At 36.1% G+C, this 72,089-nt stretch overlaps 1 protein-coding gene across 1 annotated transcript; it reads right to left on the bottom strand.

The window, feature by feature from the left end:
• Window positions 1-26,107: 26,107 nt before the first annotated feature.
• LOC141680004 (uncharacterized) lies at window positions 26,108-29,040 on the bottom strand. The gene is made up of 2 exons (XM_074486343.1): window positions 28,326-29,040; window positions 26,108-26,226 (listed from the first exon to the last, which is right to left on the bottom strand). The coding sequence occupies exons 1-2, from the start codon at window positions 29,038-29,040 to the stop codon at window positions 26,108-26,110; spliced, it is 834 nt and encodes a 277-aa protein (XP_074342444.1).
• Window positions 29,041-72,089: the final 43,049 nt, after the last annotated feature.

Raw genomic sequence — 72,089 nt, 5'->3', positions numbered from 1 at the left:
TCTCTTGATTATTGTTCTTGATCACTAATATACAATCCCTATTCCTTTGTTTATATTTCATTTCAATTCTTGATTTCTCCGTTTCTTTGGATTCTTGATTTATATTCTGTTGGTAACACATGGAGATTGATATATTCTAGTGTTTGGAATATATCAAAGCATACCGATTGTCCCGGTTGCTAAGCGATGGACTGGATAATGATATTTTGGGATTGAGTGTGTCTTAATCCTGAGGACCGGGATAACTGGTGCCTCGATGTGGGCCGTAGTGCCTGGGTACCCGACTGGATCTATATATTGAGATATGGATCTGCATTATATTCTGACTGATCAGCAGAATATAGATGCGAACTTGTGTCCAGTTTAGTTTATTTGTACTCGCCAATAATGGCCTTCTTTCTATTCTCTAGAGGTTATATGTTGGCAGATATTCCTGGGATGGCGGATTAATTTAAAATGCTTTAACACTATTTATATGTTTGTGGACTTGTTGAGCAACTTTTGGCTCACCCCTTTTGTTGTTATTCACCTTATTGTTTTCAGTTAAGAAGGAATATAAAACCAATCAGGACTCGAGTGGTAAAGAAGCGTGTCAAGCCTCGGGATCCTCTCATACCCAAGGTGTTGATCCCAATCCAGGAAGAAAGTTTTGAGTTGCCCGAGCAAGTGGAGTGTCGATAGATAGTATGTGTGTGTGTTTGAATAAAAGTTAAACTTAGTTTAAAATGAATTAGACAATGGTTGTAATAAAGAGAGTTTGTGAGACTTTGAATGTTGGTTTGTAATAAAAGTAGTTATTGGTTCTTGTTTTCATACTTCAACCTAAAAAGATCCTGGTTAGTGTTAAAGGGGTTTAATTTCATTTCTTTATTAATTTTTAATCAGATTATACAGGTTTGGTGATTAGCTAGTAACCCCCGGACTTATACCCCGTGTCTGGAGGGCATTACAGTTTGTTGTCAAAACTGTGTTTCCACATGTAGCGGTTGAGATTTTTGAGAATGATCCGGGCCAATCATTTAAGGTAAATGGTCAGAGGTTGAAGCATTACTATAGTGACACTGTGACGGCCTCAACCCCGGGGTCAGGAGTTGACGTCACCAAACACAATTACCAGAAATATAAACAACAAGATTATTATTAATATTAAACTATTACGACCCCGAACCAAGATCCGATCCACGTTCAAGTATGATCCAAGCTACACATTATTACAAACCATTTATTAAAAAGTCTGACACAAACTAACTTATTCACCAACTCATCAGACCGTACGTGGGCTGATACTAACTACCTCTGAGGAGCCGGGTCCTGAAGGGGCTGAAATACGGTTCTGCCAAGGTCTGATTGTTCTTCTAGGCATATGCTATATATATATATATATAACATGTTGCAAGGGTGAGCATAATCGCTCAGCAGTACCAACATATGAATATTAAATAAAAACAGTACCGTAAATAGTGATAGGTACAGAACTATAATCATTCAAACAACATTATATACCGAAAAGCTGAGATAACTAGATATCACTGACTAGCATGCTTCTAATAAAACAAATGTAGTAGTGTGCTGTGTAAGTACCAGAGTCCAATTTTAGCATGCTATTCACATTTATAAAACCAATGTATCGAGTACTTATACCCTTACGGGAATCACAAAGCCAAATCAGATACGTATGATATGTGAAGACAGATGATCAGGATATCAACACCAGACGGCTCTAACTGCCATCCCATTTACCTGTTCCGGAACTCAGAGACTATCTAGGTCTCTGTCCAGCTGGACTAATTGGTTATATAATGCGTGCAACTGAATTAGCGTCTTACGCCACCTCAATAGGCCTACTCTGGCCCCAATGTATCCCATATCTGATCGTTTTATCCAGTTTTCAAAATCACTTGTACCTATCTCGTTTCCAAAATCATTCATTTTAACAGCACACATATAAAATCTAGTTCACAAATTATTTCATTCGAGATAGTATTAGTCCCTTAACAATATAGCAAGAATTACAGAAGGGGGGTTGAATGGAATTCTTGAACCTTTTTCCCGAAATAAAAATGTTCAACTCGAATATAGATATAAATGTTTTGATTAGCACAATGCGGAATAGAAACTTAATTGAATCAAAACATAAGTAATTAAAAACAAGAGTCTTTAAAAACTTTCTGGTGGATTTAAACAATTCCACCAGAGATATATATTATATATCGAGAGGACTCTGTGTGCAAGAATGCTCACAGCTGCTTACAAATTGAACTACTGAGAATACAGGGAAATGCTAAGGATTCTACTTACAAAGATTTCTCTATTTTTCTTTTGTATCTCAGCTCACTCGAATGAAACGATTTGTGAACTAGATTTTATATGTGTGCTGTTGAAATGAATGATTTTAGAAATGAGATAGGTACAAGTGATTTTAAAAACTGGATAAAACGATCAGATATGGGATAAATTGGGGCCATAGTAGGCCTATTGAGGTGGTGTAAGAGGCTAATTCTGTTGCGCGCATTATATAACTGATTAGTCCAGCAGGTCAAAGACCTAGATAGTCTCTGAGTTCCGGAACAGGTAAATGGGATGGCAATTAGAGCCGTCTGATATTGATAGCCTGATCATCTGTCTTCACATATCCTTTAGGTATCTGATTTGGCTTTGTGATTCCCGTAAGGGTATAAGTACTCGATACAGTGGTTTTATAAATGTGAATAGCATACTAAAATTGGACTCTGGTACTTACACCACAAACTACTACGTTTGTTTTATTAGAAGCATGCTAGTCAGTGATATCTAGTTATCTCAGCTTTTCGTTATATAATGTTGTTCAAATGATTATAGTTATGTTCCTATCATTGTTTACGGTATTGTTTTTATTTGATATTCATATGTTGGTACTACTGAGCGATTATGCTCACCCTTGCAACAGGTTATATATATATCGCAGATGCCTAGAACCGTGTTTCAGCCCCTTCAGGACCCGGTTCTTCAGAGGTAGTTAGTATCAGGCCACGTACCGTCTGATAAGTTGCTGAATAATTTAGTTTGTGTCAGACTTTTTAATAAATGGGTTGTAATAACGTGTAGCTTGGATCATACTTGAACCTGGATCGGATCTTAGTTCGGGGTCGTAATAGTTTAATATTAATAATAATCTTGTTGTTTATATTTCTGGTAATTGTGTTTGGTGACGTCAACTCCTAACTCCGGGGTTGAGGCCATCACAGACATGACAAACCGTGAGGTGGTTAGCGCCGTTCCGTTATCCGTTTGATCTCGAGTTTCCACGTCAAGCTAACGATGTAAAGCAAGCACTTCTTGGGAGGCAACCCAAGTTTTGTGTATGTTAGTAGGTAGGGGAAGCAAGAAGAAAAGAGAAAAACACAAAAAAAATCAGAAAAAGAGAAAAATCCAGGACCAACTACAGAAGCCAGGCGCGGCCGCGCTGAGGTTAAAGAGACACGGCGCGCCTGCGCTGATCAAGCGCACGGCCAAACCGGTTTGGCAGAAGTAGAGCGGACCCGCGCTGTCCTAGCGCGCGGCCGCGCCGAGGTCCCGACTCAGAAAAATAAAAACAACAGTTTTGAAGAGGAAAATGGGATTTTTGCTACAAAATCAATTCCTACCCGAATTTTACTCTCCCACATCCCAAATTTCCCTCTCCAAATCAAACTCATTATTCCCACTATTCCCATAATCAAATCCCACTTCTATTCCATATACAATTCTCTTTTTACCACCTATATATATATACACCTTATACACAAACTTCTTCACCATTTTATAAATTTCTAAAACACAAATCTGTTATTTTCTCTACTCAATTCCAATGGCACCCAAGAGGAAAAGAACACAAGTAAGCAGCATCACCACCGGTTCTTCCAGTGTGGGTGGTGTAAGACCGAGGTTCTTTATTCCCGAGGCTGAAGCAGAGTATACGAGGCTTCTCTCAAAGCCTATCATCAAAGAGTGAGGTTTTCTGCCATCGGGGAAGGATGGTAAGCTATTGGAGATGATTCTGGAGATGGGCTGGGTTCTTTTTTGCGAGGCACCCGTTGCTGTGTCCATGAGTGTTGTTTGCGAGTTTTATGCGAATGTGAAGGCTGAGAAGAATGGCTTCACAGTGGTGCGAGGGAGGACTGTGGAGTACAGTACGGAGGCTATTAGGATGGTGATTGAGCAGCCCGCGAGGAAGCCCGGGCTGAACACTTGGAATGATAAGACTCTAGAGGACTTTGATCTGGATCTTATTGTTGCTACACTAAGCATGCCCGATACTCACTGGAAGATCAAGAGGGGCACTACTGAGTATTCTACGTTCCCGGATTCCAGCATGAACAGGTTTTCCGTGCATGGAACACGTTTATTTGTGCTAACATCATGCCATCTTCTCATGTCCATGAGATTACTGCGCAGCGTGCACGGCTGTTGTGGGGCATTCTTCAAGGCGATTATGTGGACCTTGAGATGGTGATTTATTAGGGTATTCTGAAGTTCTTGAGGGGGAGTACCACGGGGTCTATATCGTACGCGTCTGTTGTGACGAAGCTATGCGTAACAGCTAGTATTCATTGGCCCGCACACGAGCAATTGCAGATCCCGAGTGCTCCTATTGACAGCACTACTTTGGCTACGATGCAAGAGTGGGATGGAAGAAAGCCTGATCTGAAGGGGCTTGGTTATACTTTTTACCATCTACCTGGTGGGAGGCCAGTTGATGGGGCCACTCAGGCGAGCAAGACTGCTTGTAGATCTCAGCTAGGAGATGAGGCGGGGCCATCGCATCAGGAACATGAGGAGGAGGAAGGAGCTGATGTTGGAGCTGGTATGAGCATGGCGTAATACAGGCATCTAGCTAGGAGGATGGATGCGATGCATGACATCCACAACAAGTTTGCACGTGATCTCACCCAGGCATTGGGGACAGCTTTCAGAGCCACTGGTGTTGACATCCAGTGGCAAGTATTTGATGAGGATTCCGTGTATCCACCTCCGGACATACCTGACACTCCACCTATTGAGGGTGAGGAGCCTGATTCTGATTAGGTATGCCTGATTCCTTACTATTACCTTCACTAAGGACAATGAATATTTTAAGTTTGGGGGTAGTAGTTGAAGGAATATGTTTTGTGTGAGTCGCATATAGGTTGCATGTTCATGATAGTTTAGTTCATATAGTTGCATATTTTGCCATGTAGTTTTTTTTATTATTTTTGGTAGTTTTATGTTAGTTTGTTCATAGACTTCATGCATTTGCATTATAATATGATCCCCCGTAGATGATTTTTCTGATTGACTTATGATATTGATGTTAGTGTAGTGATGTCGTATTTAGAGATGTTGAGTCGTATTAAGTTGATTTGCATGCTAGAGACACTTGTATTTCACTAAGTCTTATAGGTTGCTTAAGTGCTAGATCATGATCATTGTTTATTTGTTTGTCGAGGTTTAATCGCTTATTTATATTTAAAATTTAGGATATTCTCTTAATAATAAATAACATAGATTTTTAGAATTTGGAGAAAAATTGGATTTCATTGCTAGTTGTAGTTGCTAGGTGTCAAATGGCTAGTAGCCGACTCATATTTATATGGGTAGTCTAGGGTTGAACGAGATGGAGCGAAACGCACTCGTTCAGAAATTGTGAAAAGAAAAGAAAAAAAAGAAAAGAAAGAAAGGAAAAAAAGAAAGAAAAAAGAAAAAAAATAAGTGTTATGTATAATTGATCACGAGTGGGCTCTTTAGTACTCGAGTTATTAAGTTCTTTGGGGACTTTATGCCTAGTGACCTAAGGCTTTTATAGTCTGAGATCCGCTAACCAAACACTCGCTACATGGGTACTATTATATAAGTCTTTTGTGGACCTCACTCATTGTACGATCAAATACGCATATGTGTGTTGTTTTATTTAAATAAAAGCATAAATCCATATAAAACTCCAATATAAGAATTGAAGTGTTATATGTTATTTTGAGTCTAGCTTTTTATTTTATTTATAACCTTGTGATTGCCTTGATGAGTAGTAAGTCATGATTATTGATCTAGTTGCGACAGTATATCTGTAAGCATTTGCACACACGCACGTCTCTAGTTTGTAAGTTGATTTGTATGACTTGATTGATCTTTATACGAGTCATTTGTTGAGATGTTGCTTGTTGATTGGTTTAGTTATTCTACTGGGATCGTTGCATTCATCTAGTTGCATTCATGTATTTTTGTTTCTTGTTCTTTGAGTCTGTTTATGCTTGAGGACAAGCAGCGATTCAAGTTTGGGGGTATGTTGAGTGGCATTTATGACACTTTATAATGCTCTATTAAGCTTTGAATTGATGCATTTATACTAATGTTGTTGGTTTTTAATGTGTTTTCTAGTATTTTTGCATTTCAGGCATTATCTAGGTAATAAGGTGAATTAGCATTATTTTGGTGCTAATTTGGTGTTAAGGTGGTGTTGGAATAAAAGTTCGTGGAAAGATGGCTCAAAGCAGCAAGGAAAATGAAGAAGTCAGATTTTTTTACAGGAGGTCAGCGCGCCCGCGCTGTGATAGCGCGCGGCTGCGCCCAAATTCCAGAAATGCAGCGCGCCCGCACTGGTCAAGCGCGCGGCCGCGCCGGGTCAGGATCACAAAATCCTGATTCTAATAGAATTATAATTAAAGGACTTCTATCTTACATGGGCTGCTATATATATTCAAATAAAGGACGTTTTCAAGGGAGAGACGTACCAGAGTACAAGGAGAGCCGTAAGAAGACCGTGTTAGCACGATTCAACGAAGATGAAGATGATCTTGTTTTTACTTGTGAATCTTTATTATAAGTTATAACTTGGATGCTAGTTTTCTTATTTGTGAACCTTAATCTTGTTTCGTACTTGGTTTTATGATTTATTCAGTATAAATACTACGTTTATTATACCATGCTTTCATCAGATCCCACATTGATGATGAGTCCGATTATGGGCTAATTGTTATCGTGGGGTTCTAGCGGATTTACTTATGGATTTCTTTAGTTAAATTGTTTGGATGCCTTAGTGTGTGGTGATTGTATGATAATCTAGTATTGGTTGTGCTTATTCATCTTATAAGAGTCGCGGACTTATAAGATAATGTGTTAATCTTTAATGAAGCGACAATGAATTTAAGGATTTAGAAATTGCCATGCTAGCATAGGTTCATGTGTTATTGTTATGCATGATTTGTAGGTAATTTTAACCATCTTACTTGCCCTGTGTAATCATGATAGATAACTTATGCTTTAAACCTTTATGTTGTCAAATTCTATAGACATATAGGGTCTCAATATAATTGGTGTCTATTCAGCTTCTATCACTTTTGTGGATGTCTGATAGTATGTTATTCGTGCAACGAAAGTTGGCGTTTAGCAATCTCGTGTTATCTGATTAGTGTCATCACCATTACATGCTATGGTTAAGAACAACAAGGCTATTGAATGAAGTATTTAATGAAGTTAGAATCCCATGTTTGTCTCATATAATATACAACCCTATTTACTCTCTTAGTTATAATTGTTAGTTTAATTTGTAGTTATAATCAACCTCAATTTGTTATCGTCTTAACATTGGATAATAACCATATCATCGGTGCATAAGTGCATAAATTACTTAGTTAACCAAAGCCAATCTCTATGGGAATGAACCAGAAATAATTCTATATTACTTACGAACGCGTATACTTGCGTGAATTATTAGCGCGGGTTTAGGCATAACAGTTATCTAGGTTCCATCATGTTCATATTTCATTCCCATCTTAACACATTCCCTCTTCCTGTCATGTCGAGGCCAAGAAAATTCCTATACTAACAATAGCCCAAGATTTTATTGAATTAATTATTTTTAATCAATAAAATCTTCACAATTTAATTGACTGTAATCGTAATGATTATACATGTGTGACTGCGTTGATGCGGGCAACGTCTGTTGAACTTCCTCTTGAAAGTTGCATGTTCCATAAAGAGATATACATGCATTGGCATTTTACTTATCGAAAAATCTCTTCCCAAGATCTTATCAATACCCTCTTGTGCTCCCTATATACTCTCCCTTGTTATAGCTTTTTCTTTCTTCTAACTCTTTTTACCCTAATCAGCCGCTCTCTCTTATACCACATCGTCCTTTAAAGCAAAAACCCTTTGTACCTTCTTTGTCCATGGCTAAAAGAAGCTCTAAACACGCTGTAAACCCAAACTATCAGATCCCCAATGCATCCTCCAATACTTCCGGCTGGGTTGTCACTAACTTGTTGGATTCCTGTGACAGTCAGCCCACTTCAATGAAACGCGAAAAGCTTGATGAAGCCCAGTTATTATTCCCTTCTGGTGCCATAGCCTTTGCTTCAGATATCGATGTCTGCGCATTCCACATAGCATATTGGGTATCTTTTTACTACTATCCCTTTGACAATGGATTCACCTTCCCTTTCCCCAAATTGTTGTTAATATATTGAAGACCTTGAATATCTCCCCTGGACGAATTATGCCGTTTGCATGGAGGACCCTCGCTTGTTTAGATACGATTGAAAATAGGTATCACTTCCAGATTGATATTGAGGTGATCAAACAGACATACAACCTAAAGAAATTTAGCAATTGTCATTTTGGCTTCTCAAACAAGAACACGGATGACCCCTTGATCTTGAACCCCGATACCGTCAATGATAGGAATTGGAAAAAGGACTTCTTTTTTGTAGACAAGTTATCCCTTGGAGAAGGAGGCACTTACCTGTTAGAGCGTTGGAATAATACTGGTAACAGTCACTCTAACCTTATTGTTGTTTGTCTTTCTATTTGTTTTTGTGTACTGATGTCGTAATCTTTTGATTTACTCAGATTGTTTCCTTATTTATATATTATTATTGCATTTTCATATTCACACCATACTTTTTCATCTTCCCATATTCATCATATTTATCATGTCATTCATCATTCTTGTAGTTTTATGACTCTCCTCTCTTTTATTTCCCTCTTTAACTTGTCTTCAAGCAGATTGTGAATTTGAAGCTGATGAAGGCAATCTTATTGCCAAAGAGATTGTTGTGAAGATCCGTGTTCTTCCTGTTGGTGACAGGTTATGGCCCAATTGCCATGATCGTCCTATCCGCAATGCTAGCAGAGTGAACGTTGAAGAGTTTGCTGCAAAAATGAGGAAGAATGTGGACAAAGCTGAAGGATGTGCTTCTGAGATTGCTGGAAGTAAGGGTGCGGCTTCAAGGACTAGAAGTAAGTTATCTACCCCTATTCCAAAAATTGACAAGGACTCAAGTATGCTAGAGGTATACGTCATATATTTTTCTCTTTGACATGTCTTCTTTTTTCCTGTTGTTCCTTTTTAGTTTTGTTAACACACTTTGACCCCTGCTTCCTAATTGTAGAGTTCAAACCCCCGGTCATCAAGCCATTAATGATCTGTAGTAAGGATTTGTTAAAAAGATCCCGTGAGGACAAGCCATCTGAAACTGAGTCTTCTAAGGCTCATGTATTGTTAAGCCCCTTGTTGAGCCCTACTGTGAGCCCAATGGCCAAGAAAGTCAGGGTTAACCCTTTTGTTACCACTATTAACTCTGACGCTCCTTTGCCACTTTTGACTCAACGTTATGCTTTCCATGCAAGTCATTCTACCTTTGCTCACATGCTCGATGATATGATACTTCCATAATCCATGAAGGACCTTTGTGCCAAAGAACTTGAAGATATAATTGATGATGGTGCTGGCTATTTATTACATGTAAGTCATTATTATGAAAATTCTTTTCAACTTTTTATTATGTCAAACACCTATTGTAGTCTTTTCTTAACGCGTTCCTTGTTATCACGTAGGCACTTCAAAGTATTTTGGTTGCTCGCGAAGTTTACAATCACAAAATGTAAATGAACAAGGAGCTTGAAGTTGAGCATGAAAGTTGTGTCAAGAAGTTAGAGATTGCGGAGAACCTGGCTAAAGAGAGACCGGTCGCCTTGAATAATTCCCAGAAAGAATTTGATGACTTTGCCAACAAAGTACAATCCATGGAGCAGGACATGCGCTCTAAAGCTGAGAAGGGTGTTCACCAACAGATTATGAGGACTCACGTTGATATGATGCTTGAATACCACAGTAGCGAGTGGAACTCATGAGATGTACTCGAAACTATAAAGATTTACAATGAAGCTTTCCCAGACGACGATTTTCCCCTTGATGAATTCAATAGTCCTGTTGATGGTGACACAGAGATGAAGTCTCCCAAAGACGGTGATCCCGATGATGCATAATCTAGCATTTCTATTTGATTATTAACTTCTTTTGTCTTTCTAAGAAATATTTTGCTTTGGTTTCCTTGTTTATTCTGCTACACTGCATCCCTATTTTTTTTAATGCGGGGGATTCATGGTTTCATTTATGTTGGTTTTTTGGTTTGAATCTTTGACGTTATATTAAGTTTGTTGCTTATGAATCATATTTATGTCATCATCATATTTTGTGTCTTTATTTGTGTATTTTAAAAGTATTTTGGACTCATTCCATTGTGTTGATTGTAGTTGTAATCTTTATAAGATGTCATATAGGCAATGCTTAACAATTTGTTTATAAATATTGAGTGTTGAATAATTGTTCTACTTGTAATGTAGAAACCTTCTAATCATTGCTACCATGAGATGAAAGTATCTAGATAAATTACTTGAAAAAAATGAATAAGTCACTTATGTAATTTTGTAAAGAAAACTTTTTATTTTGTCGTCATTGTATATTATAACGATTTACTTCTTTGTTTCAAATGTAATTGTAATTGTCAATTCACTTTGTTCAATTCGTCAATATACGTTGGTGCATGCACTTGTAGAGTGGTTAAGAGGCCTTTATCCCTCTTGAAACTCACCAAGTATTATGTCATTTATTAGTATAACGTGGATGTGTATAAATATTATTCGTCATTGCAATAAATTCAATAAAACTTTCATCTCAATTATGACTGTTGAATGCTTATAGCATTTTTATTTGGAGAAACACGATTGCTGTTGGGTGATCAGCCCTTATGTTCGTAATTGACATGTTCTGTTTGTCATGTTTTGGTATATAATAACATTATAGGAACAACTCTAGCAAAGTAAACTTACGTAAATATAAACAAATCTAAAAGGCAAGCACAATTGATAGAAGTAACTTGCATAACAACATGATTCATAATGCAAAATACAAAGAATTGGAAACATGAGACCAAATTTCTTCACCTAAAATGTCATGCCAACATAAGAAAATCTCAACAATAGAGTATGTCCTAGCGACTTATTAATCAAAGGTTCCTAAAAAACTGAATTAAAAAACTTTACACATGATAAATTTCAAGTGTAAAGCGTTCCAGCTTCTTGGTACTTGAGTGTCGTCCATACTCGACAACCGATAAGCCCCACGTCCAACGACTGCATCGATAAAGTAAGGTCCTTCCCAGCTGTCAGCAAACTTTTATGTTGTCACGTCCACAGTATTTTGGAATGTCTTCCTCAATACCAAGTCACCAACACGGAAAGATCTCACATGGACATGTTTATTATATGTGTTGGCCACTCTTTTTTGGTAAGACATCATATTTTTGCCATCTCTTGAAGCTCGTCCCCAGTATCTTTGTCATGTGCTGTTCATGTCAGTCGTCAATAGTCCATACCTGGTTGTGGGCATCATGATCTCTGTTGGTAAGATAACTTCAGTCCCATAGACTAAGCTGTAAGGTGTCTGTCCCGTTGACGTCTTAGGAGTTATCTTGTCCGACCGTAATACCCAAGGCAATTTTTAATCCCACTTTCCTTTGCATGAAATCAGTCTTCTTTTGAGATTGTGTTTCTCGACTCAGCCTGTCCATTGGCTTGAGGATATCTTGGTGTCGACTTAATCAAGTTGATGTTCCAACATTTGTAAAATGCTTCTGTCTTGTCACTTATGAATTGTGATCCATTGTCACATACAATTTCAGATGGTACACCAAACGCATAGAATGTTTCTCTTGTTAAAGGATATCACTTCTTTTGATGTGACCTGCTTGAACGCCTCTTCTTCGATCCACATTAAAAAGTAATCTGTCACGACCAACATGAACACCTTCTGCCCAGGTGCATGTGGCATTTCCCCATAATGTCCATCCCCCATTTCGTGAAAGGCTAAGAGGGAATGGACATGTTAAGATGCTCAGATGGTTGATGTATGACGGGTGCATGTCTCTGGAAGGCGTCACATTTCCTCGTGTAATATAAAGCATCTTGTCTTAACGTCGGCCTATAATAGCCCAAACATAGAATCTTTAATGATAGGTTTCTTCCATTGGTGTGATATACACGCTCGCCTTCATGTGCATCCCTTAAGACCATATCAGCCTCGTGCTTTCTCAAGCATCTTTTGTAATGACCCCAATTTTTGGAAATTTTTGAAACATTGATGAATAGTAACTTTTTGCTGATTATGTTGATTAAGGAAAATTATTAGACAACACAATATAGGAGTACTGTTATGGAAATTCTGAGATCGTATTAGTATTCCATAGAGTAAATGAGTGTATGTAAAGGTCGTCAGAATTCGAATCCGAACACTTTGCTTTTTCCCGAAAATCTACTAGATACCGAAAGAATTAAGTAAATGGTAACATGATTAAAAGGATTTAAATTTAAGGATTATAAGAGAAGATCATTAAAGGAGTATGAAATATTAAGAAAGGTTTAGAGAAGCCCAAGTAATAAGATCCTGGATATGATCCTGAACAACGAGGACGAGAGTTAAGCGAACCGTAAATAAATAAGCAACCAAGAATCAAGCTTGTAGAAGAAGCAAGGAACTAGAAACAAGGTGACATCATCAAACCACAAGATAATGACAAGTGGCAAGAGAATGAAGTAAGCATGATGATGTACGTGAGTTAAGAAGATATTTGTTCAAGATTCATTCTCAACCAAGTATTTTAACCACTCGGTTAACCAAGGTTAAGCTTTAACCAAAACATTCATCATAAATATCAAACCAAACCAAGAAAACTTCATCTTCTCTCCCTCACCATTGTTTGCTTCGAATTTTCATGAAAAAACAAGGAGAAATTTTCAAAACTCATACACACCTTCAAAAATTAAGAGGTTTGTTTCCTTAACTTCCATAATTCATAACTTAGTTATGCTATGAGTTTGAAGCCAAGATTCCAAAGTTTACTAAGCTAATCAATTCATCAAAGGTCTTGATGAATAGTGTTTTCAAAAACACTAACTTTGGGTTTTCTTATGTTTTCTTGTAGATCCAAGCTTAGTAGAGATAGTTAGTGGTTATTTAAGGCTCCCTAAGTGATTCTCCACTCTCCAAGGAAGGTATAACTTCTCAAACCCTTAGTTTTAAGTTTGGTTTATTTTGGATCTTAAGTTATGTTTGAATGTTAATGTTTTGGATCTTGAGTTGTTGGTAAATTGTGATTGATTTGGTGTAGAATGGTATGGTTAAAAATTGGGAATCATTAACGTATAGCCGTCGTAATGCCCGATTGTCCCTAACTTTTTTGTGCATAACTTTTGGACCCGAACACCCACTGTAAAGAAATAACCACTGCCATTTTTAGATAGTCCATGATTTAAGCTTCATTTTGATATATTATTCGCTTAGATCCAATTTACGGTTTAGGAGAAACGACCATTTTAAGTAATGGCGTTTCGCGAACGAACCCTTACCCCTCGCGTAACTTTGAGACTATATTTAAGGGCCTTAAAAGACTAACTAGAATATGAAACAATTATGTAAGGTTGATTAGGCAGTTGATAAGGTACTCGCAAAAGAGTTGCCTCAAAATGTTAAACGATTAAATTTATAAAAATGATGGAGCCGAGGGAACTCGAGCGACTAATGTAAATCGTTAAGCGCAAAAGCGAGCGTTAGGGTCTAAGCGGATAAAGTCTAATGTCTTAAGTGACCTTGGTTTAATTCTGGCATATACGTTGTTTATAAGTTACCGGACTCACGCCAGACCTTTTACCACCCCCGACCGCTCAGGCAAGTTTTCTACCCGTAAACTGTTGTTGTGATTATAATATGTATATGCATTATCTTGAGATAAGTGCATGGTGATTATTGGAAAATCTTGCGATATATATATATATATATATGATGCATGTTTCATAAATCTTGATATCTCATTGTCGATTCAATTGATTATAAACTGCATACTACCTATGCTAGAGATAGGCATTATTATGTATACCTTTAGTATAGGGGACCCGTTGAATATTTTCCTAAACCAGGAGGCGATACCCCCGTGTGTAAACTATATATGTATATACATATATTTGTTTTATATCTATTAATCGAATAAGGTTATTTGATAGTTTTGATTAATAATCAAATTTTATTTTCGATTATTCAAATAAAGATCTTACTTCCATATAAGTATATCTTTTGTTATTTAATATTCGTTTCAAGTATTAGTTTCAAAACTTCTACTTCTTTCATTTTCTAAAGAACTATTTTTGAGGAATATTATTTAAATAATAATATTCGATATTTTCTAATATATCGGGACTGATTTATTTTATTAAATCATCCTTACTCCAAACATTTTCAAAAATGTTTTCAGTAAGTAATTATCTTACACTTCGTAAAGATTTTTAGTAAGTTATCGATTCAGATACTTGCATTATTGATTAAACTATATATCTTGCGAGCTGTAATGGTCACTCTTGCTTCATTTCTTCATCTCACAAGAACAACTAGGCAAGATGAACAGGACCAAGCTCCCAATATGCGAATAGATTGGAAATGTTCCACAGCTTCCTGTAGGCGTTGATGTCGTTATGGCATAGGTAGTAGCTACCAATAGGCTAGACTTTCAACTTTGATGTACCAGACTTATGTATATATATGAATTGTAATAATGGAAAGAAGATGTATATTTATTCAGAAACCCCTTTGAGGTGTAATGACTGATAATTGTGGAATAAAATGATTTGTATTATTTTTGGATTTCATCTCTGAGACTATAACTTGTGGCGTGTGTGTGTATATTGTGGGGTCACATTATGCAGTATTTGGTTGTTTATTAAGAGTAAGTGTTGTTAATCGAATCGGAATTCATGACAACCCGGATCCCCGACCCTGGATTTTGGGGTGTTACGGAAATGGTATCAGAGCCAAGCGTTATAAACCTCAGAGATGATGTGACGTTAAAATTATAAGTTCACTAAGATAATAAGAACTCTTGTCAAGTTCATAGTCGGACTACCTAACGTAGTACTGACAGCTAAAACCCTTATGGGAACCTTTATAAATATCATGATAGTAACATAGTTCGCTTTCGTATAGGGTATCGAGGCACCAAACCATGAGATTGAGAAGTAACAACATGATGATATTTTATTACATATTGGAGATCAGAGAGTGGATCCGATGGAGTACCCTAATAAGGGACCGGACGATATTCATATTGAGAATATAACGGTTGAGGATGTTGTCCAAGAATGGATTGTTGCTGAGGAGGATTCCATGGAGGATCCTGACAAGACTGAAGAGATGATCACTGAGGAATTGATGACCGTAGTCAGGGCGACTACCAGAGCTAGGATGGAGGCACTAGAGGATGGAGAGTTACCAAGGGCACAACGAATAATGAGGGCAGATGGAGTGAGGCCTTCCATGGCACCAGTTATACCAGTATTAGACCATCTTCAGGAAATTCCTCTAGACATCCATGAGGTTCCACCAGTTCCTGTTCCCTCCCCAGTACAGATCCCAACATCTGATGAGGAAATGCCTCCTTTATCTCTTTCACCATTGTCACATGATATTGTGCTTGGTTATCCAGTTGGATCTCCTGGGTCTGCACCCCATGGACTGCTAGATGCAACCGTACAAGCTTCTCTTATCGCTGAATATCATATGACTTTAGGTGGCCTGTTTGAGGCCCGTAACGTTAGGAGTGAGATGTTGGATCGACTTACTGTACCAAGGAGTGAGGGAGGAGTACTTTTTGAAGGCTTAGCTTATAGCATGGACAGGATTGAAGCTACCACCCGAATTACATCTAGAGGCCATCTTGAGGGTTAGATTCATCCAACTCTACTTGTGACTATTCTAGACCTCATCACCTCTTTGATGGAGCAGTTTAGGGATGTCATTCGTGCCCACATTCCTTGATCCATAGTAGTGTGCAGAGTCAAAGCGATCATACAAGGATATTCATTCAGCACCACTTTTGGAGGATTAGCCTAGTTATGAATGATTAGTCTAGATTGATTGGATGATTATCTGCAACAATACTTTTGGAATAGATCAGATAATGTAATTCTCTTTCAAGTGTTTAGTTGTGTACTCTCGAACGAACGGTTATGTATTTATTTGTTGTTTGTTTCAGTTCAGATTAGTTCTTTTATGATATGATCGCAAGTTTATTCATATTTTTTATTGAACTATTGACACTTTGGAGTGTCGTGAAGTGTATAGAACTGAGAAATTCATATTTTCCCGACCATGTAAGGACTGTATGAGAGAAAGACTTAAGCAAAGTAAGTAAAACCAATATAAAGAGATTCTCAAAATTTTCCAAGCATTATGCCCCCACAAGGAATGAAATTAAGGCAAACCCTAAGTTGATAATCAAAGAGGTCACAATCAAGATATAAGGAACCCAGAACCTTATGAAGTGGAAAATGAGGATTTAAAATATATAGGATAACCACGATAATGGGGAAAAGGATAAGAACCTTTCATACTGAGAAAACAGAAGTCGGGTAATGAAAGGAGACCCAAGATGGTACTCCAGTTCATGGGCCTGCCTAAACAGAACTTGGACTATTATTCCAAACCACCACCCTGAGGAGTCAATGCGGTGGAAAATTCTTCAGGACCTTTTTCTCGCTTAAGCTCTCAGAGTTCCACAGAACAGCTGACCCAACCAAGGCAAAAACCTGACTAAAGGAAATAGAGGAATCATTTTAGATTATAAATGGTTGATGAGACAAAAGAGACCGTTTTTCCAATTACCTTACGAAGGGAGAGGCCAACCACCGGAGGGAGACCAAGAAAGATATAGAGAAAGATATTTTATTAAACCGGTTAAGGTTTAGTCAATTGTTTCGAGGAAAGTACTTCCCAAGGTATACGAGATAAATATGAGAATAGCTTCCAAGAACTGAAAAAAAGGTTGGTAACGGCCCCTGTGTCGGTGTGCCGGATATAAAAGGAGATTTTGCGATTTATAGTGACGCCTCGCACAAGGGATTAGGGTGTGTGCTTATACAGCACAGCAAGGTAATCGTGTACGCATCCATCCAGACAATTAAAGGAGTATTAAATTCGATACCTACCCATGATCTTGAGATCGAGGCAATAACTTTTGCCTTAAGGATTTGGAGGCACTACTTGTATGGAGAGAAGTGCGAGAATTATGCCGACCATAAGAGCCTCAAGTACATTTTCACGCAGAAGGAGCTTACCATGCTCCAGAAGAGATGGTTCGAGCTAATCAAGGATTATGATTGTGAGATTCTTTATCATCCAAGGGAGGCCAATGTGGTGGCTGATGCCCTTAGTAGGAAAGATAGGCTCAAGATGATAATGCCTTCGGAAGAGCTGATAAGAGATTTTGAGAAGATAGAGAAGTGTGTCATCATCAGGGTGATGGTGACTGATCATGAGATAAAATCGAGGTTTGAAGGCATAAGCGATACCTATAATTAATCCCCTTTAAGTTGGGAGAATTTGATGAAACTTTGAGATAGGTCGATAGATTAATAAGGAAACACATATGGACTGAGGAGATAGGAAAGCAAGAAATTAGGAAATTGGATGAAGGAAGTGACCTTCAATAATGTGAAGTGTAATTAACACATGTGACTTGATACCAAGAAAAAGGGAGACTCCAGGTATAAAAGATATCCCAACATTGAGATGACTGTTGAGATAAATAGCAGAAGTAAATGATTAATTAGAACTAAAAAGTTCACGTTGAACACGACCAAATCATGCAAGAAAAATGGATAACGTTGTTATCTTTTGGAGGTCATATGGATTGACCTCAGTTTGGAAAAGGATGTTACCATGACACTAAGTATAGACTATCGAGGTGGGGATGATTGAATGAGATACCCTTATCAGAGATAGATGAATTGATTTATCAATGGAAGAATGTAAGTACCTTTCAAAGGTGGAATTAAGGATAAAACCTCGATAACTTGAGATGAACCCTAGGGGAATGCATAAAGGTTGGCATTTCACCCTTAATAGGGAGAATATGAGTTTTAACAGTATGAATTGGAAGGATTAAGGTAACAACAACCTTTAAAGATCAGTGGAGAATTTTTTTTTGAACTTTATAGATAATGGTTCGAGTATTAGCAAATGGTATCTTGATATGCCCTGTACCTAGGGAGTACATGGTGAAGGATTTAGGGATAACCTTAAAGGTTTTACAAGAAGAAAGGTAATATTCAAAGTTCTCAAGAATAGAAATTTTGGTAAAGGAAATATGACATAATAATATTAATAATGATGCCAGGTGGGGAACATGTTAAACCACGAGGAAGTATAACTCGAACCAATGAAGGTTGAAAATTTTTTAAACGAGAAGGACCCAGGCTAAGAGATTTCCTAAGTATGATCAAGAGTCAGCCGTGACAATGTTCACATATGAAGACCGAGACAATAACCTATGGAAAAATGATGATGTTTTTCACCGAAACTTAAGATGAGCATTTTCACATGAGCAATGATTGGGAATGAGGTAGAAAATGTAGTTGAAGATGGTTCAAAAGACATTGATGGTAAGGAACTACAACTACCAGGAACGGCCAATGAGATGGCCGATACTTTAGTGAAAGAGAGCAATTATAGGCGCTCATGTCAGAAGAATATAGTAATGCTGGTTAAATCCGTGAAGGTTCTATTATGGTGTGGAAGAATTACATTCCTTTATGATGACTGTGCAACATTCAACCATAATAGTAGGTTGGTGGAGATTTAATTCATGATAATCGATGTGAGAGTGCTACCCATCTTAGATTTTTCTATATTAAGATAAGCCAGGACCATGTTCGAAAAAGGACTAAATGAACCCTTGAGTTTCCAGTATCCTATTGAGGACATATGATCAATAACAGTATTAACCTGATATCATTACTTTGATTGGAACTCTTATGTAATCTTATCTGCTTTATGTCGTATAGACGTCAATTTCGGAAAATATTTTACATGGATAAAAAATGGTGATTATGTGTAATAACCCCCAAAATTTTGAACTTTTTGTAACCCTTGTGAATAGTGTTTTTGCTGAATGAGAAAACTTTTCATGCCACACTATGTAGGGGTTCTGTTATGGATATTCTGAGATTTTATTAGTACTCTATATGGTATATAAGTGTATGTAAAGATCGTCAGAATCCAATTCCGAACACTTTGATTTTTCCCGGAAATCCACTAGATACGGAAAGAATTGAGTATAAGGTAACAGGATAAAAAGGATTTAAATTAAAGGATTATAAGAGAGGATCATAAAAGGAATATAATATATTGAGAAAGGTTAAGGGAACCTAAGTAATAAGATCCCGGGTATGATCCCTCAAACGATAAACGAAAACGAAAGTTAAGCGAACCGTATAACAGATCAGCGGTCATTAGGCAAACAATTAGGAAGTTAATCAAAGGGATTAGAGGGGATGATGTCACCCAACCAATGAGAAGAGGACAACGAGGGGAGGAGACATCATGAGCATGACATAAGCATGACATAAGGGAAGGAGATGTGGTTGAATTAAAACCACACAAAGTTCAAGGTTAATAAGGTAATTAACTAAAACAAAAACAAAACTACATCCACCAAGCCAAAACAAATTATTTTCATCAAAACAAAAATTCTATTTCTCATCACCAAGAACATTTCTCTCGGCTTTTTGCATTTTCAAAGGAAAGAATTTTCAAAATCCAAGATTCAAGCTTTCTAAATTGGTAAGATAATTCCCTAGTATTCCTTATGCATAGTTATGGCTATATTATGAGTTTAAGCCACCAATTCATTCTCTATCTTCTCCAAGAAATCAATGAAGAAGACAATGAATAGTGATTTCAAGGTTTTTAACTTGATTTTTCTTGTTTTTCCTTTAAGATCCAAGCATCCCTAAGACTCCTCAAGGCTTCCTAGCTACTCACACCACTTCAAGGAAGGTATATCATCTCCAAACCCTAGCTTTACTTTGTATATTAGGATGATTTTGGTTGTTATGGTATTAGAGTAGCTTAATGATGGTTGGTTTAGAGTTGGGTTGGAATGGTGGAGATTGGAATGTTGAAATCTTATGATTTGGTTAAAGAATGTAGTATAGTTTAAATTCAAGTTTAAGAATAAGTATAAATTGTTAATGTTGAGTGTTGGGGCTGTTATGATGTAGTTTGGATGGAGTTTTGATTGGGTTGTGAATTGGGGTTGAATTGTGGTTGTTTTGAATTGGTTTAAATTTTGGAAATCGCGTAAACATAGCCGTCGTAATGTCCGATTTACTTTAGATTGCTTTTGTTCATAACATTAGGACCCGAGAACCCCCTGCTAGATTTTGACCATTGCCATGTTTAGATAGTTCATGTTACGAGCTTCGTTTTGGTATGTAGTTCGTTTGATTCCGATGTACGGTTTAGGAGAAACGACCGTTTTAAGTAACGGCGTTTCGCGAACGAAACTTTTCCCCTCGCCTTACTTTGAAACATAGGTTAAAGACCAAAAAGGGTTAATTAATGTATGAAACAATTATGGTAAGTGTGTTAGGCAGTTGGTAAGATACTCGCGAAGGAATCGCCTTAAAACTCATAATGGTTAAATTATTAAAAATGGTGGAGCCGAGGGTACTCGAGTGACTTAAGAGAATCATTAAGCGTAAAGCAAGCGTTAGAGTCTAAGTTGGTTAAAGTATAGATTTACAAGTGACTTTGGTTTAATTCCAACTTACTTGTTGTTTATAGGTTACCAGACTCGTCCCGAGCCATTAATCACCCCCAGTCGCTCAGGCAAGTTTTCTATCAGTTATACTGTTGTTGTGATGTATACATTTGTATATGCATTATCTTGTGATAGATGCATAATGGTTATTTAGCAAATTCTTGCGATATATTGTAGCATGTAATATGGTATATATGCATGCCTGTTTCTTATTCTTGCCATATATATCTGTTGATTCAGTTGATAATACCTATGCTAGAGAATAGCGGTAATTTGCATATACCCTTAGTATAGGGACCCAAAGGTGAAAACATTTTCTAAAACCGGGAGTCGAGGATCCCGAGTAGATTTTATATATATATATATATTTATATATATGGTTATAATTTTCAAAACTATTAATCGAATAAGGTTTATTCGATAACTTTATATTATTTAATGAATATTATTTCGAATATTCATTCGAGGGCTTATGACTCAACTTATTTATTTATTGAATATTATTTCGAAAATTCATTCGAGGGCTTATGACTCAACTTATTTATTTATTGAGTATTATTTCGAATATTCATTCGAGAGCTTATGACTCAGCTTATTTTATTTATTGAATATTATTTGAATATTTATTTGAGGATCTATGACTCCGATTATTTTCTGAGATTTATTCTTTATTTTATTAAAGAATAAGGTGTCGATAATCAAACTTATCTTTGGTTATTTAATACTCGTTTCAAGTATAAGTTTTACAACTTCTACTTCAATTATTTTTATAAAGATTATTCTTTATGGGAATATTATTTAAATAATAATATTCAGATATTTTCTAATATATTGGGACTGATTTATTTTACTTAATCAGCATCACTCCGAACATTCTTAAAAATGTTTCGCGAGCCTTCAAAATGATTTTTAAAAGTTAGAGCGGATCCCAAAACTCATTTTTATATTTAAGATCCTCCTTTCGAAGGGGATTTAAATACTCGCTCAAAACCTGAGGGATCCGGCTCTGTGGTGTGTTTTATATTCGCAACAAGGTTGCTGTCTTGATAAAAGAGTTTTTGATTACTTACCCAATACTCCGGAAGTAAAATTCTTGGAACAAGTTAATCCATTAACAGGCATCGCCTGGGAAATATCGGTGAGTTTTCCTTTCCAACTAGATACGACTTCTTAGTGGAGTCGTATCAACAAGTTTCTACTTAGGGAAAGTGGGGACGAGCTTTACGTTTCAGAGTCATGGATTTCATCTGAACTAGGAGTGGCGTAAGTGGTCGAGTAGCGCCGGCCCAGCCTTATTATATTGGCCCAAATGGCCTGGAAGTTCCGCTAAGGCGGTCCATTCCTTAGGAGTTCAGTGTTCGGTTGACAAGTAAATCCGACAGGTTCTCCTCTACATGTAGAAAATGGTGGGGTTGTAATACTACGACTGATCATCGTAAGTGGTCTTCCTGGCGCGGCAAACTCCCGTAATGAGTTCATCATCCAGTTGGATAATTTTGCAACACTACCCGTAGCATTTCGATCGAAAGGCTACGAATGGGTGGTTGCCGAAGCATTGACAGGGTCAAACAGTTTTATTGGTGTTTCCATTGAATGAAGTATCTCGTAACTTCATTTTTTTTAAAAATATTTCAAAGATTGAATATATTCAAGTTTAAATTTATGGTCTCATCTATGGGATGACCTCTTGAATCTTATTATACTTTGAACAGTAGTAGTTCAAGTAGATTTCTAAAAATGGTATAAGTATAGTGAAGTAATTGGTAACTTCATCTTCTTTTAAACTTATATCCAGTAAGTAATTACCTTACACATGATAAAGGATTCTAGTAAGTATCCATTTACATACTTGTATTATTGTTATCACTATATATTATCTTGCGAGCTGTAATGCTCACTCTTGCTTCATTTCTTTATCACACAACAATAGTTAGGAAAGATGGTCAGGCTCCAGCAGACCCAGCGCAAGCGTGTGGGAAGCGCCCCGCGCCTTCCCGTTGAGATCGTAGCTGCTATAGCTGCAGAGGTAGATCTACCTTTAGATCAGACATTCTACTTTTGGGAACCAAATATTGTATAACTATAACTTGTGGCAGATAATGGCAATTAACTGTAAATTTATCAAGTAATCATTTTGGGCTGTAATTACTTTTAATTGTGGATTCAAGGACTTGTACTTATTTCAATTTCATCTCTGAGACTATGACGTGTGGTGGTGTGTGTTAGTGTGGGGTCACAGCTTGAGGTTGTTTATTATTAATTAAGTTAAGTGATAATTGTGGAAAGAAAGACCGTGACGACCCGGATCCCTGACCCCGGATCTGGGGGTGTTACATTATGTACCTCCTTAGAAGAGTTCGATACGGCAGGTATGGACTCCGTATGATAAGCTATTAAGATTCCAAGGAAAACGAATGACTATAATAGGTCAGCGGTGGACTATAGTAATGCAACAATGATTTTACGAATAATGAAATGATAACAACCGTGAGAGTTGTATTGTAATGGATGTTGAGATTGAGTACCACTAATCGGGTCGTGGTGATATATAAGTTATCATTGATAAACTAACTAAGTCGATTATTTACCTATTGAATATTTATTCCTTCTTATCGACAGAGAGTCGTATTACTATACGAGGAAGGTTGTGGTGTAAACGTAGGATTCTAGTAACAATGATGTCTAGAATAAAATCCCAGATTTGATTTTTGATGTTGAGCGAGTTTCAAAGGTGATTTTTTATAAGCTCGAGAAAGAGCATGGGTCCCTAGAATGATGGAAGGAGTAGTAAAATATTCAGGCACATGAAATATGATGCTATAATACTTCATATTCATATATATATATATATATATTCGTTCTTCAGTGATAAATCTCTATAGTTCAGAGATAGATTCCAAGCCACATATTTTGTGACCATATATGTTGATATAATTCTCTTAAATTCGTTCTTGTTCTCTCCTTTTCATTTCATGTAAAATGAGAAGAACAACCCTTCCAGAAGGGGAGGTACCGCCGAATGGCTATCTATCTGTGTGATGGAAGCCTAGTAGGATACTATATTTTGTTAAATTGCTTGTCAAGTACTAAAAGCTGGCCCCCTTCTATACTAACTATGTGATGTAACAAGTGTTCATGATCATAGTGATCTCTCAATAAATTCTTTTACTTCTATACGATATATCAAACTTTTGAAGATAAAAGCAACTTAAAAAAGTAGTATCAGTGCGGTGTTTTCGGAATCTAACACATTCGTGATACTAAGGTTGATGCAATCATTAAAAGGTTATTAAATGCCAACGAGTAAAAGTATAGACCAAATAGTATTATAAACAAAAGATAGTAACCCTTACGAACTGGAAAAAAATGAGTATCGAGAAGCGAAAGATGTAGCGCTAGAAGATATGTTGAGGGTTTGTGCAATAGACTTGAAAGAAATTTAGAATGATCATTTAGCACAGATTGAGTTTTCTTACGATAATAGATTTTATGTCAGTATCAGGATGTCGCCTTATGAGGCCCTTTAGGGAAGACAATGTCGATCTCCCATGTATGAGAATGAAGTTGGGGAGGGGAAGATGCTCGGACCAGCAGTTATCCAAAGGACCAAGGACATAATAGATTCAATTTGAGGACGGCTGGTAGCAGCCCAAGATCGACTGGAGAAGTATGTCGGTTGGGCCCATAAGGATAATGAGTATTAAGTAGGGAACCTAGTACTATTAAAGGTATCCCCTTGGAAAGAATTGATGAGGTTCGAAAAGAAAGGAAAGCTAACCCATAATTTATTGAACCTTGGGAGATATTAAGGCGTATTGGGAAGTTATCATATGAACTAGCCCTACCCCGAACCTACAACAAGTTCATAACATATTCCATGTATCGGTATTATGGAAGTATAATCCAAATGTTGGACATACAAGAGAATATGAGTGCATAGACATGCAACCAGACTTAACCTACGTGGAGCGACCAATGAGGATTATGGATCAAAAGGAGCAAGTGTTTCAGAACAAGGTTAGCAAGCTAGTTAGGGTTTTGTGGCAGAACCACAATGTGAAAGAATCAACTTGGGAAATAGAGAGGAAATGCTAGAAAAGTATCCCCATTCATTTTCTATCTGATTCCGGGATGGAATCCTTTTAAGGAGGGGAGACTATAATAACCCCAAATTTTGGAAATTTTTGAAACTCTGATGAATAGTAACTTTTTGCTGATTGTGCCGATTAAGGAAAATTATCAGACCACACTATATAGGAGTATTGTTATGGAAATTTTGAGATTGGATTAATATTCCATAAAGTAAATGAGTGTATGTAAAGGTCGTCAAAATTCGAATCTGAACACTTTGATTTCTCCAAAAAATTCACCAGATACCGAAAGAATTAAGTATAAGGTAACATGATTAAAAGGATTTAAATTCAAGGATTATAAAAAGAGGACCAATTAAGGAGTATAGAATATTAATAAATGTTTAGGGAAGCCCAAGTAATAAGATCCCGGATATGATCCCGAACAACGAGAACGAGAGTTATCGAACTGTAAAATAAATAAGCAACCAAGAATCAAGGAACTAGAAACAAGGTGACATCATCAAATCACAAGATAATGACAAGTGGAAAGGGAATGAAGTAAGCATGATGATGTAAACGAGTTAAGAAGATATTTGTTCAAGATTCATTCTCAACCAAGTATTTTAACCACTTGGTTAACCAAGGTTAAGCTTTAACCAAACCATTCATCACAAATATCAAAACAAACCAAGAAAACTTTATCTTCTCTCCCTCACCATTGTTTGCTTCTAATTTTCATGAAAAAACAAGGAGAAATTTTCAAAACTCAAGCTACATACCTTCAAAAATTAAGAGGTTTGTTTCCTTAGCTTCCATAATTCATAACTTAGTTATGCTATGAGTTTGAAGCCAAGATTCCAAGGTTTACTAAGCTAATCAATTCATCAAAGTTCTTGATGAATAGTGTTTTCAAAAACACTAACTTTGTGTTTTCTTATGTTTTCTTCCAGATCCAAGCTTATTAGAGATAGTTAATGGTTATTTAAGGCTCCCTAAGTGATTCTCCATTCTCCAAGGAAGGTATAACTTCTCAAACCCTTAGTTTTAAGTTTGGTTTATTTTGGATCTTGATTTATGTTTGAATGGTAATGTTTTGAATCTTTAGTTGTTGGTAAATTATGGTTGATTTGGTGTAGAATCGTATGGTTCAAAATTGGGAATTGTTAACGTATAAACGTCGTAATGTCCGATTGTCCTTAACTTTTTTGTGCATAATTTTTGGATCTGAACACCCACTGTAAAGAAATAACCACTGCCAGGATTAGATATTTCATGATGTAAGCTTCATTTTGATATGTAGTTCGCTTAGATCCGATTTACGGTTTAGGAGAAATGACCGTTTTAAGTAATGACATTTCACGAACGAACACTTACCCCTCGCGTAACTTGAGACCATGTTTAAGGGAATTAAAAGACTAACTAGAATACAAAACAATTATTTAAGGTTGATTAGGTAGTTGGTAAAGTACTCACAAAAGAGTCTCCTTAAAATGTTAAACGATTAATTTTATAAAAATGGTGGAGCCGAGGGTACTCGAGCGACTAATGTAAATCGTTAAGCGCAAAAACGAGCGTTATGGTCTAAGTGGATAAAGTCTAGTTTCTTAAGTGACCGTGGTTTAATTCCGGCATATATGTTGTGTATAGGTTACCAGACTCACACCAGAACTTTTACCACCCCGATTGCTCATGCCAGTTTTCTACCCGTATCATGTTGTTGTGATGATAATATATATGCATTATCTTGAGATAAGTGCATGATGATTATTAGCAAATCTTGTGATATATTGAAGTATGTTGATATGATATATATATATATATATATATATATATGCATGCCTGTTTCTAAAATCTTGATATATCATTATCGATTCAATTGATTATAAATTACATAATACCTATGTTAGAGATAGGCATTATTGTGTATACCCTTAGTATAGGGGACTCGTTGAATATTTTCCTAAACCAGGAAGCGATATCCCCGTGTATATATATTGTTTTTTAATCTATTAATCGAATAAGGTTATTTGATAGTTTTGATTAATAATCAAACTTAATCTTCGATTATTCAAATAAAGATCTTACTTTCGTATAAGTATATCTTTTGTTATTTAATATTCGTTTCAAGTATTAGTTTCAAAACTTCTACTTTTTTTTTATTTTCTAAAGAACTATTTTTGAGGAATATTATTTAAATAATAATATCTAGATATTTTCTAATATATCGGGACTGATTTTTTTATTAAATCATCCTTACTCCAAACATTTTCAAAAATGTTTCGAGTCTTCAAAATGATTTTAAAAATTATAGCAGATCATAAAACTTGATTTTAATTTAAGATATTACTTTTGAAGGGGATTTAAATACTCACTCAAAACCTAAGGGATCCGGCTCCGTGGTGTATTTTTATCGCAACGAAGTTGCTGATTGATAAAAGAGTTTGATTACTTGCCCAACATTCGGGAAATAAGCCCAATCATAATGCATCGGCATAGGTGACATGGGCTCACTGGGAGTCCATCAATGCGTAAGTGGCTAAGTGACAGTCCAGCATAAGGTCCTAATGCGTCCAGGGTGATGACCAGTAGAGAATTCATCCATCTACTAGTAGAAAAGGTGACTTGATTGATATCTTTTCCTGATCAGCAAGATATCAGGTTTATGCCAAAGTTTCTTCTTTCCAGATATATAAATAAATGTGTGTGTGTATGTGTGTATTGTGTATCGTAACTTAATGAAGTATCTCGTAACTTCATTTCTTTTGAATGTTATTTCAAAGAAGCTTATATCCAGTAAGTAATTATCTTACACTTGATAAAGATTTTCAGTAAGTTATCGATTCAGATACTTGCACTATTTATTAAACTATATATTACCTTGTGAGCTGTAATGGTCACTCTTGCTTCATTTCTTCATCACACAACAACAGCTAGGCAAGATGAAGAGGACCAAGCTCCCAATTTTCGAACAGATTGGAAATATTCCGCAGCTTCCTGTAGGCGTTGATGCCGATATGACTGAGGTAGTAGCTACCAATAAGCTAGACTTTCAATTTTGATATACCAGACTTATGTATATTTATGGATTGTAATAATGTCAAAAAGTTGTAAATTTTTTCAGAAACCCTTTTGAGGTGTAATAACTGATAATTGTGGAATAAAATGGTTTGTATTATTTTCGGATTTTATCTCAGAGACTATAACTTGTGGTGTGTGTATGTGTATTATGGGGTCACACTACACAGTAGTTGGTTATTTATTAAGATTAAGTGTTGTTAATGGAATTGGAACTCGTGACAACCCGGATCTCCGATCCCGAATTTGGGGGTGTTACATCTTTGAAGCAGCCATATAGAATATTTCTTGAACAGCTCGCCATCAATGATTGTGAACCTTGAAGCCTTCATCCTAAGGATCCTAGCTTCATTGTTGATATTGGGTTTGACTCCAAGTTGTAAGTAATCTTTGTATGCTTGAATCCAACTATCCATGTCCTCATTGGTATTGTCATCATGTTGATTAAGAGCTAACATCTCTATGTCATGAACCAACCTTTCAACATCAGGCTTCGTGATATAAATAAATGAAATGTTATTTAAGTTGAGACCTTTGGATACAGCACCCAGACTAGCTAGTGCATCATCTTGTACATTATTTTCCCTTGGAACTTGTTGTATATTGAAAGTGTCAAAATAGTTTGTCAATCTTTTGGTGATGTCCAAGTATATGATTATTTTGGGATCTTTAGCTTCATAGGAACCGTTGACATGATTAACAATTAAAAACGAATCACAGCTTACACCAATGTTTCTGACCTTCATGTCCTTAGCAGTCACGAGCCCCACAATCAGAGCTTCGTACTCAGATTCATTATTAGTGGTTTTGAAGTCGCAGCATATTAAATGTGCTATCATATCCCCTTGTGGCGATTTGAGTACAAGCCTCAATCCCGTTCCATTCACATTCGTGGCTCCATCAGTATACAATGTCCATAGTTTGGTGTCCACCCTTGAAATGAGTCGTTGAAACTCCTTTTCAGCTGTCGCCATTTGGCTTGGACTGGAATCAACCACAAATTCAGCTAGACCTTGTGATTTATGGTCGTCCTGGTATTATATGTGATGTCGTAAGTGATTAGACGTATGGCCCATTTTTCCATCCTTCTCATCAAGTCAGGTCTGCTCAAAATATTTCTCAAGGTAAAGTTCGTCATAACTTATATTTTGTGTGATTCAAAATAATGCCTTAATTTAGTTGAAGGCCAATGCAAGTATTAATTTTTCAAGAGATGTGTACCTTATTTCTGCATCTACCAAGATTTTTTTCACATAATAAACATATGACTGGACACCTTCACTTTTTTTGACGAGCACTCCACTTACTGCATGATCTGTTACAGATAAATAGATGTAAAGGTCTTTACCTTGAAGAGGCTTAGATAAAAGTGGAAGTGTAGTGAGATAACTCTTCAAATCATGTAGTGCAACTTCATGTTTTTCAGACCATATAAACCCCTTATTCTTTCTCAACACATCATGGAATAGCTTGCATCTGTCCGATGATCGCAAGATAAACCTGTTTAAGGCCGTGACCATACCCATAAATTTCTGGACATCTTTGACATTCGATGGACTTTGTAATTCCAAAATCGCCTTAATTTGTTCAGGACTAGCCTCAATTCCCCTTCTGGTCACCACGTGTCCGAGAAACTTTCTTGATGATACAACAAAGTTGCATTTAGACGGGTTCGGCTTCATGTTGTATGATCTCAATATATCAAACACCTCATGTAGATTACAAACATGATTTTCAGCCTTTACAAACTTTACCACCATGTATTCTATATAAACTTCCATTGATTGACCTATCTGATCCTTGAACATTTTGTTGACGAGTCTTTGAAATATTGCTCCAGCGTTGCATAGTCCAAAAGGCATAGCCAAGTAATAATATATCCCCCTGTACGTAATGAATGTTGTCTTCTCGCAATCAGACGGCTCCATCTGAATTTGATTTAAACCACTTGAAGCGTCAAAAAATGTAAGCAATGCATGTCCAGCTGTTGAGTCCATCATGATGTCGATGTGGGGTAGTGGATAGGGGTCCTTGGGGCGAACTTTATTCAAGTCCGTGTAGTCGACACAAACTCTCCATTTCCCATTCTTTTTCTGTACTATGACAATATTTTCTAACCACTCGGGATAGTCAACCTCCGTGATCATCCCGGCCTTGATAAGCCTGTTCACTTCATCGTTAATTATCTTGTTCCTCTCTAGTACGAAGTTCCTTCTTTTTCGCTGAACAGGGGTGTAGCTAGGATCGACATTTAACTTATGCGTGATGATATTTGGGTCTATTCCTGTTATATCTTCGTGTTCCCATGCGAACGCATCCAATCTCAGAGTCAATAAATCCACCAAATTTGCCTAAATTATTGGTGATAGGTCTTCTTCTATTAGCACTTTCTTGTCTCCCATCCTTAGATCGACCTCAGCTAATTTCTCAGGTCCTGTGAGTGTGGCCACTGGTGTCTCATTCCTATGATATTGTTCAGTTAGTTCAAACTTCTCTTGTAGCATTCACGTGCCATATCTTGGCCCCTCGTATCTCCTGAGCTCCCCATAGTGTTGGGAATTTAAGAACTTGATGGTATGTCGATGGTACAACTTTTAAGTTGTGAATCCATGGCCTTCCCATGATTATATTGTATGTTGAATCGATGTTTATTATGAAAAACTTGTCCAAGAGATTGACTCCTTGTGCATACGTAGGCAATATGGTCTCACCCAATATATGTTTGGTTTCTCCACTAAATCCCACCAATGTTTTCGATTTCTTAATCATGTCGCTTCTTTCCAAATCCATTTGTTTCAACGTGCTCAACATCATGATGTTGGTAGCACTCATGTTATTAACTAATATCCTTTTGATCAGGCAATTCCCCATAGGGAGTGAGATGGCAAGTCCATTCTGTTGTGGTCCTCGAACTTCTTTTATCCGATTCGTCAAATATCAAAGATGGTAGAGTATTACTACTAACTCCTACTTGAGTAACTCGTATGTCTTTCTCTTTAGCCACCCTTTTAGCTTGTGAGTATGTAGACCCACACACTTCAGAACCACTTGCGATGAAGTTAATTACTTTGTAAAGTGGTGGTGAGGGTGGTTGTCTTACTGGTGTCACGTAGTCTCCGTTGGGTGACCGTCTCTCCTGACGTAAGACACTTTCTTGGATGTCATGAACTCGGTTAAATATCCCTTCTTGGTTAAAAATGTAGCTCCTTTCGTAAAACCACATAGTCATAAGCTTTATGTCTGTAATCCCCGCGGTAGTCACACCATAATTTGGAATCTGGATTCGCCTTAGTCTTGTTGCTCTTCGTTGGCCATTTGACAATATCTCCCAACTTTGTGTACTCCTTCATCATGGATGACACTGTTATTATGAAACCGTAGCTGTCGTATATTGGTGGAAGATTGGGGTCCTTCCTCCAGTCCACACGTTCCTCTTTTCTTCAATCATTGCGTTCTCGTGTCGTGTTAACATAAACTTCATCCCTAGAAGGCCTCAAATAGGGTTTGTATTCCCTAGACCTTGGCATCGTGAACTTTCTTGAAGGCCTGTAATATTTATTATCATCCTCCCTCTTATCTTCTTCCAACCTCACCTGCACCATAACTTTAGGTTGTACGTCATGCATAGTTCTACATGGGTACTTTGTCAATTCTTAATAAAGTGAAGACTCCCTTTCTAATCCCCTTCTAAATGCCTTAATAGCTGTGGGTACATCATAGTTTGTAATGGTCACTTTCTCTCTATTGAATCATGTCAAGTAGTCATGTGGTGCTCTTTATGATGTTGCACAATCTTGTATAAATCGTTGGTGGTCTTCTCAAACACTCTACTGCTAGAAAATTGCATGTTAAATGCATCTTCCAGGTTGTAAAACATTTTGATGCTCCTGTGTGGAAGATTCACGAACCATTGTAGGGCTGGTCCTGACAATGTAGAGCCGAAACATTTACACATACAAGCCTCTTTTAAGTCTCGTGTAATGGGCACCGTGAACATTCATTGTTTATATTTTGCGATGTGTTGCAATGGGTCACTAGTTCCATCATATGGCCTCCTTTGTGGCACCATGAAGCGTTTTGGTATCTCTACCAAAGCAATGTTATCATGGAAAGGAGAATCAACATTGCTCGTAGGAGTCGCTTTCTCCAATGGCTTAGGGACGCCAGAGATTCTTTCAATTAAGTCCCTCACTTCTTGTAATTCTTTTTTGAATTCTTATGCAATCTGGCTTTGAGATTTTGTACTCATGTGACATGATCTCCTTCTCTCATTATCCACTTCTCGATCCTCATGATCATCATAATGTTATTCATCACATTGTCTTTCTATGTCATCATCATTATTTGGTATGTTCTATGTATTCTCTATCTCAACGACATCATCAGTACCCTTTGTTGGTCCCTCATGTTGATCCCATTCCTCAGCACATCCATATTCAGACGTCTAACTACACTTGGGATCATCTTTTTCCTAGCCGTCTTAGTTTTGGATTTGGCCGTGGTTAGTTATTTTTTCTAACATTTCATTCTCAGAGCGTATCTTTTCCATCTCTTCTTATAGTTTCTTTAATGTTGCTGGCATCTCTTTGTTGCTCTCAGCTTCAGCTCCTTGATTGGTAACCCGTTCCTCCAAGTCGTCGTCTGCCGTCGTAGTGAAGCAACCAGATCCTTAGCAAGTTTCCCACAGACGGCGCCAATTATTTTTACCAATTTTTGTAGGTTAAATTCTAAGGTTAGTTTATTGTTCAATTTATGAAATGTAGCTAAAATAATAAGAATATAAAATAAAATGACACAAGAAATTGGTGACGCGAAAAACCCGAAAACGGGAAAAAACTGCGGGTGCGATTGTGTACCCAACCTAAATGAAATCCATTAATTGTTTAATAATGATTACAAGGTGTTTCATTTGATTCGAAATCTCGATTATACATCATGTCTACTATCATTTATGTGTTCTTAGGCTTCGTGTTTGTTTTATGTAGAGGTGTATAGTGCGAACTGATCTCCTTCCTCGTGAAATCAAGAACTAAAGTCTGTATATTTTATGTAATGCTTTGCTATGAGAGTTGTGTACTACCACCCTCTCCCTTATCCATGCTTTCCTTTTGTATTTTATATCCTCTCGATCTTCTCTTGTTTTTCCCTTTTTTTCCCCATATTTTAATCATCCTTATCTTTTCTCTCATTGTTCGATCATACCTATAGAATTGGTCTTGCTGTTGAGTTTTACTTCTCCAAAATAGGGGCATTGTTGGACTCAGTCTCTATTTTTATTCCCCCAACCTAATTATCAGCTACCTCCTACGATGTTGTCTAGGTTCCATCACGTCCATATTTCATTCTCGTCTTAACACATTCCATCTTCCTGTCATGTCGAGGCCAAGAAAATTCATTGTTAGATATACTTGATTATATCAGCAGGAACTATCAGAAGTTCATATCAGGACTTATATCAGCATTTACTGAAGAGTGACATCATCAGTACTTATATCAGTACTTGATGATCAGCAGATGATGTCATCAGGATTTGTCACTTCAGTAGATATTCAATATGGAAAAGGAAATCAGGAATTCAATGCGGTCAAGGACTTTATCTCAGAAGTAATAAGACATGAATAAGTTTCCTTATTGTAATAGAATGGATTCCTTATTTCATTGTATAGTTGTGCTCTATATAAAGAACAAATTAGGTTCATGCTATAAGCATTGCGAACATTGTTATATCATTCGCATAACCTAGAAGCTCTCAAGGATATTTGTTCATCCTTTTGAGAGAGTACGTTTATAATCAGTTTTTATCTGTTAATATAAAACTGTTGATTATGTTGAAGCTTTGTCGAATTGATTGCATAAATTGTATTCACCCCCTCTATATTTGATTACGGGCCTAACAATTGGTATCAAAGCTTGTTGTTAACATACAAACAGTTTAAGATCTGAAAATCAATCTACAATATCAGACAAAGAAGTAGAACCACATAATCCAAAACCACCAATCCCGGCCACATCACAGATTAGTAGCAACATGAGTAGGTATGAAGCAATGAAGGTGCCAATCCTGAAGATACATGAATATACAATCTGGAAAGAGATGGCCATGTGTTTGGAAGCCACATATCCTGAATATATAAACATAATTTATGATGGTCCTCATAAACCAATGAAGGTAGTTGTTTATGTTGCAGGAGAACCAGAGAAGATGATTGACAAAGACAGGAAGGACTACACTCCTGAAGATCTTTCATCCATTATGAAGGATGCTAAGGTCAGACACATCTTGCACAGCAGTCTTGATAGTGTTATGTCCAATAGGGTTATTAAATGTAAGACAACAAAAGAGATATGGGATGCTTTAGAGGTAAAGTATCAAGGTACAACTATTATCAAGAAGAAAAGGAGGACGGTACTTACTCAATAATATGAACACTTTGACTCAAGAGACAATGAGTCCTTAACTGAGATCTATAACAGATTTTAGAATTTTATGAGTGATTTATCTCTTGTCAACAAGGAATATGATTTGGAGGACTCAAACTTGAAGTTCTTACTTGCTCTCCGTGAAAAGTGGGACTTTAAGGTCACATCAATAAGGGATAACTATGAACTTAATGAGATCTATGGAATAATGAAAACTCATGAACTAGAGATGGAGAAAAGAAGAAAGAGGAAAGGATCTAAATCTAGACCAGTAGCACTCAAAGTTGAAGAGAAGCCAAATGAGAAAGCTAGGAGAAAAAGCTACTCCAAAGGAAAAGCTATGATTGCAAAGTCAGATACTGAATCATCAAACTTTGATGATGACTCAAATATTGATTATGACTCAGATACTGATAGTGATCATGATAACAATGAAGATATGGATCAAATGGCTGCACTATTGGTTAAAAGCTTCAAGAAGATGGTCTACAAGAACTTCAAGAAAGGGGGAAGATTTTCTAGAAAAGGATCTAGTTCCTCAAACTCTGATAAGAGGAACAACAAAAGAAATACTGATCGAAAGGAATCAAGATCTGGAAAACTTGACAAGTCAAAGGAGAGATGTTACAACTGTGATGGAATTGGACACTTTGCAGCTGAAAAGCCAGAGCTGAGAAGAAACAAGCCTTGATCTCAAAGAAGAAAAACTGGGATGATTCATCAGAATCAGATGATGAGATCAATTATGCTCTCATGGAAAATGCTGATACTGAGGCTGACAATGTTGAATTAAAGGTACCTCAGACTACTCTTGCTTTTGATATTGATGATACCTATGAATTAATATTATTTCTTAAGACTTTGTATGTTAGTTATAGGGATCAAACCTTAGAGAATAATAGAATCAACAGTGAAAACTCTGAGTTAAAGAAAATGAATGATCACCTAGAAAATGAGTAGTTTTCCATGATAGAAATTTAAAAAGAAAGAGATAATATTGTTTATGTTAAAGAAAAATTGTTAGAAAAACATGATTATCTAGAAAAGGAGTTAGCTAAAGAAAGAGAGGTTATTAAACTTTGAACTAACTTAGGAAAAATTACTCAGGAAATTTTAGAGAGTGGCTGTTGGGGATCAGGATTAGGATATGCTTCTAGATCTAATTCTAATAAGAAAATTGAAAAAAAATCCAGAGAAAACTGAACCAATAAATATTGATAGCAAGGTCAAACTGAAAATGGTTCAGATAAAGACCATTAATTTTAATCGAAGTGCTAATATTGTCAAGTCAAGCTATGAGGAAGTTTCAACCTCAGCTCCTAGATCAAACTTAATTACTGATAAGAGTGAACAGGTTCACACAAAATCAGTAAATATTGGCTCAATGACTCAGAAACATGTTAATGCACCTAGAAAGGCTTGTTTGAACTGTGGTAGCACTAATCATCTTGCTAATTCTTGCAGGAAGAATAAATAGATAAATACTGTTCCTTCCAAATCAGAGTTTAGGAATAGAACAGTTAGATATAAATCACAGAGTCCTTGTTTCCATTGTGGTAGTGTTTGGCAATCTATTTATACATGTGAAGAGTATCACAGTTTGTATTATGATTATTATAAATTGAAACCCTCTTTAATTAAAGAAAAATCTGTTTCGCATGTATAAATACTGATAGTAAGGATGTTAACATAAACAACTATGATAAAAAGTCTTCTACTGCATATGTTAACAAACTTAAAGAGGCCAAAGGATCCAAGCAAGTCTGGGTCCTTAAAAACATTAACTGATTTCAATTACTGATTGCAGGGTGACAGAAGGAATACTCTAGTCTTGAAAAGTGGATGCTCAGGACATATGACTGGTTATAAATTCCTGCTATCAGAATTAGAGGAGAAAGTTGGCCCAAGTGGTTCTTATGGAGATGACAACTTAGGAAAAATCTTGGGATATGGAAAAATAAAAGTTGGAAATGTCATCATTGAAAATGTAGCTCTAGTTGCAGGACTTAAGCATAATCTGATCAGTGTGAGTCAAATTTGTGACAGAGGTTACCATGTTAATTTCTATGAGGAGCATTGTAAAATTGTCAGTAAGTCTGATGGCAATATTGTAATGACTGATGTACGACATGGTAGTTTATATGAAGACAAGATCTCCACAAGTACTGATAAATCAGAAGTTTGTATACTAAGTAAAGCATTTGTGGAAGACAGCTGGAACTGGCATAAAAGACTTTCTCACCTCAACTCCAACAATATCAATGAACTTGCGAGGAAATATCTTGTGAGAGGATTTCCCAATGTAGTGTTTACTTCTGATGGCTTATGTGACTCATGCCAGATAGCCAAGCAAAGGAAAACATCTTTCAAGAGTAAAAATGCATCCTCCATTCTTGAACCATATCATCTACTTCATATTGATCTCTTTGGTCCAGTAAATGTTATGTCAATTTCCAAGAAGAGGTATGCACACGTAATTGTTGATGAATATACAAGATACACATGGGTGTATTTTCTGCACACCCCGGATGAATCTCCATCCATTCTTCTTGATCATGTGAGAAAACTGGAAAAAGGATCAACATACAAAGTGAAGATCATCAGAAGTGATAATGGAGCTGAATTCAAGAATAGCTCTGTGGAAGAGTTCTGCAAACTCAAGGGGATAAAACAAGAGTTTTCTGCTCCTGAAACTCCAGAACAAAATAGAGTTGTTGAAAGAAAGAATAGAACTCTCATAGAAGCTGCAAGAACCATGTTGGAAGAAGCAAGATTGCATATCTACTTCTGGGCTGAGGCTGTGCAAACTGCTTGCTTTACAAAAAATGCAACATTTATTAGAAGTCATGAAAAAACACCATTTTAGATGGTGAAGGGAAAGAATCAAAATTTGAAGTACTTTCAAATTTTTGGTTGTAAGTGTTCTGTTCTTAAAACTCATCCGGAGGAGCTGACCAAGTTTGATCTAAAAGCTGATGAAGGAATTTTTGTGGGATATCCATTGTTCACAAAAGCCTTCAGAGCTTAAAATCTGAGAACAAGAACAGTTATGAAATCTATACATGTATCTTTTGATGACAAGAAGATAACAGGTCTAGAAGATGCAGATGACCATGACAAATTGAGATTTGAAAATGAAGTACCTTATGCTGAACTTTTAAATCCTGATCCTGATACAGTAAATCCTGATATCACTCAAAGCTCTGATGATCCATATAATAGTGGAAATTCTTCTAACACTGAAGCATATCTTAAGGGGGAGCAACATGATACAAATCCAGAGACTTCTACAAGTGATTCAACTCAAGAGACATCAGCAGATAGATCGTCAAACTCAAATTCCTCAAACTCTGATGAGTTAAATGATGATAACAATTGGAACACTGATTCAGGGGGAACATCAGGAAATAATAGTGGTACTAGTCAAAGAAATAATAGAGAATTCATGGATCAAGGGGGTCTTTTTCAAGGAGTCAACTTCCATCTGTAAGAAAATGGTCTCAGTCACACACACCTGACTTAATCATTAAAAACCCTGACAGTGGTGTAAGAATTAGAAAAGCCACTCAAAATGAATGTCTCTACCATTCTTTTCTATCTCAAACTGAACCCAAGAAGGTGGAATAAGCTCTTCAAGATGCTGACTGGGTTACATTAATAGAAGAGGAGCTTAATGAATTTAAAAGGAACAAAGTTTGGACTCTTGTGCCAAGATCAAAGAACAGATTTATAGTTGGCACAAAGTGGATGTTCAGAAACAAAACTGACAGTGAGGCCATTGTTACAAGGAATAAAGCAAGACTGGTTGCAAAGGGCTATTCACAACAAGAAGGCATTGATTATGATGAGACATTTGCTCCAGTTGCAAGGATTGAGGCAATTAAAATCTTTCTAGCCTATGATGCTCACAAAAAGTTTAAGGTGTTCCAAATGGATGTAAAGAGTGCATTTCTAAATGGAGAACTCGAATAGGAAGTTTATGTTGAACAACCTTCAGGGTTTATTAATCCAAAGTATCCAGATAATGTCTACTTACTGGATAAAGGACTCTACAGATTGAATCAAGCTCCAAGGGCCTGGTATGAAACACTTGCTATATTTCTATTATAAAGTGGTTTCACAAGAGGTAAAATTGACAAAACTCTCTTTTATATATACCATAGTAAGGACTTGTTATTAGTACAGATATATGTTAATGATATCATTTTTGGATCTACTAATGATAAACTCTGTGAGAGATTTGCAAAGCTAATGCAGTCCAGATATCAAATAAGTATGATGGGATAATTGAGTTACTTTCCGGGGTTACAAGTTAAACTGACTAATGAAGGGATCTTCATAAATCAATCCAAATACACCAGGAATTTGCTCAAAAAATTTGGAATGCAATACTGCTCAACTGCATCAACTCCCATGGCCACTGCCACCACGTTAGATTTAAATATTGTTTCTTTAGTAAATATAACTAACTACAGAGGTATAATTGGCTCACTCCTATATTTGACTACTAGTAGACCTGATATCATGTATGTTACTTGTCTCTGTGCAAGGTTCTAAGCTGATCCAAGAGAACCTCATCTATTAGCTGTGAAAAGAATTTTTAAGTATCTCAAAGGCACCATAAATCTGGGATTATGTTATCCTAGAGATTCATATTTTAAGCTAATTGGATATTCAGATGCTGATTTTGCAGGATGCAAAATAGACAGGAAAAGCACTTCTAGAAGCTGCCAATTTCTTGGTGGTAGATTGGTTTCTTGGTATAGCAAGAAATAAAAGTCAATTTTCATATCAACTGCAGAAGCATACTATATTGCTGCAGGAAGCTGTTGTGCTCATATTCAATGGATGAAGACCATTTCATAAGGGAACATGTGGAAGCAGGTATAGTGGAATTGGTCTTTGTTCCAACAGATCAACAAGTAGAAGATATATTCACCAAGCCTCTGCTACTTTCACAGGATAGGTGAATGAATTGGCAATAATATGAGGACATTTCTCAAACTCTGATAATTAAGACATAATTGTTGATAATTGAAGCATGGTATCTTATTATGTGTCAGTACTTGTTAGATACTGATCATTGTGCTAAATGTTGATGCCATGATAACATACAATTAACTTTTATGATCCTTAGCTTATTGTTGCATGTTGAACTACTGATTATGCATATATGCTCTGATATTAGTTAAACTTGCTTTGACTAATAGATTCTGATAGTAGTTGTTAAATTTTGATATTGGTCAAACCAGTGTTGACTGATAAATCTTGATTATCATGATTAGATACTGTTAATGGTCAAACTTTGATTGGCTATTTTTTATGATATTCGAATATTGCTTTAATCAGTATTGTAATCACAGGTTTGAACTTAGCCACAAGTGGGTAATTTTTCATGGTTATAGATGTTTACACGTTGACGAAAGGATATGGAACACGTTCATTTAATACAAAACTTTATTCTCCGGAACTGTGCATGCAGTAACACACGTCTACATGATTACTTTTACAGTCAATCGTATATTGCCACGTGTCCCATTAAACTGAATTGTGACTAAATTATTGGAGTGATATGTTATATAAAATCAAATTTTGATTTCAGATAATACTTTACTTATCTCCATTATTTTCTCTCTGCTACTTTACCTTTCTCAAGCTGTAAACTTTGAAACCCTAAATCATGTTCGAAAATTTTTCTTGAAAATTAACCATAACTTCACCTGCTGCTTCTAAATCATTTGATAATGGTTGTGCAAAGTTTGTGACTAACAACTATTCTGCTATCCTGGATAACAACAGTACGAATGTTGATTTTCACATTTTTCAAGACTTTTTTAGATCTAGTGAGATTGGGTTTGCTCTCACAGCTCCACCTACAATCTCTGTGACCAGGTGCTTGCTATCTGGAGGACTGGAGTCTATGATGATGGAGGAGCTAATGGATCTCCAAGCCTTGTATTTGAATTTGACAATAAGACAAGGATGGTAACTCCTCAAACTGTAAGGGATGCATTACAGTTGCCTACTCATACCTCCTACACAAGATTGATGGGAGATACTGAAATGAGGAGATTCTTTACTTAGATTGGCTATGATAACAATTTGAAGAACCTTGGTCAATTAAAAAGGAATGGGTTAAGGAAGGAATGGAGTTTCTTATTTGATTGCATCATAAAGGCTTTCAACAACAAATCTTTGAATTTTGATGCCTTGCCCATCATGACACAATAGATAGGTACTCTCTAATTCATGGTACATTATGATTATGGTAGAGTAGTCTTGTCTTTTATAGGTGATAGGATAAATGCTGATAGAAATATAACATACTATGTTAGATTCTGTCAGTTAATTTTCAATGTTTATTTCCCTGATACCCCTATCCCCTCTAATCAAATAGTGTCAGTGTTTAAATTGACAAAAAGGGCCTTTTCTGACTTAATTTCATAAGATGAAAAATGGTTCAATTTAGCTCCTTTGAGGTTACTGTTGGTTGCTAGGAACTTGCTTTTAGCAAGACTCCCTGTGACTTATGGTTTTCTTAACAACTAGATTGCTAAGCTGCAGGAAATTACCATTGAAAACCCCCATGTAGCTCACCCCAACACAACAACCCAAACACAAATCCAAACACAATCTCAACCGCCACAACAATCTGAAACAGAAGCCACCTCAGGTATCTCTCAAAAGACACATGTTGTGTACAAAGGAAGAAAGAATTGGCTAAGAGAGCTACAAATCCTACTGTAGCTAAGTCAAAAGATGAAATATCTCAAGTTCCTCATTCTTCTAAACCTTCAGACATTGTCAAGAGGAACCTTGTACTTGCTGGATTAGAATCAGATTCAGATGAGGAAAATGCTACCTTATCTTCCAGATTTCCAAACCTTTCATCTGATTCTTCTCCAAGACCAGTTGTTCCACCAACTGAAAAGGGCACAACTGATGATGCTGGTGCAAGCCCCGGACCAAGGAAAAGAAGACTGGTCAAAGCCTATTGCAATCAACACTTGCTCAAGATTAAACAGGAAATTGCTGAGGAGACACAGAGTGCAACAAATCCAAATTTTGAGTTCCAGAAAACTGCCGTGGCACCTGTGAAACTGTCTGATTCTCCAATAAAGCAATATCACAAGAGAGCAAAAGAAATCTCTCATGAGCAAGTAGAAGCTAGTGTCAAGAGGCTGCAAGGGAAAGGTTTCCTCCCTGGATCAAGCACACAAGAACCTGTATCTTAAAGGGGCACAACAACTACATCTTCTGATCCAATCCCATAAGTACCGGCACCTCAAAGTGGTGCAGCATATATTAAAGGACAAGAGCCCCAGACTGCAAAGTCCATTCAATAATGGCATGATAAAGAGCCCGCTCAGGAGGTCATTACTGAAATTATGGAGAAGAGTACACAAGAATCTGGTTGTCAAAGTCATCCAGCAACTCCTGATTCTCCAGCTACACAAGAACCATTGCATCAAAGTTGCAATGCAGGCCTTACTCTTCCGGCAATGACTCTTATTATAGCTGTTGAAGGTAGAATTCATCCATCTCAATTGTCTACTGATATTTTATCAGTAGTACCACTGAATGTCTACACAGAAGCTGAATCTTCAGATTCACAAGGTATAAATAATGTTATTACTTTATCAGTATTTATTCTAAATACTGATTTGGTATTTTCAGCATTTATTTTTCCTTATATAAATCATGTTGGTATGATTATTTTCAGACCTTATTTAAGGAATATCTCTAGTTGTATGACCACCGATCACCCTTTTTTAGCCACCTCTTATTTTTGTAGGATAATCTTTCTGAGCTTTTTCAATAAGATGTGTGAAAAGATTTAGAGAAAAACAGAATTCAAGGGAGGCAGGATCCTTCCTGGAAGAAGAAGAGGTAGATGAGGGATATGATTTAGTAATCCTTGTGAGGAAGCTCTAAGTATTAAAATTCATGAGATGTGTGGTGTGAGGAGTAGTGAGACTACTTTAAAATAATAGAGAGATTAAGTTTTACTTGTTATATGTTTGCACGTGCACAGAGTACTAAAGAAACAGATGCTGAACAACAGTCTGTTGAACTTCAAATAAACTATGATGTACCAAGTGATGTTAATCTCACTGCAAGTCTAAGTACTGATACTTTCTTGCAGTCCATACATTCTGTTGTGCAAGACATGCCTGTACATTAACAAGAGTAAGTTAAATTGATAACCCTAAGTAAGTTGGATGACAATCTATGTTTGTATTATGTATTGTAATTCTTAAGTCTGTAAAAATGTTCAAGAGCAGACATGAGTCTTTTTCTGTAAACAGTATCAAGCCTAAGAATTCTATCTGGAAGAAGATCAAGAAGGTCATGCCTCGGAAGAATTATGAAGAAGCTTGGAGTTGAATAAATATGTTTTGGGAAAAATATTCTAAGTCAAGTTCTCTACAAGTCACAGATTAAGTATTATAGAGAAGTCATTCGATAACTCCAAATGACTTATCGAGAAGTCAGGAAAGCTACTAGAGAACTCAGAGATATCGACAAGCCAAATTGAAGACATGAAGATTGGAGATATCGACAAGTCATTCGTTCACTAGAGAACTCTAGAGATATCGACAAGTCAAATATCACTAGAGATCTCTGAGATATCGACAAGTCAAAATATCACTAGAAATCACAGAGATATCGATAAGTCAAAATAAAGACATGGAGCTGAGAGATCTCGACAAGCTAAAGTCTCTTATAGAGAACTCAAAGACTTCTACAAGTCAAAACAACTATAGAGTATTAGAGATCTCGATAAGACAATATACTTATCGAGATGTCAAGTTCTATATATACCTAACTGAAGATCTCGAGATAAATCTCAAAGTACAAATTGTAGACCAGTTCAATATTCAAGATTATCAAGCAATAAACAGTCTAATCAGTTGGATTGACAAGTCTACAAAAGCAGCTTGAAGAGTACAAAATCAGTGGCCAAGATTAACTGACAGAGCAAAGTCACAGGCGTGCAAGATTAGCAAGATACCCTAAGCCATAAATAGAAAGATTTGATATCCAAAAATAGGGTTTAATACATGTTGTTGCTTGCTGTGTAATAACTAGTATTTACAGTTTTATAAAGTAAATACTAGATGCTTTGTTAGATGTAACAATTTAGATAAGAAAATCTTGTATTCTCTCAAGGAAGAAGCTTAGCTCTTTATTAACAAAGAGCGTAGAAATTTTGTAGCAAGACATTCTTAATTTTAATATAAAATTAAGTGAGTTTTGAAGATCTGTGTTCTCTATTATTAACTGCTGAATTTTAATATTAACACAGTTCACTATAAAATCAAAGTTACTTTGTTCACCATCAAATATAAATCAACAAAAGCATAAAACTCAAAAACACATTCACCCCCCTGTGTGTTATTCATTACCTAACAAGTGGTATCGGAGCAAAATCTGAAAGTAAACAGATTCAAGATCTTGGAAGAATGAATGAAAATCAGTAGCATCAAAATCCCTACTTTTGATAAAGCTAACTATACTCTATGGAAGAAAAAAATGATGCTGTTTGTCAGGATGGCCAATCCACTATCCATTCAGATCCTCAAAAATGGGCCCTTCACTCCTATGGTTAGAGTTGACGAATCTATAGATGGAGACATGGTTATCCCAGCTCATTATGCTCCTAAGGATCCTTCAGAATACACTGAGCCTGAGAAAGAAAAAGTCTACCTGGATAGTGGCTTGCAGTTAATCTTAATAGAGTCACTTAAAAATGTAATGTATAACAACATTGTCAACTATGACACTGCTAAGCAGATCTGGGAAAAGATAGAGATATTGTGTGAAGGAACTGAGGAAGTTAGGTCAAATCAAAGAAGGATACTGATTTCACAGTATGAGAATTTTATGGCTAAGCCAAAGGAAAGAATTACCGATGTGTTTGTAAGGTTTAACAAGCTGATTAATGACTTGCATCTTCATGATAAATATTATGAAGCTGAAGAAGTGAACTTGAAATTTTTGCTTACTCTTCCTGATCATTTGGAATAGAAAATCTCAGCAATCAGAAAAGGGAGAGACTTGAGCAGAATAACACTGGAAGTTCTATATGGAATCTTAAAAATATATGAACTAGAAATGATTCGAAGGAAATCTGTAATATCCGGGAAAATTATGTGAATATTATATATTAAATGAATAAATATTATGTGTTTTATAAATTCAAAGTGAGTATTGCCATGATATTGGATGTTATAGTTGTTATATGTGTTTTCCGTGCGGGCCAGAGAATTTTTTGATTGATTGATATGTGTTAAAACTGCAACTATATGAATCGACCTGCAATTCAAGCTCGTATTTATTGGCGTATTTACTAAGGTACTCGTTTTATTTTATTTTACGCGTAGTTGAATGCATTTTAGGTTTTTCAGGATTTTCTGGTAATTTAGGAATTGTTTCTGTTTTTCAAAAATCAACGGAACGGGACCCCACCGGGACGTTAAAGTCCACAAAATTCGTATTTTTATTTTTGTAAAATTACTCGTATTTCAACAACCCAATATCTTCGCATTTTTGAATTATTCGTAATTTTTGGGGATTTTTGACATTAATTTTGTATTTTATCATTTTTAAAATTATTCCCCGTAATTGTTATTTTGGGGCCCTAATTATTATAATTAGGGGATAAAAACACCCTTAATTTATTTTAGGGTATTAATGTTTACATTAATATAAATAGCTGGACAGATTATTTTATGCATTTTTATTTTATAAAAATTCAGAAAAAAATAGATTTATTCAAGAACAGTTTTTGGGGGTGAAAATTTCTGCAGCAACTTCAATCACGATTTTTGATCGATTTAGGGAACCAAATCAGACGTTCTAGTAGTCAAAATCTTCCTCTCGATGAGAGCTTTCTATTGATATCAACATCTTGATATGAGGTATAGTAATTCGAAAAGTCGATTTTTATGTTTTTATTCTTGAAAATCGTTTTTGATTTTGGATGATTCTGGGTTGATTTTGATGTTACCAGTAGCTTTAGAATGATGTTTAGGATCGATTATTTATATTTGGTCGCACGTTTTAGTCCCGGATTGTTGAACCCGAGTTCTTGGGTTTTGACAATTTTATTTTCGATTTTATGAGATATTGATGAACTGATTGTTGATATGAAGGTATGGGAATGATTCCATGTAGTATAAGCTTCGATTTGCCCTAAGAACCTTTGAATTTGGTTCAGAAATGGACGACGTCGGGGTTTTGGCCGGGGTTCGATTGAACTCACCGGCGTTTCCTGGGATTTGATCGGAGTTTCTACTCCGATAAAGATTGGTTTTGGTTGCGGTTCTGAGTTGCTGCAGTGATTTAGTTTAAAACCCCGTTGTTAAATCAGGAAAAACCTAATTGTTTGTGGCCCAAACCGAGCTCTCCGGAATCCGGCGAACCACCGGAAACTGGGCTTCAATTCCAGAATACGGCCGGTGTTCGACCCGGATCCGGCTGGGTTCGTATCGACCCGTTAACCCGACTTAATTGACCTGCTTTTGATCCTAAAACTACCAAGTTACCAACCTGAAATCTGTTTCTGATAATTCCTTTTTACTTTTAATTCAAAATTCAATTTTTATTTTTAAAAATCATTCTTTTATTTTCAAAAAAATTATTTAATTATTATTTTAAATATCAAAAATTATTTTCTTAATTATTTTAAATTCCTAAAAGTTATTTTCTTCTATTATTTTTCAAAAATATAATTTGATTTAATTATTTATAATTTAATTTAGTTAATTATTTATGAGTTAATTAATCAATTAATTTTATTTATATATAGTTAAATAAATATAAATTTTTTATAATTAATTTAAATAATTTCTAAAAATTATTTTTAAACTTTTAAAAATTATATTTTGGTATTTAAAAGTCAATTAATATTATTATTAATTGATTTAATTCTATTTATTTCTTATTTTATTCATAATAATTAAATCGTTCGTCCGTTTAATACGAAACGAACGCGTACAGACTCAGAAAAATATTACGCTTTCAATAAAAATACTTTTAATTCCTAATTTCTTTTGTATTGCAATGACATATAATTTTTGTATCAGTTTGAGTCGGTATGTGATCGGTAAATGCTAATATTATTTTGATTTTAATTCGGAACGCACTGAGACATATCTTTTAATGATCTGACTTATGTGTTACATGAAATATGTGATTACGTGTTATACGAATGCCATGATTACGTGTTACGTGATATGCATGCTATCTGTTTACAGTTTTAAAATGCCATGATTAGTTATAAACGATCGGGTAGATGTCAAGATATATAGTTACGTCAATTGAGTTTGGTTATGTCAGTTAAGAAATTCCTTTTATTTATAGAATCGAGTGGCAAGGAGTGCGGTCAGTTGTTAGACGGAGATAGTAGCCAGCAGCTATAAGCAGAGTTATAGTAAGAGGTTATCGAGCATACCAGGCAAGTACCCTAACTTCACTTATCACTCAAGTGACGTTTATTTGGAATCATATTATGCAAGTATTTATATCTTCACTTATCATTCAAGTGATATTGGCTCTGAACTTTATTCTTTCAATTTCTCTACTATTCTAAGTTCAGAATAGTTAAATATTTTTACATTTCGCTACAACTTACTCTATATAGTGAAGCTTTGAATTGAGATTAGCGAGTAATTAATTGTTCTGGTTATTTCGCCATTGGCTGTCGAGATAACTCCGGACCATGAGAAATGGGGAGTTATGTGGTTAAGGATGTCATTTGATTCGACTCCTTTGACGGAAAATTATTTTTTTTATGGGTTGGATGGTTGCGTAAGAGGTCGTGGCGGCGGTCCAGCGTGAGCTATGTGTTATACAGAATATAACACCTTGCTAGGCCGATATGTGCCTTGGGTACCTTTTGTTTAGTTGGATATGCTTCGGCATACCGGTGTTGCTCCGCGGCTGATCACAGTCGGCAACACACCGTCGTTCGAGGATTCCAATCCCAAAACAAAATTTATATGCAAATATTGTTTATTATCAAATATAAATCAGTTTTTGATACTGTTCAGGTATTATGGTTTGATTTTGTTCATCAGATATATTGTTGTTGTTCATTTAAATCATAAGCTATATCCTGCTTGCTGAGCATTTCTTTCGCTCATACTTGTTTTATATCCTGATTCTTTCAGCTAGGCCAGGGCAAGCTTGAGTTTCAGGTTTGACTAGAAGTCGTGTGCGTGTAGATAGTTTGGCGTGCTTTGCAGGTAGACAGTTTGGGACGCTTAGCTAGTCTAGAGGTTTGTAATAAAACTTGAATAATCTGTAAAACTAATTAGACTTACGGTTTGTAATAACAGTTGGTTTGTATTAGTGCCTGTTCCATACTATAACCTGTGATCGATCCAGTTGCATGCAAGGGGTCATATTTATTATATTTTTCCGCTTTGATTATTTTATTTTGGTTTATTGGCTAGTGACCCCCAAATCTAGACCCCGGGTTTGGAGGGTGCCACAAAATCATTAAGAGCTGGTCAAGGGCATATTGTAGATGGTTCAAGTGCCCTAATTGTCAATGAAAGCCAGACCTCTAATGGTAAGCCAAGATCCCAGACTCCAGTTGCCTCAACAAGTGAGCAAAGAAACAATGATTCAGATGATCAAGTCATACTGGAATTGGAAGAAGATGATTTATACACCTTGGATGAACTTGATGAGCTAGATCAATCAATGGCCTATCTGGCAAGAAAGTTCTCTAACATTAGAGTAAAGAAGCCAAGATTCTTTAAGGGTAAAGGAAAATCATTCAACAAAGATAACAGTTGGAAAGGAAAAGGGAAGTACACATCTGATATCAAAAATGGTTACAAAACTGGATCTGTGGATAGATCAAAAATAAGGTGCTTTAACTGTGATGAGTTAGGCCATTTTGCTACAGAATGCAGGAAATCCAAGAAAGCAAAGAAAGATAAAGCTTATCTAGAATTGGAAGCAAAGTATGAAGCTCTTCTAAAGAAATAACAAAGCAAAGATTATATTGTAGACGGTAAAAGTTGGGATGATTTTGACAATGATGAAGATGAGGAAGTTGGAAATTATACACTAATGGCCTTGGAGCAAGGAGGGTCATGGTCATCAAAAACACAGGTACCAACTCTTACCACCATTGATTTAAATATGAATCAATATAAGGAAACTATTGAAAAGAAGAGCACATAAATGTTTCACATTCATACAAGTATGGTTGCTGCTAATGAAGAAGTTAGCAAACTGACAAAGATAAATGAGAAGCTTGACAATGAGAAACAAGAAACTGAATTGTTGATACTGGAGCTTGAAGCTGTAAAACAAGAAAATGCATACCTGAAAAACAAGCTCAAGTGTGCAAATGAGATTGAAGTTGTGTTAAGGGAGAAGCTAGAAAAAAATGAAGTTAAATTTAAGTCTTTCAAGAATGCATCTGAGTTGGTTGGATTATAGCATGAGAAAAATAAATCATGTGCTAACATAGCCATTGGATTTGATTATGAGGCCTTGAATAGAAAAAAGAAAGTCGTAGAAGATAAAGACAAGAGCATTGCTAGTGAAGATGTCCCAGTAATTCTGAGAAAAGTGAAGTCACCTGTGTTCAAGGATGGAGAAATTAACTTCAGTGAAAATGAGTTAATAATCAAACAAGAGCTGGAAAATGAAGATGCTGCAAAGATAAATGAAGAAAGCTCTCATGTCACTGAGGTTAAAATGAAGCTCATGGATAATCAAGACTCCAAGATACCTATCAAGGAAATAAAAAATGAAGATGTAAGAAAGAAGAAGAAGAATATTAATGGGAAAATTGGAATAAACAAAAGCAATAACTTTGCTTATATTGTACATGCTCCTAGAAAGAAATGTGAAAAATGTGGTTTTGTAAATCACCTAGCCTATCTTTGTAAAAAGTTGGTTAGCAAGCCAGTTGAGGGAGCCTGCAAGTATAATGAAGCCAAGGAAATTATCCCTATTCATTTTGTGATAAGTTTGACTGCATTCCTTGTAATTTAAAAGTAATAAAGAGTTGCCACAAGCTGAGAGTAGATCTTAAAAAGTGAGTATTGGATCTATAGTTGTAAGGGAGAATGCACAAACATCTATGAACACTATTCTTTCTGAGAATTCTAACTTTACTTATGCTAAATCAGTTAACAAGAAGAAAGTACCCAACACTGCTTGGATTGCCAAACACACTTAAAAATTATTGTGTGCAGGGAAAAATGAAGAAAGTCATATGGATCATAGACAGAGGATGCTCCAGACATATTACAGATGATAAGGCCCTGCTATCATAATTTGATGAGAAGGCTGGCCCTTCGGTGACCTTTGGAGACAACAACAAAGGATTCACAATGGGATATGGCAAGATTATTTCTGGAAATATTGTCATTGATGATGTAGCATTGGTAGCTGGTCTTGAAGTAAATCTTCTCAGTGTCATCCAGTTTGCAGACAAGGGTTTTAAAGTTTTATTTGACAAAGAAGAATGCATCTTCATCGGCAAGAAAACCAATGAAGTTGCTCTAAAAGGAGCAAGGAAAGGAAGCTTGTTTGTTATAGACTTGGACTCAACAAATGAGGATGGAATTTGTTGCTTCTACACCAAGGCATCCACGGAGCAAAACAAATTATGGCATAAGAAATTCTCACATCTAAACTACAAGGCAATCAACACTCTGGTCAAGAAGGAGTTGGTGAGAGACATGCCAAAGTTAGAGTTTGCTCAAATCAAAGTTTGTAAAGCCTGTCAGAAAAGAAAGATGAAAAGATCAAGTCACAAGTCAAAAACTGTGAATTCCATAAGTGCATCATTGCAACCTATTCACAAGGACTTGTTTGGGCCAGTAAATGTCTTATCAATTTCAAGGAACAAATATACACTTGTGATGGTGGATGATTTCCCAAGATATACTTGGGTAGAATTTATGCATTCTAAGGATGAAACTCCATACATCATAATTGAGCACATAAAAAAGATAGAATAACAGGCTGAAGATCAACACTGTGTAAAAAGATTGAGAAGTGATAATGGGATAGAATTCAGGAATGCAACATTGAGTGAATTCTGCAAAGGCAAAGGCATTGTTCAAGAATTCTCTGTTGCTAGAACAACTAGTTGAGAGAAAGAACAGAACATTAGTAGAAGCTGCAAGGACAATGCTACAAGATGCCAAGTTGCCAACTAGTTTTTGGGAAGAAGCTGTTAATACTGCATGCTACACTCGAAATAGATATCTCATCAACAAAATACATGGAAAATCATCCTACTCAATCTTGTCTAAAAGAAAGCCTACTGATAAGCATCTTCATGTGTTGGGAAGCAAATGTTACATTTTAAAAGACAACTCTGAATATGTGGGAAAATTTGACTCAAAGGTTTTTAAAGCAATTTTTCTGGGATATTCATTGGAGAGAACTGCCTACAAGGTTTATGTAGTTGATCAAAAGAAAATTATGGAGAGCACATATATGACTTTTGATGATGACAAATGTTCAGTTTTGGAATGCCTTGGTGAGAATGAAGCTGAAGTCCTTGCATTTGAAAATCTCAACATCAACAGTGATTCTGATGAAGAAGGTAAAGTCAATGCAAAACAAATAATGAATGAAGAGTCTACTGAACAGGAAAATTATGGAAATGGAATCTCATCTCAAACACCTGATTTTGATAGCACAAACTTAGGGAGAGAAAGAGAAGAAGGATCTACAAATCATACCAATAATGAAGAAAATGATGAAGGCACCAGTTAACAAACTCACACCAGAAAATGGGATAGAAGTCACAATCCAAATGCAATAATTGGTGATCTAAATGCTGGTGTAAGGACTAGAAGTGCAACTACTAATGAGTGCCTACATGCATATTTTCTGTCTCAAGTAGAGCCCAAGAAAACTAAAAAAGCTCTAATGGATCCCGATTGGATATCTGCTATACAAGAGGAGATTAATCAATTTGAAAGAAACAAAGTTTGGGAGTTGGTTCCTGTACCAAAGAATAGAAGTATGATTGGAACAAAATGGGTGTTCTAGAACAAGAGGGATGAAAATGGTATAGTCACCAGAAACAAAGCAAGGTTGGTTGGAAAAGGCTACTCACAGGAAGAAGGAATTGATTATGATGAAAATTTTGCTCCAGTTGCAAGACTTGAAGCAATAAGATTTTTTCTAGCATTTACTGCATATTCAAAATTCAAAATGTATCAAATGGATACTAAGAGTGCCTTCCTAAATGGTGAGTTAGAAGAAGAAGTGTATGTGCAACAGCCACCAGGCTTTGAAGATCCAGAATTTCCAAATTGTGTGTACAAGTTAATCAAGGCTTTATATGGACTAAAGCAGGCACTTAGAGCTTGGTATGATACATTGTCAGAATTCTTGCGTAAACATGGTTTTACTAGAGGTACCATAGACAAGACTCTCTTTTATAAAAACCATGGTGATGATATGATCCTAGTTCAAATTTATGTGGATGATATTATCTTTGGTTCTACAAATGAAAAGCTTTGCAAAAGATTTTCTAAGCTTATGCAGAGTGAATATGAAATGAGCATGATAGGGGAATTAAATTATTTCTTGGACTTTAAGTTAGTCAAAGAAATGATGGGATCTTCATCAGCCAAACTAAGTATGTCAAGGATTTATTGAAGAAGTTTGGTATGGTTGATTGTTCACCTGTTTTTACACCTATGTCTACAACAACAAAGTTGGATGAAGAAAGAAAAGGCAAAAGTGTAGATATTTCAAGCTATTGAGAAATGATTGGATCATTGCTTTACTTAATTGCAATTAGACCAGACATCATATTTGTAACATGTCTTTGTGCAAGATTTTAAGCCAGTCCAAAAGAATCACATTTAATGGTTGTAAAAAGAATTTTCAGATAATTAAAAGGGACTCCTAACTTGGGATTATGGTATCCTAAGGGAACTGGTGTTGAAGCTGTTGGATATACTGATGCAGATTTTGATAAATGCAGGGTGGACATAAAGAGTACAAGCGGGAGCTGTTAGTTTCTTGGACAATGACTTGTATCCTGACATAGAAAGAAATAACAATCTGTGTCAACTTCCACAGCTGAAGCAGAATATATAGCTGCTGAAAGTTGTTGTGCTCAAGTGCTTTGGATTAGAAATTAGCTAATGGACTATGACCTAGTGTTACACAAAATTCCAATTATGTGTGACAATACTAGTGCTATATCTATTGTGGGTAATCCAGTCAATCACTCTAGGACAAAGCATATTGATGTAAGGTACCATTTTATTAGAGAACATGCTGCAAATGGTACCATTGAGCTCATTTTTGTTCCAACAGAAAAACAATTAGCTGATATTTTACTAAACCTTTGGATGAAGCTACTTTCACTAGACTTATAGGTGAAATTGGAATGTTAAACTCTTCATCCTAAGGCAAGAACTCAGCTAATGTGTTGCAGCAGATTAATTGCAAGTAAATCAAAATTAATTTGATTTTATTAGAAATTAACTGAAATATGAATTATAAATAATTTACAAATCTTTGCATATTTATTCTTCAAAAATAAAAAATTCAGCTTGGAATTTTTCAATTCTAAGAAAACTGTCAAATGTTAATTTACATCTTCAATATGTAAATAAACACAAGACATAATCAAAGTGATCAAAAGTATATAGAGATCGAATTGAGTTCTCGATAAGTCTAACTGACTTATCGACAAGTCATTTTAAGACTTCTCGAATGAGTTCTCGATAAGTCAATTTACTGACTTTTCGAGTGACTTCTCGATAAGCTTTACTATGAATTATCGATTAGTCATTGTAGAGTTCTCTACAAGTGTTAACTTACAGAGTTCTCTACAAGTATAATTTTTTGACTTATTAGTAACTCAAAACTGAAATAATTTAATTTAATAAATTATTTTGGTAAAATACTTTTGGAAAATTTATTCTGATTTTATTTTGAATTTATATAAATAAAAATTGGAAACAAATTAGTCCATTTTGGACAAACTGGGTATTTATTTAACATCTCAATAAGTCAATTTTTTAGTTCTCTACAAGAATAAATAAAATGATATGTTTCTCACATCTCAAAATGACTTCTCGATAAGTATATTTCAAACCTCTATTTTTGACTTCTCGACAAGTCATTAGCTTTTACTATAAATACCCAGACATCTCGATACATATACATACTTACAACTTTCGAGAACTCAAGTGACCTAGCTTTTCAATCCAAAATCGATTTTTCTCTCGTTTTCACTCATTTCTCACTAAATTTTCTTACCTACTAAACTTCATAATCATAACAATGGAAGCCAACAATATTGTACCCTTCATCCCAAGGGAGACTAACTTTCTTGCATTCTTAGATGCAAACCAAGCACCTGAACCTTTCCAATATTTTGTCAAGTTCCTATCTGAGACCTACTTTATAGGGGCTCTTACTACTAATCCTGTATTGTATTTGGATATGTTAGGGGGCTTTTTGAACACAGCTATAACAAGGATAATTGTGCATGAGAACCAGGCTGCAACAATTGTGGTAAACTGCACAATTAAGGGCCAACAGGTGGAGATATCTGAGAATGATGTAGATATGGAATTGGGAATTCCTACTGACAAGTTGGTGGAGGCGCCAATTCAGGATGAGCTGTATGAATTCATGGACTTCATCAATTACTCTGAGAAGGTCAACCTGGCCAGTATGAATAAGAAGCATCTAAGAAGGGAATGGTCCTTTCTGTTTGATTCAGTTATAAGGGCATTCACCTGCAGGAAGTAAGGGTTTGACAACAAATCAAGTGTTCTCCAGAAGCTGTCTAATCAATGGCCCACAACAAACAGATCAATGTAGGACACTACATATTGGAGGAATTAAGCACCAAGCTAACCATGCCATTGGAGTCAAGAGTTAAGGAAATTTTTCTACCTAGATTCATTATGTCAACTTTAAACTATAAATTCAATGACATATGTATACTTGAAGGAGTAAACAGGTCACTAATTGGCAACTGTAAGCAAGTATCCAAAATTTTATTTGGATCACTTCTTACTAAGAATAAGGTTCCAGTGGGTCTTAAGTTAACACCTTTCATGATTGAAAGATTTAAGTCCTACCCTTATTATATGCCAGACATGAGAACCAGTGCAAGTCAACCTAGTGCAACAATGGTTCTGAGCATGTGGAAGCACAAACATAGGCACACCTACAAGAACCTACCCATGTTGAGCCGATTCCTTCACAACCATTAGAAGCTAGGAAACCAACCACTTCATCCTCCCAAAAGGGTGAAGTGAGTAAAAAGAAGAGAAATGAGATAACCTTGACTGTTATAACTGAGAGTGGTGAGGAACAAACAGAAGTTGAGTCACCATTGGTCAAGAGGACAAAGAAGAGTAAAAAATCTGAGATGACCACTCAAACCACCTCTTGATCCTCCCAAAAGGATGCAGTTATAAAAATGGGGCATAAACAAACTCTAGAAGCATCCTCTCAACAGGGCGTTTCTATTGAAAAGAGCATTCTCCCCAATGCACCCTGTAAGGAGTCTACACAGCCTACACTTGAACAAATTTAAGTGTATGGTAGAAGAAATAAGGATGGCACACACAGTGAGAGCACATCTATTGAAGCTCCCTCATCCATTCAGGGGGAGCTGCCAATACTCACTACTAAACAACAAATCTTAATCTCTCAAATTTCTTCTTCACATACAACACTTGACTCCATTCCTCAAGTGCAAGCTCATTCAAGTGTCTTGGTTCAAGAAACCTTGTTCACCACCCAGACACTACAATCAGATGGTGAGAGGTTATTAGCTGGGGTAGAACTTGATAACACCATCAAAAACATGGAGAATTCATCAGTTTTTACTGAAGACCCCATGGATGTCACAAATGCACCTTCATGTTCAAATCAGCCTTTACAGGCTGTTAGGTTTGAGGGTAGTACTCTTGAGGGGGAGCTATCTAAATCCTCTCCAATTCAATTGGAGGTTCCTGTTCCAGGAACAACTCCCCTCAAAACTCTAGCAGAAATTACTTTAGCAATAGATACTAGGAAAATAATTGCCAATGACCCTGCTATGGGAGAGGCAAGTTTATCATATTCATGTGACAGTGCTTTGCAAGAAGCACAAGGGTTTGAGACTGGTGTACATGACAGTAACCCAATCAAATCCCCTCCAATTCAATTGGAGGTTCCCACAATTAGTGTAGAACAACAACTTGTCATAACCACAGAGCAATCTATGAGTAAAACTGTGGCTTCTGTCACAGGTGGTTCTGACTCAACAATACAACCATCAACCTCACAACCTTGACAACCACATATTCTCTTTCAATGGTTGCAATCATCTAACTCTCAACCTACATCTGTGGATGATCTTCTTGTTGAGCAGATTTCTGGATTAGCAAATATTTAACAGCATCTACTTACTTCAGATATGAGCAATCACGATTATCAAGCCATCATGCTATCTTACAATGAAGAAGTTGAAAAATAAAAGGAGAAAATAGTAAATGATGCAGAATAAGATGAAAATGTAGATGCATGGCTATCTGAGGATTTTGTTTTGGAAATGGATCAATTCCTAGCTAGGTTTAGGGGAGAATATGTCACTATTCTGGGAAGCAATGCCAAGGCCTTGACTCCACAAGATGTTTATGATGCAGTCACAGAAGTTTACAAAGCTCATCTTAAGGATTTTCACCTTTTTGGCAAAGCTCTAGAAATAAAAATGACTGGTCATGAAGACAGGATCAGGAAGCTGGTAAATGAGAAGTTGGATGAAATTATACCTTCTTAGGTCAAGATCATCTCAAAGTTTCAACACTTTGCTGACCAAATGAAAATGTTAGATTTGACCACTATGGAAAAGGAAGTCAAGAGTCTGAAACAGTCCTTCATTGCTCTTCGTGAAGTGGTCCAACAACAAATCACCAATGCAAATGACTCAAAGGTCAAGTTGGACCAACTTCATCAGACCAGATATGCGCCTTTTGCATTACTTACGGATGGCATCAAGCAAGTTGTGGAAGCAACTTTTGGCTCCTCAACATCTACCAGCTCAACCTCTACATATCTTCAAATCCAATTTCTCCAACAACAAATCTCAGACTTGCAAACCTCAAATGTCTCTCTAAATGCTCAAGTTCAAGCCCTGACTTCTCTAGTCAAAAGTCAACAATCAGATATCCAGACTCTGGTGGACTCTCACAAGAATCTCTAAATGCAAAATTCTGTTGCTTTGGAAGCCATAATGGGGAAGCTCAACATACCACTGCCATCACTTCCTGAATAAATAAGGCCAAAAATTCCAACTCCCCTATTCATGCCTGTCACCAAGACTTGTAAACTGCGTTTCGTACGAGATATGGACATTACGAGTTTTTTGTAATGGCATTCGGTTTGACAAACGCGCCAGCTGCATTCATGGATTTGATGAGCATGGTATTCAAGAAATATTTGGACAATTTCGTGATTGTATTCATTGATGACATCTTGATTTATTCCAAGACGGAAGAAGAGCATGCAGAACACTTGAGGATAGCTTTGGAAATTCTGAGGAAAGAGCTACTGTACGCAAAATTTTCAAAATGTGAATTCTGGTTAAGGGAAGTACAATTTCTAGGGCATATCATCAGTAGAGAAGGCATCCAAGTCGATCCAGCGAAGATTGAAGCTGTGTTGAATTGGGAACGACCGAAGACACCGACATAAGTTCGAAGTTTCTTGGGATTGGCAGGGTATTATCGAAGATTTGTCAAAGATTTTGCGAAAATAGCAACGCCGTTGACCAAGTTAACTCAAAAAAGTGAAAAGTTTGTATGGAATGATAAATGTGAAGAAAGTTTCCAAGAGTTGAAGAATCGATTGGTAACCGCACCAGTACTTGTATTTCCAGACGAGCAAGGGAATTTCGTTATTTTCAGCGACGCTTCATATTGCGGGCTAGGATGTGTATTGATGCAGCACGGTAACGTCATCGCATATGCTTCGAGACAACTTAAACCCCATGAGCAGAAATATCCTACGCATGATCTAGAATTGGCAGCGATCGTATTTGCATTGAAACTTTGGAGACATTATCTCTACGGTGAAAAATGTGAAATTTATACGGATCATAAAAGTCTGAAGTATATCTTTACGCAAAAAGAATTGAACATGCGTCAATGTCGATGGCTGGAATTGATTAAAGATTATGATGTCATGATCAGTTATCATCCAGGGAAAGCAAATGTTGTAGCGGATGCGTTGAGTAGGAAAGAAAGATTGAATCGGTTAACTTCATGTGAAGAATTAGCTAGGGAATTCGACAAATTGGAGATCGAGATTCGTATTCCCAATGAATCTGTAGAAGCTATCTACGCTATGACTTTCCAACCAGAGTTGCTAGAGAAAATTCGTCATTGTCAGGAAGAAGTGATGAGTCAAGATGACGACCTAACGGGAGAAGAGATCACAACTCAGAAGGATAATGAAGGAATTTTACGCTTTGCATCGAGAATCTGGATCCCTAATGTGGCAGAATTAAAAGAAGAAATAATGCGAGATGCGCACAGTTCGAAGTATTCTATTCATCCAGGAAGCACAAAATTGTATCGCGATCTGAAGGAAAACTTTTGGTGGCCAAATATGAAAAAGGAAATAGCAGAATGGGTAAGTAAATGCTACACATGCCAGCGAGTTAAAGCGGAACATCAACGTCCGAGCGGATTATTACAACCGTTAGACATTCCAGAATGGAAATGGGAACATCTAGCGATGGATTTCGTAGTAGGACTACCCATAACTAGGGAAAATCATGATGCGATATGGGTAATCATTGACAGACTCACGAAGTCGGCACATTTTCTACCGATTAACGAAAGATTTTCGCTTGACAAGCTAGTGCATTTGTATCTCAAGGAAATTGTGATACGACATGGAGTTCCAATATCTATCGTGTCTGATCGAGATCCTCATTTCAACTCAAGATTTTGGAGACAATTTCAAGAATGCCTTGGAACAAAATTAAACATGAGTACCGCTTATCATCCACAAATTGACAGGCAAAGTGAAAGAACTATCCAAACGATTGAAGACATGCTACGAGTTTGTGCGATCGATATTGAAGGCAGTTGGGATGAGCATTTACCTCTAGTGGAAATTTCTTATAATAACAGTTATCATGCCAGCATTGGAATGCCACCGTATGAAGCACTATATGGGAGAAAATATAGATCACCAATACATTGGGATGAAGTTGGAGAACGCAAGATTTTGGGTCCAGAATTAATTCAACAGACTAAAGAAAAGATTGAACTTATTCGGAAACGACTCGATGCAGCACAAAACAGGCAACGCAAATATGAAGACCAAGCAAGGAAGGATATGGACTACCAGGAAGGAGAACACGTATTACTCAAAATATCGCCATGGAAAGGATTGACCAGATTTGGCAACAAGGGTAAATTGAAGCCACGATACGTCAGACCATTTGAAATTTTGAAGAAAGTGGGGAAAGTTTCGTACGAATTAGCTTTACCGCCTCATATGCAACATATTCACAATGTGTTTCACGTGTCGATGCTTAAGCGATATAATCCCGATTCTAGGCATGTAATAGAGCATGAACCGATAGATATCCAACCTGATTTGTCTTTTGTAGAACAGCCGATAAGAATTTTAGATCGGCGGGAGCAGGTATTAAGAAAAGTCTGTATATTTAGTGCGAGTATTGTGGAGAAATCCTATGGTTGAAGAATCAACCTGGGAACTTGAAAGTGAGATGTTAGAAAAATATCCTCATTTGTTTTCATAAAAGATTCTGAGGACAGAATCCTATTAAGGGGGGAGAATGTAACGACCGGGAAATTTACGTTGTATTATATCATATTTATAATAAAATATGTGTATTAATATGTCATTTATATGTGATTATCTGTTAAACCCTGTTTGTTATGTGTCATGTGTATGTCGTATCATTTCTGTATTTTAAGGTATTTTTCAGATATTTTATTTCACATTCATAGGTTTTATTTCAAACGTTTTACGACCCAAACAATGATTTTAAAGCCAGTATTTCAAATAAAATAATGGGCCTTATTTTTTATCAAACGGCTTTTACAATCGCATTATTCTGAACATCTAGATATTTTATAAATTTTCTCGTTTTACGAAAAATGACATTTTCGGGCCCCATTGGGTGTTAAAAACCCCACAAAATCACATTTTTATTTTTATAAAATTATAGGACTTTTATTTATACCATTTCTTTGTATTTTTGCATTATTCACAATTTTTGGGAAATTTTGGCATATATATTGTATATATAAAATATTTATAAATTAAATTTTAATACTCAAAAATTGTAAAAATTAGGGCTCAATATTTTTATTAGATGTATAATTAGCCCCTTAATTTTATTTAGGAGTATTAATTTTACTACTATAAATAGCCTAATTATTAATTAATTATAATTAATAAATCAGTAAAATTCAGAAAAATACAAAAATTCTCTATAATTCGGGTCGGGAAGAACAGGGTCGGGTGGAGAATTCAAGCCGTGATTTTGAGCAGATTACAGTACCAAATCAAGCAGTTCGAGTATCCAAATCGAAAGTTTTGATCTGTTCTTTCCATTTCTAGCATCAATTTCACGTTTTAATTCGTAGTTTTTGATTTTCAAATTCTAGGATTTATGTTCGAATTAGGACTTTTTGATTGCAGGGTTATTTTGATGTTTAGATGATTGATATAGCTTTGTTAGATGATTTACAGTCGATTCATGATATTTAATTGAACAAACGATGTATATATCGTGATTCACGATTTTTAGGGTTTATACCAAATTTTCAAAAACACCTTGATGATTTCTGTGAATCTTTGGTTCCTGAAAGTTTAGGGCTTTGATTATATGTGTTCTTAGCTTTAATTTGCACTATTAAACGTTAAGTTTCATGTATAAATGAATGATTTCGTATTTTGGCCGGAGTTGAAGTCGATTTTGATCGGAGATGAAGATTCAGGGATGATTTTGGTATGTTTTGGCCGGAGTTGGGTTGCTGCAATTGTGTGGAATTGAAACCCAGTAAAAACCACACCAAACGGTATTATTTTTGGCCTGATTTTGACTCGACGGAATCCTGGCCGGTGGCCGGATTCTGGAAAAATCCGGTCATGTTCTTCATGACCCGGATTGTGACCCGGTTGACCCGTTTGTCAACCCGGTTTTGATCTGTTTTGTCAGATGGTTGGTTTTTGACAAATGTTTTTGGATTTTTAATTAATTTATTATATTTTTATAAAACAAAATTAGTTTTTACTAATTCTGAAAATCAATTAAAAATTAGTTTTAAATTCTGTAAAATATTATTAATAATTCCTAAATTATTTTCTTAACTTATAAATTCAAAATTAGTGATTTAATTAAGTAGTTAATTATTTATTTAATCATTTATTTAATTATTATTTATTTAGTAATTAAGTAATTACTTAATAAATAAGGATTAAAGAAATTAATCAAATATTATGATTAAAGATTCGATAATCAGGGGAATAAAACGAATAACTCGTAATTATACGGATGATTGAACGATAAGATCGATTATTATTATTATTATTATTATTATTATTATTATTATTATTATTCAGACGATAGTTAATTATTCGTATAATATAGTAATATTGATTCGTAATAAATATTTAAATACAGATAATTGATTTAAATCGCAACGTGTAATAATAACAGTAATGTTTCGATAATTATATGAGAAATAACTCGTAGAAATACGAATAGTGGATCATTGAATTGAATTCTGTTGCGGATAATAGTTTATTTATCGATTATTTATTTGTAAATAATCGATCTAATCGAATAAATAATGATAAGTTGTAAATATTTGTAATAAATTGTGATTAATCCTAATAATTAGGGATTAATTATTTTAAATTATTAAATAATTATTTATGAGTTATTTATTTATTAAATATTTAAAAGTGATTAACTATTTCGATAATTAATCACATAATTTTCAATAAACCATAACTTATTCATTTTAACTCCAAAAATTATAAAAAAGTTATTTTTGACTTTGATTCTTCTTAAATAATTATTTAAAAATTATTTTAGGATTTAAAAATTAGCAATAATTATTTATATTAAATAATAAATTGGATTAACAGTGTTTAATTAATAGTAATTAGACTGTTAGTCCGATTTGAGCGAAACGAAAGCCATTTTACTCAGAAAAATGAATTCTTTTCATTAAAAATAATATAAAGACCTAATTTCTTCTAGAAATTAGTTGACTTTATTAATTGCTTGATTATCAGTCGAAATACGTGCCGAGACGAATCCGAAAAACTCCGGAAAAATGGGAAATGAAGCAGAAGGTGATCAACGGAGCAATCAGCAAGTCGATTTTGATTCTAAAAATTATATTAACTATAAAAATGATTATGTGCTTATGTGCTTATGTGTATTATGTGGTTAATCGAGTCTTACTTGCTTATATGTAATATACGAGTCGGTCATAAACGTATGGGTAGATAATAAGAATGAAATGAAGTCGATTCAAGATGCAACTGAAGTACAAAATGACTTAACCAGTCTATTTTGCTAACAGAAGCTAAGCCAGCAAGACAGGTCGAGTAAGTGATAGACGTAAGTGATTTAATTGCAGTAAGTCACGCAGAAGGCAAGTTTCTCCCCTATTCTACTTTCAGAATAGTAATATTCATTTCAAATTTTTATTACGCTTGTACTCTTTTAATTCTCTTGTTCATAATCCATTTCGATTTTTGATTTATTCTTTTCATTTGAATTCATTGTTCATATTCCAATTGTCATTCACAGTTATTGATATATTCTGGTGATTAGAATATATCAAAGCATACCGATTATTCCGGTTGCTATTCCAGGGACTGGATAATACTACTTTGGGGATTAAGTTTACTTAATCCTAAGGACCGGAACAAAACCGGATCCTTGAGATGGGCCGTAGTGCCTGGGTGCTCGGCGGGATCTATATGGTGAGATATAGATCTGCACTGTATCCTGGCTAATCAGCAGGGTATAGCTGCGAACTTGAGTCCAGTTTAGTTCATTTGTATTCGCCAGTAATGGCCTTCTTTCTATTCTTGTGAGGTTATATCTTTGCAGATATACCTGGGTTACAGATTCACTTATATTGCTTTAACACTGTTTATATTTTGTAGACTTGTTGAGCAATTTTTGGCTCACCCCTTTTGTTGTTATTCACCTTATTATTTTCAGTTAAGAAGGAATATGAAACCCATCAGGACACGAGTGGTAAAGAAGCGGGTCAAGCCTCGGGATCCTCTCATACCCAAGGTGTTGATCCCAATCCAGGAAGAAAGCTTTGAGTTTCCCGAGCAGGTGGAGTGTTGATAGATAGTGTGTGTGTGTTTGAATAAAAGATGAACTTAGTTTAAAAATGAATTAGACAATGGTTTGTAATAAAGAGAGTTTGTGAGATTTTAAATGTTGGTTTGTAATAAAATTAGTTAGTGGTTCTTGTTTTCATACTTTAACCTAAAAAGGTCCTGGTTAGTGTAAAAGGGGTTTAGTTTCATTTCTTTATTATTTATTAATAAGCTTGTACAGGTTTGGTGATTAGCTCGTAACCCCCAGACTTATACCCCGAGTTTGGAGGGCGTTACAATCTGAACTGGATGTAATGATTGACAGAGTAAATCCAGTTATTCCAGAAAATACTCAACTTCTCCAAGAGCTAAAAAGGCACATATAGCAGCTTTTCCTGAAGCCTATCTCTATCCAAAAAAAGGAGTAGTTTATGTCTGTCCAACAACCAAACAAGCTAAACATTTCCTTGTTCCCAAATATTGTGTCAAATCAACTATAAAGCTGATCATGACTCTATAGACTGATCTAAAGCACAAAAGGAGCAAGAAGCAGGATGATGTGGAGATGATAAAGATCTTAGATAGATATCTTGTAAATCCTGACACCATGTTGCCAAATACTCAATATAATTTATGAAAAGGCAAGGATGATGATGAGTAGAAGGATGAGAAATAAAAGCCTTTTGGATCAAATCCAAGTCAAGTTTCTAAAGCAACTGGCACCAAGGACAAGAATCAAGGAGAGAAAAGGGAGGATGAGAAGAAGGATGGTGAAATTAAAAGAAGAGGAGAAAGGAGAAGGAAACAAAGACATGATGGCTCAGAACCACAACAAACCCTAACAATTCAAACAAATCTAGCTCAACCTTCAATGCCAACAACCTCAATCATCAAACCACCTCTAACCTCTAAGCCAAAATTTCTATACAAACAACCTGCAAACACCAATCACCTCAAACCATACATCTCTCAAGAAAATCACAATCTTACCTTATGATAAATCTTCACTCAAAATTTACTACAAAACTGTTGGGAGGAAACCTAAGAAGAATAAGGATGCTGAAAAAGGTCAAGTTACTAAAAGGGCCATCTGGAACTGTTTCAAGCAAAGTGACTTTCTACCTTTAAATTGGTGCATCTCAGATGAAGATTATTTTCAATAACTAGCTGAGGAAATAGTTAGAGTTTGGGTTGTATCTCTAAGCGAAGTTAGAATCTACTATGATCTCTCTCTCCCATAGAAATCAAGAGAGTGATAAGTTTGCTAAAAGATAGAGATACTGCTACAAGAGCATGGAGATCAGTTTTGGATGAGTGGTTGACTATAAGGGAGGAAAGAAGAAAAAGGAATGAGGCTGAGTATGAGGAAAGAAAAAGAAAATATGATGAAGAAACTGAAATGTTCATAAAAAGATAAGAAGAGCTCGGGGAAAAAGGAATGAGTAGAATCTTCAAGGATGGAAAAATGGTAAATGTGAAAGCAGGAAAATTCACAAGACTTAAAATTTGTCATACCCCCAACTTAACAAACAAAATATATAACTATTACAATATTTTAAAGAAAGTAAATATATCTGAATCCAAGATCTTATAGTTTAGGGTTTGGAACAGCCCAACACTACCATCTATTACAACTGATTTAAATATCGAGTCCTCACACAAAACTATCTCTTATTCTACCTGAGCTCGGACATACGCATCGGCGTCACAAGTATTACGTGCTGTCTACTTGAATCTAACCATAGCTGCTAGCTGTAATATCAGGGTTAAAGCAAGGAGTGAGCCAAATGCTCAATAAGTGCTAAATAGTACGATACGAAACATAAATCAAGATATATATTAAGGAATGACAATGCGAAGATATAACTATTAATAACAAGAGATGAAATTTTGGGTGATGGCATCATTTGCTTGAATCAAAACATTTACAAAATCATAACTTAATCAAAATCATTTTATGACGCTACGGATTACAGCCGGTGATCAGCCGCGAAGTAATCCCGAACCTCGCTGGGTTCTAAAACATTAATGGGATCCATAGGCAACTTTTAAGCCTACAATATAAGTGTGGAAAGGACTCGCGTCTCAGTCCAGATCCACTATTCAAGGAAAACATTTATCCCCCTTTGGGACTGAAAATCCACATTTTAATCATTCAAAAACTGATGCCGATTATAATAAAATCCCTTAAGTAGTAAACATTTTTATCAAGGGATTTTAGATCAACTTTGAAACACTGGAAATATGTCACCAAATTTCAGGGCCAATATCCACTAGACTTTACAATATTAGGGTAATTGAAAGGTTTCCACATACGAGAACTTTGACAAGGAAATTTAGCAAGGCTATTGGATAATATGAAAGAGTAATTCCAAACTAGGCTTGAAGCAATGGTTTCGACAAGGTACAAGTACTAGAACATTAAGAAGATAAACTTCATGAATACTAGGGGTGTTAAGGTATGAAGAAAATGATCTTTAGCTCAAGGTATATCAGGATTATCGAACTTTAGGGTAAGAAAAAGGGTTATCAATCAATTAAGAACAACTTTGAAGAATATCTGGCTTTTAGGTATCAAGGTAAAGTTTTTATTGGGGTTCAAGCATCAGGGTAAGATGTCAATATTTTAGGAATCAATAGCATGTAAATCAAGAGGATCAATCAAGTATTATATCAAATCTTAATTTTATCCTGGCATTCCAATTACTTTGTTATACTAGCGTGATACGACTTTTGATCTGCTTGCAATATGTACTTGAGGGTTCATGGCATTTCTATATAATACGAAGATAGATTTAAGAATCGCTTGGTTCAATTATATCAAGATAACTCAGGATACTCGCATCAATATATATGAACTGATTATCACACATTTGCAGTGTAAATGAAAAATAGGTTGAATCATTTGCCTTAAGAAAGGCTGGTCTGGTATGGCTGGTAGGAGCAACTGGAAGATTTACTCGACCTTTATGGCAAGTTTACCCTCGTCTCGAGATCCTACATAAATAATAATCACCTTATTATAATATATTCTCACCAACTCAACCTATTTACAACCCGAAATTAAACACAAATGGCACTTAGGCCTATATGCACGCAATTTATAATCACCTTATAATACAATAGTACACATAGCCACATATACTCACATACCATATTTTAATATCAAATAATATTACACACACCATAATACAACACTAGGCTTGGATGGTCTCGATCCCCAACTAAGTTACTTGATCGCTAAACTAGACAAAGTCTCCAAATTTTGGCCTCCTAACTCGATGTGCCTTTACTAAACTATCCAAAACCTATTGACCCTCACTTGAGCCTTTTACTCTACTGGCTTTATACTATCTTGAAACCATAGTGGTGAACCTAGGTCTCACTCATAAGTGCTCTAAAACTATGTGATAAGTGAAAGTGTTCACTAAGGTAAATTTCAGAATGATATCTATGGTTTCTTGAGTGCATTAGACACTCTTAAACTATAATTTTACCTCCAAAACTTCTACACTAGACTCTTCTGACCATAAGGCATCTTCCAAACTCGATGTGGCTCAAGGGCCTAGCTTGGGCCTCCTTGGGCCTAAGCTCAAAGTCCATGGTTCCCCTGTTTTTCTGGGCAAAAAACGCCCTGACTTGAACTAATTTGTGACACATGGTTCTAACTCAAATCTTATGAAATATGGCTGGAAAAACTCTTCTGACACTCCCTCTAACTAAGGCCCAACAGGGCCTAATGAGGGCATACCCATGACATTGTCAAAACTTCCTATTTCTAAGTTGCAACAAAACTATCCCCTGCTGGACAGATTTTGTGATTCCACTCGTGCACCTAACCAAACGACTTACAAACCTCCAAACAACACCTAAAACCTATCATATGCTCCTAGTGATAGCTTCTGGTGGTTTGGGCCTCAAAGTTCACAACAATGACATGGTCAAAACTCACTCTAAACCTCAGGGTAACAAACTGATTTTCTGCAGAAACTAATACTCTCCTTTCTCCAAGGTTCTCAGTTAGCAAACCCAACCACCAACAACCAAAGTACCCAAACCAACACTTAAATAAGGTGATCTACTGAACTAACTCCCTTACACTCAAAATAGGCTTAGTGGAGATCATCCTTACCTAAGGTGCAACATAGCAAAACAAAAGAAATCACATTACACAAATTACAAGTCATCAAGTTTTCAAGGACAACAACTTTAACCTTCTTGATAAGTATAAACGAGATAACATCACATATTAAGGAGCACAATTCTTAATTAATATCTTAAATTAACTAAAATTAAGGTTTACTAACAAAATATCAATCTGAATGATCAAGAACTTCCAAACATTCAAGTGTGATCTACATGCATTCATGACTTCGAGTCTTACAAACCAAAATAACATGATTTCCAAATAAATTCTCATTATAATTCGACATGCAAGCCTATCATGGATTATATCTAAATTACCACCTAGAATGCAAAGGTTTTTACCCAGATTTTTACTAAGATTTTCATGTTATCATCACAAAAACACACAAAATAAAACAAGGCAACCAAAACACCACCCATTCGGCTCCTATCAAGTCATGGCCGAATGGATTAGGGTGAAAACAACATTTGCATGAGTGTAACACACTCATGTCTAGCCATTCTCAACCCTTTGATACTATAACTCATGGTGAAAGCCTTAAATTCACAAGAATCAAGGATATTCACTTTGAGTTTAACAAAAACACCACCATGCAAGGTCAACACCTAAGTTTTCTACTCTAAACTCTTGAGATATACAAGAACAACATGTAGGGAGTAAGATTACTTGATTATAGGATGATTGTTTGAGTGAAGAAATGAAGAGAGAAGGGAATGGGGGCCTCGGTTTTGGAAGGGCCGAGAGGGAGGGAGGAGAAAGCCGAGAGGGAGGGTGGAGAGGGAGGGTGGAGAAGAGAGGGTGGGTTTGGGAAATGACAAGAGTAACCCTCTAGCTAGAGTTAGCTATCTTGAATGCAAGGTCAAGGAGGTAATTTGGCTAGTAAATTATGAGTTAGTGGGTTTGGAAATGTCTTCTTTGTCCTTGAAGAGAATAGAAGAGTGGTTTGCATGCAAGGGCTTCCATGTAATTTGCTAATTATAACAAATAAAATTTTTAAAGATTTATTTTTATAAAATAAAATACAAGTTCAAAAATTATAAAAAAATTTACCATAAAATAACTTGGATTTTTCGAAATTTTATAAAATCACTTTTGAAATTTGTGAACAAAATAACTTTTAAAATAGAATTTCTCCAAGGTATAGGATATTCCTTATAAATCAAAAATAAGGGAAATAAATAAACTTTTGGTTTGAAAAATCATATACTACATAAAGTAAATTTATAATGCAGAAATTTTCAGTCACACAAATGTACAATCATTTAATATAATTACATTCGGCTCTAATATTGTACCAAGTCCACAAATAATATTACACAAAATGTCGGTCGTAACATCCTCTCCCCCTTAAGGGATTCTGTCCCCAGAATCTAAGAGAACAGATGAGGATACCGGGAACGCATATCAGATTCTAACTCCCAAGTTGATTCTTCAACCCTGGGGTTCCTCCAAAGTACTTTCACTAACCTTACCGACTTATTCCTAAGACTCTTTACTTGTTAGTCGAGTAATTTGACAGGTTGCTCCACAAATGACAGGTCTGCCTGAATTTCTACAGGTTCATATTCTATCACATGGTCGGCGTCAGGATTGTACTTCTTAAGCAACGACACATGGAACACATTATGCACATGCTGATACTGAGGTGGTAAGGCTAACTCGTAGGCTAGCTTCCCCACTTGACTCAAAATTTCAAATGGACCTATATATCTAGGTGCTAACTTCCCTTTCTTGCCAAATCTAGACAACCCTTTTCTTGGTGACGTCTTCAACAAAACGGCTTCACCTACATGGAATCGAACATCCTTTCGCGCTGGATTCGCATACTTCCTTTGTCTATCTTGAGCAGCAAGCAACCTTTTCTGAATTAACTTGACTGTTTCATGCAACTGTTGTACCAATTCCGAGCCTAGAATCCTTCCTTCTCCTACTTCATCCCAACTTGTCAGTGATCTACATTTTCATCCGTACAAAGCTTTGTATGGTGGTATGCCAATACTGGAGTGATAGCTGTTGTTGTAAGAGAATTCTATCAATGGCAAGTGGTCGTCCCAACTTCCTGCAAAATCGATTGCACAACTGCGCAACATGTCTTCGATTATTTGAATTGTCCTTTCTCTCTGACCATCAGTCTGCGGGTGGTACGCCGTACTCATGTTCAACTTCATGTCAAGACTTTCTTAAAATTGCTTCCAGAATCTCGAGTTAAATTAGGGATCTCTGTCTGAAACTATCGATACGGGTACTCCATGCCTTAGTACGATTTCACGCACATAAAGATGAACCAATTTGTCCAATGATGACTTCTCATTAATTGGAAGGAAATGCGCCGACTTCGTAAGGCGATCAACTATAACCCATATAGCGTCATGTCCGGATTTCGTTCGCGGTAGTCCCACTATAAAGTCCATAGCAATATTTTCCCATTTCCATTCTGGAATCTTTAGGGGCTGAATTAATCTGCTTGGTCGTTGATGTTCTGCCTTCACTTTCTGACAAGTATAACACTTTGCAACCCATTCTGCCACGTCTCGCTTCATATTTGGCCACCAAAAGTTCTGCTTTAAGTCCAGATACATCTTGGTGCTCCCTGGGTGGATTGAAAATCTTGAATTGTGGGCTTCTTATAGGATCTCATTCTTCAATTCAGGTACATGAGGAATCCAAATTCTTGAGGAAAACCTTAGTATACCTTGCTCATCCCTTTGAGTGCCAATCTCTTCTCCAGTTAGCTGATTCTTCTCTTTCTCCATTACTTCTTCTTGACATTTCCTTATCCTTTCCACTAGTATTGGATGAAAAGTCATTGCACAACAAACTTCTTCAACTATTCCATTATCACAAAGTTCTAATCCAAATTTTTTAATCTCTTCAGACAATTCCTTTGGTGTTTCTATCATATTCAATCTTTCCTTCCTACTTAAAGCATCGGCTACAACGTTCGCCTTTCCAGGATGATAATTTATCGAGCAATCATAGTCCTTGATCAATTCCAACCATCTCCTTTGTCTCATATTGAGCTCCTTCTGAGTGAAAATGTACTTTAAACTCTTGTGATCCGTGTAGATTTCACACTTTTCTCCGTAGAGGTAATGTCTCCAATCTTACTTGCGAACACTATGGCGACTAGTTCCAAGTCATGCATCGGATACTTCAATTCATGCGGTTTTAACTGTCTTGACGCATACGCGATCACCTTACTGTGTTGCATTAGCACACAGCCCAATCCTTTATGTGAAGCATCGCTGAAAATCACAAAGTTTCCTTGATCGTCTGGTAGTACTAACACCGGAGCTGTTACCAATCTCTGTTTCAACTCTTGAAAGCTATCCTCACATTCTGCACTCCATTCGAACTTTTGATTCTTCCTGGTTAACTTAGTCAATGGCGTGGCGATTTTCGAAAAATCCTTGACAAACCTTCTATAATACCCTGCCAATCCTATAAAACTTCGCACTTCTGTAGGTGTCTTTGGCCTCTCCCAACTCATAATTGCCTCAATCTTTGCCGGATCTACTTTAACTCCTTCATCTCCAATGACGTGTCCCAAGAATTGAACTTCCTTTAACCAAAACTCACATTTAGAAAACTTGGCATACAACTTCTCTTGTCGGAGTATCTCCAATGCTATCCATAGATGCTGCTTATGTTCTTCTTCCGACTTTGAATAAATAAGGATGTCATCAATGAATACCACTACGAACTTGTCCAAATACTTTTTAAATACCCGATTCATCAGATCCATAAATGTTGTCGGGGCATTAGTCAATCCAAAAGGCATTACTAAGAATTCATAATGTCCGTATCTGGTCCTGAATGCTGTCTTGGGAATATTTTCTTCTTTGATCTTTAATTGATGGTATCCTGATCTCAAGTCAATCTTTGAAAAGCACTTTGCTCCTTTCAGCTGGTCAAATAGGTCATCTATTCTTGGTAGCGGGTAGCGGTTCTTAATCGTCACCTTATTCAACTCCCGATAATCTATACATAGCTGCATACTTCCATCTTTCTTCTTTACAAACAGAACAGGTTCTCCCCATAGCGACGTACTTGGCCGTATCACTCCCTTATCCAACAATTCTTGTAACTGGCTCGCCAACTCTTTCATTTCTGCTGGTGCCATCCTATATGGGGCCTTTGAAACTGGTTCTGTGCCCGGAGCAAGGTTGATCTCGAACTCGATTTGTCAATCTGGTGGTAAGCCCGGTAGTTCATTTGGAAACACATCTGGGAATTCGTTAACTACGGGAATATCTTCTATGTTGGGGTTGCCCTTTTCTGAATCCACTACATAAGCTAGGAACAGCTCACAACCTTTTCTAAGTAGCTTCTTAGCCTGAACGATTGTAAGAAACAGTTACTCTTGCCTTTGTCCCTTAAATACTACCTTCTCTCCACTCTTCGTCTTTAAATACACTTTCTTGGTCTTACAATTAATTTGGGCGTTATTCTTCCCTAACCAATCCATACCTAAAATTATATCGAACTCTCCCAACTTGAAGAGTATCAAATCGGCTGAAAACTTATGCCCCGAAATATCAATCTCACACTTCGGACAGAATTGATTCACATGAATCTTCTCTTGGTTCGTAATTACCACATTTAATACCTCGCTCATAATCATTCTATCACATTGAAGTTTATCAACAAAAGTTTCTGATATGAAAGATCTTGTTGCTCCCGAATCAATCAATACTTTAGCTTTGACATTATTTAGTAAAAGTGTACCTGTTATCACCTCAGAGTTCTGAACAGCGTCCTTCATTTTCAAATCGAATGTCCTTGTTGTTGCTTGCGGAGTTGTTGTAGGTGGTGGAGGTAATGCCAATACCTCGGCTGGCACGCTTGCACTGGTACTTTCCACATTCATTAGAGCTTTGACTGGTCCGGTTGTCTTGCACTCCCTAGCTATGTGTCCAGTCTTTCCACACTTGTAACATGTAACTCATGGCTTCGGCATCTTACACTCATTGGCCAAATGTCCCTTCTGATTGCACCTATAGCATGTCATGCTCAGCTTATTACACACTCCGGGGTGCCTTCTTCCACAATGCTTGCATTCCGGTCTCTGGAATCTGTTTTCTCCAA

This window comes from Apium graveolens, chromosome 8 (genome assembly GCF_009905375.1).
Source record: "Apium graveolens cultivar Ventura chromosome 8, ASM990537v1, whole genome shotgun sequence".
NCBI lineage: Eukaryota > Viridiplantae > Streptophyta > Magnoliopsida > Apiales > Apiaceae > Apium > Apium graveolens.
Note: the sequence above shows the minus strand (reverse complement) of the source record. Positions and strands in the feature narration are given on the sequence as shown.

Bases quoted from the DNA above. Each gene is read 5' to 3' on its own strand.
- LOC141680004 (XM_074486343.1), bottom strand. From the start codon at position 29,040: ATGGCGACAGCTGAAAAGGAGTTTCAACGACTCATTTCAAGGGTGGAC. The intron at 26,227-28,325 runs GTAACACCCCCA...ATTTCTTTACAG, and splicing joins TATATGGCTGCTTCAAAGAT to TGGGTGTTCAGATCCAAAAA.